General features: G+C 45.8%; 1 long non-coding RNA gene across 1 annotated transcript; it reads right to left on the minus strand.

Annotated features, from left to right (window-relative positions):
• Positions 1–36,043: 36,043 nt before the first annotated feature.
• LOC136176667 (uncharacterized) lies at positions 36,044–54,250 on the minus strand. The gene is made up of 2 exons (XR_010664610.1): positions 54,130–54,250; positions 36,044–37,862 (listed from the first exon to the last, which is right to left on the minus strand). It is a non-coding gene; the product is annotated as an uncharacterized lncRNA (long non-coding RNA).
• Between the last annotated feature and the right edge of the window lie 17,839 nt (positions 54,251–72,089).

Genomic DNA, 72,089 nt, shown 5'->3' on the forward strand with positions numbered 1-72,089 from the left:
AGTAAGCGTCTTTTAATTTCATGGCTGCAGTCACCATCTGCAGTGATTTTGGAGCCCAGAAAAACAGTCAGCCACTGTTTCCCAATCTATTTCCCATGTAGTGATGGGACCGGATGCCATGATCTTAGTTTTCGGAATGTTGAGCTTTAAGCCAACTTTTTCACTCTCCTCTTTCACTTTCATCAAGAGGCTTTTTAGTTCCTCTTCACTTTCTGCCATAAGGGTGGTGTCATCTGCATATCTGAAGTTACTGATATTTCTCCCGGCAATCTTGATTTCAGCTTGTGCTTCTTCCAGCCCAGCATTTCTCATGATGTACTCTGCATATAAGTTAAATAAGCAGGGTGATAATATACAGCCTTGACATACTCCTTTTCCTATAAGGAACCAGTCTGTTGTTCCATGTCCAGTTCTAACTGTTTCTTCCTGACCTGCATATAGGTTTCTTAAGAGACAGGTAAGGTGGTCTGGTATTCCCATCTCTTTCAGAATTTTCCACAGTTTATTGTGATCCACACAGTCAAAGGCTTTGGCATCGTCAATAAAGCAGAAATCGATGTTTTTCTGGAACTCTCTTGCTTTTTCGATGATACACTGAGTTTAATTCAAACAATTTTACCTGTTCCTTCTTATTTTTTAAAAGCTTTATTGCATTACAGTCAATTTTCAATGTTTTGTTAACCCCTGCTGTGACTCAGTTATACATACATATATACACATTCTTTTCCATTATGATTTATCACAGGATATTGAATATAGATCCCTGTGCTATCCAGTTAGGACCTTGCTGTTGATCTTGTTTATTTTTTAAATGTGATGACTAGGAAGTTTAAAGTCTATGTGGTTTGCATTTGTGCCTCACAGTGTATTTTTAATGAACAGCACTTCTGTAGGAATTTTCCTCTCTTTCTTTATGGAAAAGAGTCGGGGGTACCCAGAGCACGTGTCCTGGCGGCTTCCCTGCGTCTTCCTCTGGACCTGCCATCAGTCAATCTCTGTCTTTTGACAGATGGTGCTGTGGGTCTGATCAGCGCACAGTGTGGAACCAGATTGCCTAGCCTCAAATCTGGTCTCTGTCTCTTTCTAGCTGTCTGATTTGCGGTGAGTTTCTATATCTCTCTGTGCCTCAGTTTCCTTATCTGTTAAGTGGAGTATTAATAGAAACTACTTCATATGATTTGTATGAAGATACTTTGAGTCAATGTATGAAGCACTTGGGACTGTGTGTGGCTCAGAGGAAACACTGAATTATTGTCAGCTACTTTACTCTCCATTAAAGCTTCTGAGGGAGACAGTTTTTCACTCTCCGCCTCTTAGGAGATTTGGGTGTCATATTTATGTCCCCTTTAAGCATCTTCATTTTCTCTCTCTCCTTCTCTTCCAGTTTTATTTTTTAAATTTGATTTTTGTTTTATAGTACAGTTGATGTACAATGTCGTGTTTCAGGGGTACAGCGAAGTGAATCAGTTATGCACACATCCATCTTTCTCAGCTTCTTTTCCCATGTAGGTCACTCCAGAATACTGAGTGGAGTTCCCTGTGGGCCACAGTAGGTCCTTGCTGGTTGCCTTCCAGCTTTAAACAAGCACCACAGCTTGAAAGTTCTGAATATCCTGGGCCTTCAGCTGACTTCTCTATTGTTCGCCTTCTTGTGCCCGTCCTGTTGCCCTTGTGCAATGTGTTTTTCTTCAGGAGCGTGTGCCACACACACTCTGACCCTGTGGTTCAGGACCCAGGGCTGGGAGACGGAAAGGGTCAGGTCGTTTCTACAGGATGGGGAGCACGGACAGCAGTTCCAGGGTCTGGACTGAGCTGGAGTCCCAGACAGGGGAACAGTCAGCGCATGCGGTGGGGAGTCAGCAGACAGCGGAAAACTCTTCTAGCGTCTGAGGCTGCATGTGCGGAAGAGGAGAAAGTGGGTTCTGGCAGAGTCTCGCTCTGGGGACCCCGACAGAATGAGGCGCACTGTCTGAGGGTGGCTCTGGCTCACCGGTAGCCGTGGGAATGGCCAAAGCCATGCCAACTTGCCTGTATAAATTACAAAAGCCAGTCGGGGGCCTTTCCTCATCTTCCTGGGCCTTTTGACAGTTAGCTGGCACCCTCGCTTTAGGCTTCCTTCTCTCCTCTTGTCATGCAGTGGGTGAGGGGCCCCAGGCGTTCTGGGACTCAGTAAGTCAGGCCAGTAGACCTCCTCCAGGGGAGGACGAACCCGTCAGGGAGCGCCTGGATGCAGAATCGACCGAGGAGTGTTGCCTGCAGTTGGTTAATCAAGGGACACAGTAGCTGGGGGAAGCGGAGACCCGCCCCAGCGAGGCATTTGAATTTTATGCGTGGTGGTGGTGGTTTAGTCGCTAAGTCGTGTCCAACTCTTGTGACCCCATGGACTGTAGCCTGCCAGGCTCCTCTGTCCATGGGGATTCTCCAGGCAAGAATACTGGAGTAGTTGCCATGTCCTGCTCCAGGGGATCTTCCTGACCCAGGAATTGAACCCAGGTCTCCTGCATTGCAGGGCAGATGATTTACCAACTGAGCTGTGAGGGAAGCCTGAATTTGATGTGGCCTCGGGTTAAATCTGTAGACCAGGCAGGGACTGAGTCCCGGGTGCAACTATTGGGTTGGCCAAAAAGTTCATTCAGGTTTTTCTGTAGCATCTTACTCAGAAAAGCCAGAGAAAGGAAGACCCAGCATCAGTCTGGCCTTTCTACAGGACCATGATTCTCAGACTTTGGCGGCCTTAGAATCACCCAGGGCCCTTAATACCATGTTGCTAGGCCCTGAATCTGTCCACCAATGCAGGAGGTGAGGAGACACAGATTCAACCTCTGATTTGGGAAGATCCCCTGGAGGAGAAAATGGCAACCCACTCCAGTATTCTTGCCTGGAAAAAAATCCCATGGACAGAGGAGCCTGGTGGGCTACAGTCCATGGGGTCACAGGAGTCAGACATGACTGAGCATGCCGCAAGGCCCTATCTCCAGAATTCCCCAGTGAGGAGGACTGGGCTAGGTCAAGAATGTCCATTCCCAACTCTAGGCATGACAGGGAGGCTTCTGGTACCAGGAGAACGCTCTTGGAGGCATGGCTCAGCCCCTAGGGTGTTCTCAGGGAGGCCCCAGGGTGTTCTCAGGGAGGCCCCTAGGGTGTTCTCAGGGAGGCCCCCGAGGGTGTTCTCAGGGAGGCCCTAGACTCTTCTCAGGGAGGCCCCAGGGTGTTCTCAGGGAGGGCCTAGGGTGTTCTCAGGGAGGCCTAGGGTGTTCTCAGGGAGGCCCTAGGGTGTTCTCAGGGAGGCCCCAGGGTGTTCTCAGGGAGGGCCTAGGGTGTTCTCAGGGAGGCCTAGGGTGTTCTCAGGGAGGCCCCAGGGTGTTCTCAGGGAGGCCCTAGACTGTTCTCAGGGAGGCCCCAGGGTGTTCTCAGGGAGGCCCCCTAGGGTGTTCTCAGGGAGGCCCTAGACTGTTCTCAGGGAGGCCTAGGGTGTTCTCAGGGAGGTCCCCTAGGGTGTTCTCAGGGAGGCCCCAGGGTGTTCTCAGGGAGGCCCCCTAGGGTGTTCTCAGGGAGCCCTAGGGTGTTCTCAGGGAGGCCCCTAGGGTGTTCTCAGGGAGGCCCCCTAGGGTGTTCTCAGGGAGGCCCCAGGGTGTTCTCAGGGAGGCCCCTAGGGTGTTCTCAGGGAGGCCCCAGGGTGTTCTCAGGGAGGCCCCGAGGGTGTTCTCAGGGAGACCTAGAGTGTTCTCAGGGAGGCCTAGGGTGTTCTCAGGGAGGCCCCCGAGGGTTAAGGAGCTGAATCCTCGCGGGGCCGCTGCTCTGCCCCAAGCCAAGTTCGCGGCCGCGCGTGCAGAGCCCTTCGGGGCTAGCCACCCTGCACCCACGGGCAGCAGGTAGGCTCCATGGGGTCACGAAGGGGCGCACGCGGCTGAGCGACTGACACGTGCAGGGAAAATGGCCAGCCGCCTCCCTGCTGCAGAGGTTCAGGACCGCCACCCCTCCGTGGGCGCCCCGCACGGCACTGATGCCTCCGGCTCTTCTCCGGTTGCTCCGCCCCGCCTTCCGGGCCTCCTCCTCTCGGTCTCACGGACTCGCCCGTTGGCCCGAGCCCGGCCCTCTGCACGCGCGTCAGGGCCTCCTCCTCTCGCTCTCACGGACTCGCCCGTTTGCCCGAGCCCGGCCCTCTGCACGCGCATCCGGCCCTCTGCACGCGCGCCCGGCCCTCTGCACGCGCGTCCGGGCCTCCTCCTCTCGCTCTCACGGACTCGCCCGTTGGCCCGAGCCCGGCCCTCTGCACGCGCGTCCGGGCCTCCTCCTCTCGGTCTCACGGACTCGCCGGTTGGCCCGAGCCCGGCCCTCTGCACGCGCGTCCGGGCCTCCTCCTCTCGGTCTCACGGACTCGCCGGTTGGCCCGAGCCCGGCCCTCTGCACGCGCATCCGGCCCTCTGCACGCGCGCCCGGCCCTCTGCACGCGCGTCCGGGCCTCCTCCCCTCGCTTTCACGGACTCGCCCGTTGGCCCGAACCCGGCCCTCTGCACGCGCGCCCGGTCCTCGCACCCCAAACACTCGCGTGCCCTGTGAGACTCTCCCGTGGCCGCTCTCGCCCCCTTCTTCCTGTTTCCGTTCGGAACTGTCCCACGGGGAAGGCCTGCCTTTCCCCGCTGGTTTTTTTTTCCCTTTTTTCTTTCAGCAGGACAAAGACTCTGGCTGTTTCTGCTTACATCTATTTCGGGAGACAGGCGTAACTCCGCCAGCCTAAGGGTGCCAAATGACGGCTTAGGATGGCCTGAGCCGCTGCAGCTTCCCTCAGCCTCCCAAAGCCACTCCACTTACACGACTAAGGATGAGGAGTGAGTTTGCTTTGCAGTAAAATCATGAGACAAATTGCACGGCCGTTACTTATAACCTGACGGCATCCCTAAGCCCTTCTAGGGCGCTGTTCCTGACCTGCGCCCTCTCTGGAGTTCAGATGTCCCATGCGAGTTGCAGGAACCAGGGCTCTGCAAACGACTGATGAGGCTGCCGAAAACTTCCCGCTGATTTCGAGTCTCCTGCAAGAGTGCCCTAAAGCTTCCTGACGGTGAGAACAATAGGGATGCCCATTAAAAAGCAAACAAGCTTGATGTGCGTCCTGTAATTCAGGTTCAGGCAGTCTGGGGGTGGCGCTCAGGAATCCTGCCTCTAACAAGTATCCCAAATGGAATTTTGAGGCTATCCTACAGCACTTAGGACAGTGTCTGACGAAGCAGCTGTACTCAGTAAATCTTTGCTGAATGGAATTTAATTTGCTTATCTCCATCATGCTAACTTTGCTTAACAAATGACTTGGGCTTTCATATTTCAGTGACCCTCGTACCACCAAGACCCTTTCAAGCATGCTAGTCCTGCAAATTGTATCAAGATGAGCATTGGAACGCAATGCTCATTGCTTTCTTGAACTTTTTATTTTGTATTGGGCTATAGCTGACACAATGTTGTGATAGTTTCAGGTGAACCGGCAAGGGACTCACCCACACATACACGTGTATCCACTCTCCCCCAAACTCCCGACCCATCCAGGCTGCCGCGTGACCTTGAGCAGAGTTCCTGTCCCGTACAATAGGTCCTAGCTGGTTATCCATTTTATATACAGCAGTGTGAGAAGACCATCCCGAACTCCCTAACTTTCCCTTCCCCCTAGCACCCGTGAGTTCATTCTCTAAGTCTGTGAGCCTCTTTCTGGTTGGTAAGTTCATCTGTATCACTCCTTGTTAGATTCCACAGGTAAGGGGTGTCCTTCTCTGACTGCCTTCACTCAGCATGACTCATCTTTATGGTGGACTCCACCTGCAGCTTTCTATGCTGGCTGCGTTCAAAGTCTTTACCATCAACTGTAAGGCTGCTGATTGTCTAACCCTGCTGTGGAAATTTTGTTTCATTGATATAAATGGACTCTTTCATCATTTACTGATCATGAACAGTGTGTTTGCAATTTACCCTATTAAAATCATGATGTTAGATTTAGCTTCCTAAATCATTTTATGAAGCTGATTTACCATTAATACCAAAACCTAACAAAGAATCAAAACTGAAACACCATCAACTCACTTCTCTTATAGACACAGATGCAGAATTCTTAAATATAATTCCAACAAATAAAATGCAGCATTACATTAAAATAGCCATACATTAATATAAATAACCAATAGCTTCCAGAAATTCAGAGATGACATGAGAAAGTATATCAAAGCAATTAGTCACGTTAATAATTGAAAGGAGAAAAAATCACATGTTGCAAAGGATTTGATAAAAGTCAATATCTATTTTTTTGAAGACTCTTACTAACTTGGGATAAAAGCGACATTCTTATCAACATCTTGGAATGCTTATTCACACAGTACATTTGACATACAATAGCTACCACCTGAAGCATCTCTATCAAAGTCAGGATCAAAAGCAGAATCCTCACTTGGCATCTCTTTTATTCAACATTCTTCTGGAATATTTAGTCAAAAGATTTGAAAAAGAAACAAGAAGCGTTGGCCAGATTGTTCTTTGATGGTAATTTTATTACTGACCCCAAAGAATCAGTAGAAAAATTTCAAAAATCATTAAGAGAATCGTAAAATATCAGTATTTTTCCTTTTACTAGATAATAACCAGATGGAAAATGTAATGATTCCAATCACAGTAATAAAACAGATATAAAATGCTTAGTTGAAAACATAATAAGGAATATATCAAATTTATGTAGGGGACTTCCCTGGTAGTGCAGTGGTCAAGAATCTGTTTTCCAAGACCGGGGACGTGGGTTTGATCCCTGGGGAGGGAACTAAGATGCCACATGCCTTGGGGAAACTAAGGCTGTGAACTGCCACTAGAGAGGCCTGTGCCCCAGTGAAGACTCAACAGAGCCAACCCCCCCCCCCAAAGACACGACCCCCCAAAGAAACCCATGTAAACTTTGCCATATGAACAATTGAGTTGAAATATGGAAAATGTATTATGAGTTTTGATCAAAAGACTCAACATTAGAATGTTAATTAGCCCAAAATTAATTTACAATTTTAATGTAATCCTTCTGAAATATTATTGGTAACTTTGGGGGAAAATGAATTCATGAAAACTTTACATGGAAAAAGTAAATGAATACAAGTATCCAAGAAGTTATTAAGAAGGAATGTGTGTGTGTGTGAGAGATAGTGAGAGAGGGAGAGTATTTGTGTGGATATGAAAGCATATTTCAGTTACAATACTTAAAGTAACAGAGTGCTGACGAAGCAGATAGGAATATGACTAGAATAAAATGGACAGATTTGAACCGTCCCAATTCAGGTAGATCATATAACTTAACAGTGATGTTTCAAATCTGATGGCGGAAAATGATTTGGAAATGGTGCGCTGTGAGGTCTTGAAGGCTGATGCGGAAAATTCCCTCCTCTGCTCCTTTCTCCTCACTTCTGGTTCAGTGGACACAGCGCCACTTTTATTTGTAATACATACAGTGGCTTATCATGTAATATTTTGTTTGAGGAAACTACTCCACTGTTTCAAAAAAGAGTTTAAAAAATCAAATAACTGGGAGTTATTTGGTCAAGAGTTTAGTTATATGGGAAGGAATAAAGTTAAAATTTTGTATTGCCAACATGAATTCTGGGTGGATTATGGGCTACATGTTAAAATTTAAATCCGTTAGAATACTAAAAAAGACAATGTAAGTAAGTATTTATATGATCTTGGGAGTGGGAAAAGCCAATCTAAGCATATAAACAAAGTAAAAGATTAGAAAATGTCAATAGGTTTAATTATCTAAAAATCCAAAGACACTCTATGTCTAAAAGCATCAGAACAGTTATAACTCAAGTGACAGATTGGATAAAACCACCTGTATTATAATATTTTTAAAGTCTTAATAATATGGATAGAGTATCCTTATGTAAGGAAAAATTCAGCAGCCCACTAGAAAAATGGACAGGCAACTGGGAAAGCAAGAAATTCATATGACAAATAAATATAAAGAAATGGCATGACTGGTAGTTGGAAAAATGAAAATACAAATAGATACTATTTTTGTTTAATCAATTTGGCAATGGCTCAGTGGTAAAGATCAGTCTGAAATGCAGGAGACGCAAGAGATGCATGTTCAATCCCTGGGTTAAGAAGATCCCCTGGAGTAGGAAATGGCAACCCACTCCAGTATTCTTAGCTGGAAAATTCCATGGACAGAGGAGCCTGGCGCGCTGCAGTCTCTAGGTTGCAAAGAGTCGGACAGCACTGAATGAATGAGCGCACGCAGCCCAGGGCGCGGGGCTAAGCGGATGGCTCAGCGGCAAAAGCAGAAAGAAAGCCCAGAGGAAGCCCGCACACCTACGCGTCTTACCTTTGAAAAAGGAGGCGAGGACATACACTGGAAAAAAGGCCGTCTGTTCACTAACTGGTGCTGAAGAGCCGCACAGCTGCATGTAAAAGAAGGAAATTAGCACGCTTTCTAACACCAGACACGAAAATAAACTCAAAGTGGGTTGAAGACCTAAATGTAAGACCAGAAACTATAAAACTCTTAGAGGAAAACATAGGCAGGACACTGTGGGACGTAAATTGCAGCAAACCTTCTATGACCCACCTCCTAGAGTAATGAAAATAAAAACAAAAATAAACAAATGGGGCCTCATTAAACTTAAAAAGTGTTTGCATGGGAAAGGAAACCATAAAGGAGATGAAAAGACGACCCTCAGAATGTGAGAAAATAATTGCAAATGAAGTAACTGACAAAGGATTAATCCCCAAAATATACAAGTAGGTCATGCAGCTCAATATCAAGCAAACAACCTAATCAAAAAATGGGCAGAATACCTAAACAGACATTTCTCCAAAGAAGACACACAGATGGCCAAGAAACACATGAAAAATATTCAGCATCGCTGATTATTAGAGAAATGCAAATCAAAACAAAAATGAGGGATCTCTTCACACCAGTCAGAATGGCCATCATCAAAATATCTGCAAACAGTAAATGCTGGAGAGGGTGTGGAGAAAAGAGAACCTTCTTGTACTGCTGGGGGAATTTACTGGTGGGAATGTAACTGGATACAGCCAGCAGGAGACCAGTGTGGAGATTTCTTTAAAAACTAGGAGTAAAACTACCATATGACCCAACAAACCCACTACTGGGCATATCCTCTGAGAAAACCATAATTTAAAGAAGATACATGTACCCCAGTGTTCATTCCAGCATTGTTTACAATAGCCACGACATGGAAGCCACCTAGCTGTCCACTGAATGGATAAAGAAATTGTGGTAAATACATACAAAGGAATACTACTCAGCCATAAGGAGGAATGGATCTGAGTCAGTTCTAGCGAGGTGGATGAACCCAGAGCCTGCTATACAGAGTGAGGTAAGTCAGAAGGAGAAGAATAAAAATCGTATAATGACACGTGTATGAAATCTAGAAAAACGGTACCGATGAACCTATCTGCAGGGAGAAATAGAGACGCAGACCGTGTCCTCACTTGTGGACACAGTGAGGGCAGGAGCGGGTCGGCCGAACTGAGAGCGTGGCTTTGAAGCACACACGTCACCACGTGGGAAACAGATAGATAGTGGGAAGCTTCGGTAAACACAGGGCGCTCAGCCCGGTGGGGATCACCCCGAGGCTGGGGTGGGGTGAGGGGCGGGAGGGAGGCTCTGCGGGGAGGGGCCGCATGCACACTCATGGCTGATCCAACTCATTGCGAGGCAGAAATCAACGCAACCTTGTAAAGCAATCACCTTCCAATTAAAAATTAAAAAAAAAACAAAAAACGCTGTACATAGGACTGGAAAAATAATGAGTGTATTCAAATGTTAACTTTTTTTGGATGTGCCCCATTTTTAAAGTCTTTATTGAATTTGTTACAATATTGCATCTGTTTTATGGGTTGTTGCTTGGCCAGGAGGCGTGTGATCAAATTCTCTTGGCTCCCCGACGAGGCATGGAACCCCTACTCCTGTATTGGGAGGTAAAATCTTAACAACTGAATCACCAAGGGAAGTCCTCAATTTTCTCTAATTCTGAATATTGGATTTTTGGGTGCTTCTTTTTATTCTTTTAGGGATTTTTTATGTTTTCCAAAATTTCTACCACAAACATTTGCTATAGTGTTAATCATAGCATTTTTTTGGAAATTACTTAGCTATGTCATATTTTAGCTTTTACTTAATCCCGTAGTGATTGGGACTGAGACTCCACCTGTAGTCTTACTTCTTTACTTTGTTGTGTTCTGTTGTTACTATCTACATTTCCTTCATAAAGGGAAGATAGCATTTTAATTTGCTGAGACAAATGTGGAGCAAATCATTTACGTCTGTGTTTATAATTTTGCATTTATTGTATGCTTTTGGGAAAACAAACCAAAATAAAGTTTTCCATTTTTTATTAGCTCCATAATTACTTTCTGCAGTATTCTGCCATGATAGCAGAACGCTTAAAAATGTAATTAAGAAATTCTCAAGCACAGCAGGAATTTTTACTGGAAAAAAAGAACCTTCAATATGCAACTCAATGATCAAGAGAAACTAGACCTTGAAGGCTGTTTCTAAACCTTGACCTCTGAGGGAGAAAGACTCATACATGCACCAAATCTGTGGTGATTATAGTAAAAACAATTCATCTTTTAATCATTACCTTTTATTAGATGCAGCTGTTACACTGGTGATTTCCATATTATTTTTTCCTCAGATACTTGAGTTTGTCTCATTTCATTTTGCAAAGTCTACCTGTTGCACCATCTCAGGGAATCTGAGATGCAGCATAATTGAAAAATCCTGTGTAATTTGGGGGGTTAATTTGATCAAAGGCAGGGGCCCGAGCTGGAAACCTGTCCTCACCAGTAGCTACATACAGAGAGAGGTTGGATAGCTTTTATCTGCTGAAATCCCCACGTGTCCAAGTTTCTCAACCGTAAGTAATCTTGGCTATCCAATTGGAATATGCTTTCTCCCTTGTTTCCTTACAGAAACTTATTGGGACTTAATCTTGCCCCAAATCCCATTGACAAATCTATTTTTGCTGAGTGGTGGATTTCCATTGTTGTTGTTGAGTTGCCAAGTCTGACTCTTTGCAATCCCATGGACTGTAGCTTGCCAGGCTCCTCTGTCCATGGGATTCTCCAGGCAAGAATACTGGAGTGGGTTGCCATCTCTTTCTCCAGGGGATCTTCCTGACCCAGGGATTGAACCCAGGTCTCCTGCATTGACAGGTGGATTCTCTGCAACTGAGCCACTGGGGAGCCTGGTGGATCTCCATACTCTCTGCTATTAGCTGAGATCTGTTTCCAAACCAGATGGACCGAGTTTCATGAGACTCATCCATTGACTTTGCTGAACCACTGACGATTGAAAGTGCTGAGCAGACTCTTGGGTGTCCATGTCAGCCACATCAAGTTCACACTTTCTTAAGACATATGTATACCCATAGCTGATTCATGTTGACACATGGCAGAAACCAACCCAATATTGTAAAGTAGTTATCTTCCGATTAAAAACAAACAAATAGATTAAAAAAAAAAAAAGAAATCTTTAGTGTGGACTGCTGGCCATCAGCTTCAGTGCCCGCCCCAGGCGGAAGCGGCTCCCCTGCTCCGGTCCTGTCTGAGTCAGGCAACGACTTTCTCTCCCTGCTCCCCTGCTGACCCCCTCCCCAGCCTCCTGCCAGCCTTCATCTAGAGCTGATGCTGCCTGAAGTTTGGCCCCCCTTTTTTCAGGATCAGTGTGGTTTTAAAGGAGCAGTTGGTAAAGTTCTAGAGAAAAAAATGTCTATATTGTTCTTTAAAATAAGCTATGTAATATTTTGGGCTTCCCAGGTAAAGGGCTAGTGGTAAAGAATCTGCCTGCCAATGCGGGAGATGCAAGAGACGGGGATTCCATCCCTGGGTCAGGAAGATCCCCTGGAGGAGGGAATGGCTACCCACTCCAGTATTCTTGCCTGGAGAACCCCAAGGACAGAGGATCCCGGTGGGCCACAGTCCATGGGGCTGCAGAGAGTCGGCATGACTGAGCCACTGAGTACACACACACGTAATATTTTACTGTGGTAATAGAGATTAGATAAATCTCTGTAGCTTTTTTACCATGGGAGGTGGGGGGAGGTCAGACTAACCTCCTAATATCCAGGATAAAGTCTCACTATTTTAGCTCCTTTGGAGGGCACAGGGGGAAATTGGTCATTTAGAGACAATTTTGATAGTTAAATAACTGTTTTAGATAAAGCCTGCACATTTCAATGAACAAATAAATAGATAATGTCAGAGATATTTATTACAAAAATCTATCCTCATATTTTATTTAGTCAGAGTTGTTCATAACCTTAAGGAAAAAAACTGCTGGCTTGAAACGTTCATAAAGTAACAAACAAATACCCTTGGGCGGAGAGTCTACCCACATAAATTGATTTCTAAATAAAGATTCAATTTAGATTTAAAAGTCTTGTATGCACCCAGAGGTATCCATTACATCTATAATTTCCTTGTGGGGTTCTGGTGCCTGATTCTGCTGCCATCAACTTCTTATTAGCTGCTTTCACATGGAAGAAGCAAAGCTTCCAATTAGCACAGCTTTTTTTAATGAACATGTGTTGGAAATCCCTGCCAGTATATATCTTACAGTGATCTTTATAAACTCTCTTTTTTTTTTTTTTTTGCCTTTAGTGTTTGGGATCACCTAGCCTTAGATTATGATACTCCTGAGATAAAATTAAAAAATGAGAATATATATATATTTTTTCTATTCATTGGGAAATACCATGATAGCCTTGGATCTTGGTTGGATTAAATTTTAAACATGCACAGTTATTATTATCAGACATTATTTTCAGCTTGGTCGTGAACCTTCCATACTCCTGAGGGTGCAGGTGATGCTGAAAGCTTTCGGAGCAGAGCCGCATCCCGAGTGGGTGCCTCGCCCAGGGTCCTCGCCCCTGCAGTGGGTCCTCTGGGAGAGCCGCGGAGCCTGCAGGGCATGGGACCGTCTCAGGGCCACACTGCTTTCACGCGGGGCCACTTTTCTTCATCCCTCTGCGTTCCTGGTGGCGCAGTGGGAAAGAATCTGTCTGCCAAGGCTGGAGGCGCAGGTTCGATCCCTGAGTCAGGAAGATCCCCTGGAGGAGGAGACGGCAACCCGTTCCAGTACTGTCGGAAATCCCACGAACAGAGCCTGGAGGGTTACATCCACGGGGTCGCAAAGACATCAGGCACATCTTAGCCACTGAACAGCGGTCACAACACCTCTGCTTTCATCAGGGGTAATAAGAACGCCCTCGTGAGTATCTATGTGATCTTCCCCTTTGCCATCAGCCCTGGAGTACGTGAACCACATGCTTCTCTCACTTCGAGTCACGCGTTTCCGATTCATTAACACAGCCCGAAGGGCAGGGGTTCTGTTGGCTGCCTGGCTGAACCTCAGCCCTGCACAAACTTTCGGCCCAGCCTGGCCTTTGTGCTGACTTCCGCAGGAAATGGAGTCATGTCAGGCGCATCCTAGGGTTTTATAATTTTGTGGAAGGTGGGCAGGGTTTCTGGCAGAAGGCGCATTGCAGGGTATCTCATTTGAGAGGCTCTCATCACACTTGTCTCTTCCCGAGTCTTGCTTCTGCTGGTCTCACTGCCAAGAGGGGTCCTTGCTGCCCTTTATCCATGTCAGCTGTTCCTCTTCCATACCCCGCTCTGTTCAGGGTTAATCACTCAGCAGACAGTGAAAATGAACGTGAAGTCAAGGCCTGGAAGAGTAACCGGTGCATCACAGTGAACGCTCAGGAGATATTTGAGGGATAAATAAATAAACAGACTGTTAGTCACTCAGGCATGTCTGACTCTTTGCGACCCCGTGAACTGTAGCCTGCCAGACGCCTCTGTCTGTTTGATTTCCCAGCAAAAGTACTGGAGTGGCTTGCCATGCCCTTCTCCAGCGGATCTTCTGGACCCAGGGATTCAACCTGGGTCTCCTGCTTAGCAGGCAGATTCTTTACTCTCCGAGCCACCAGGAGATGCCATTAACTGTGAAGATTTACTCTTTTCAGTTTGAAAGGAGTGGAGAGTTTCTTCTTTGGCATTCTTTCCTGGTTTATCTCTATTGTTATCAGTGTTTATGGTAGTAAGGTGAAGTGGGAAAGTAAAGCAATTAAAAAATTTAAAGAGCAAATCATATTGAGGGAATCTGTTCATTCATTCCTTCAGCCAATAATTTTTGAGAGCCTCCTAGGGGCTGGCAAAAACTCTCCTTGACCGAACTTTAGCCAGGCTCCTCCAAGCCTTCTCTTCTTCTGTTTCTGTTTTGGTCATGCTGCAGGGCTTATGGGATCTTAGTTCCCTGACCAGGGATTGAACCCACGCCCCCTGCATTAGAAGTGCAAAGTGTAACCACTGGGCCACCAGGGTCAAACCACCAAGCCCTTTCCTTGACTAGCTTTAGCCTTGGTCCTCATCCCATCTGTGGTCTGCTGAACCCAGTCTTAGCAAAGCATCCTGCCAACTCATCCCCTATACCCTTGATATCTGATCACCCTGGCCTGCCTTCAGCAAGAATCAGTTTATCAAGAATCCCTCAGCCTGATATCTCCTCTTAGTAATTTTCCATTTTCTATCCCCCACCTTCAACATACTCACTGACGGTAAATTCCCAGCTGTCTTTGCCATACTTGGAGTTAAGCTCCTTCTCTATTGCAATACCCATATTGAGATTGTCTCAAATGTGTGTCTTCTCTACTGTTTTAACAAATGTCAGAATAATTCTTTAGTTAACAGTGTCAGGCAAAACAGATAAGTCACTCGTTTTCATGGAGCTTAAATTCTAGCTGGTGTAGAGAGAAAATAAGCAAAAAACCAAAACTAAAAAAAAAAAGCATAAAACCAACATAAAAAAATAACAAGTGGATTAAGGCTTCCCTTTATGTGGATGGAGGGCTTCTTTAGCTTGGGCTCTCACAGAGGACCTCTCTAGGGAGAAGACCTGTCAGCTGAAAGCTGGAAGACAAAGCCATCACTCAGGATGGGAAAAAAGGTCCTGCAAGGCCCAGAGCAAGGCTGGTGCGACCCCCCCGGGAGGCTGGACCAAGTGGAGCCCTGGGGACACCCTGGAATGCAGGGTAAGGAGGAGGGTAGCCCCAGGTGTCGCCAGGAAGTGAACAGTAGTCAGGCCGTGATGAGCTGTGAAGGCTGGGTAAGGGGTTGGGGAATCAGATTGATTATATTTGCAGCCAAAGATGGAAAAGCCCTATACAGTCAGCAAAAATAAGACCGGGAGCTGACTGTGGCTCAGATCATGAACTCCTCATTGCCAAATTCAGACTTAAATTGAAGAAAATAGGGAAAACTGCTAAACCATTCAGGTTGAATCTAAATCAAATCCCTTATGATTATACAGTGGAAGTGACAAATAGATTCAAGAGATAGATCTGATAGAGTGACTGAAGAAATATGGATGGAGGTTTGTGACATTGTATAGGAGGCAGTGATCAAGACCATCCCCACGAAAATGAACTGCAAAAAGGGAAAATGGCTGTCTGAGGAGGCCTTACAAATAGCTGAGAAAAGAAAGGAAGTGAAAAGCAAAGGAGAAAAGGAAAGGTATACCCATTTGAATGCAGAGTTCCAAAGAATAGCAAGGAGAGATAAGAAAGCCTTCCTCAGTGATCAGTGCAAAGAAACAGAGGGAAACAATAGAATAGGAAAGACTAGAGATCTCTTCAAGAAAAGTAGAGATACCAAGGGAACATTTCATGCAAAGATGGGCTCAATAAATGACAGAAACGGTGTGGACCTAACAGAAGTAGAAGATATTAAGAAGAGGTGGCAAGAATACACAGAAGAACTGTACAAAAAAGATTTTCATGACCTAGATAATCATGATGGTGTGATCAGTCACCGAGAGCCAGACATCCTGGAATGTGAAGTCAACTGGGCCTTCGGAAGCATCACTACGAACAAAGCTAGTGGAGCTGATGGAATTCCAGTTGAGCTATTTCAAATCCTGAAGATGATGCTGGGAAAGTGCTGCACTCAATATACCAGCAAATTTGGAAAACTCAGCAGTGGCCACAGGAATGGAAAAGGTCAGTTTTCATTCCAATCCCTAAGAAAGGCAATGCCAAAGAATGCTCAAACTACCACACAATGGCACTCATCTCACACGCTAGCAAAATAATGCTCAAAATTCTCCAAGCCAGGCTTTAATAGAACATGAACTGTGAACTACCAGATGTTCAAGCTGGATTTAGAAAAGGCAGAGGAACCAGAGATCAAATTGCCAACATCTGCAGGATCATTGAAAAAGCAACAGAGCTCCAGAAAAACATCTATTTCTACTTTATTGATTACACCAAAGCCTTTGACTGTGTGGATCACAACAAGCTGTGGATCTTCAAGAGATGGGAATACCAGACCACCCGACCTGCCTCTTGAGAAATCTGTATGCAGGTAAAAAAGCAACTGTTAGAACTGGACATGGAAAAAAAGACTTGTTCCAAATAGGAAAAGGAGCATGTCAAGGCTATATATTGTCACTCTGCTTATTTAACTTAGATGCAGACTACATCATAAGAAACGCTGGGCTGGATGAAGCACAAACTGGAATCAAGATTGCTGGGAGAAATATCAGTAACCTCAGATATGCAGATGACACCACCCTTACAAAAGAAAGCAAAGAACTGAAGAGCCTCTTGATGAACGTGAAAGAGGAGAGTGAAAAAGTTGGCTTAAAACACAACATTAAAAAGACTAAGATCTTGGCATCTGGTGCCATCACTTCATGGCAAATAGATGGGAAAACAATGGAAACAGTGACAGATTTTATTTTGGGGGGTCCAAAATCACTGCAGGTGGTGACTGCAGTCATGAAATTAAAAGACATTTGCTTTTATGGAAATGGAAAGTTATGGAAGGAAAGTTATGACCAACCTAGACGGCATATTAAAAAGTAGAGACATTACTTTGCCAACAAAAGTCTGTCTAGTCAAACTATGGTTTTTCCAGTGGTCATGTATGGATGTGAGAGTTGGACTGTAAAGAAAGCTGAGCACAGAAGAATGGATGCTTTTGAACTGTGGTGTTGGAGAAGACTCTTGAGAGTCCCTTGGACTGCAAGGAGATCCAACCAGTCCATCCTGAAGGAGATCAGTCCTGATTATTCATTGGAAGGACTGATGCTGAAGCTGAAACTCTGATACTTTGGCCACCTGATGCGAAGAACTGACTCATTGGAAAAGACCCTGATGCTGGGAAAGATTGAAGGTAGGAGGAGAAGGGGATGACAGAGGATGAGATGGTTGGATGGCATCACTGACTTGATGGACGTGAGTTTGAGTAAGCTCTGGGAGTTGGTGATGGACAGGGAGGCCTGGTGTCCTGCAGTCCATGGTGTCGCAAAGAGTCGGACATGACTGAACGGCTGAACTGAACTGAACTGAAGGAGTTTGGAGTTTGCTTCATGTAAGGTTATTGTGGTCTTAAAATATTTGCGTGTCTTCTGAGTCTGTCACATTCTGTCGCTGTTGGTGGTGGGTCTGAGAAGTTGTTAAACTTGTTCTCACTTCTGCTGAAGCCTCTCTCTCCCTGGAGTTACTGGTTTACGTAAGATGACTCAAAGAAGAGAATTATTGCTCAGGGATATCACTGTTTTCTTGGTTGTCTTTAATGCTCTGTGGCACAGTGAAAAAAAAAGAATATAGGAAAATAGCCATTATGAAGGTTTTGCTTGGTTGCTTTTAATTGTTTTTTTATACCATCAGCTTTTCTCTGGGACTCCTTACGTCCTGGAGGGTCTTTCATAATAAAAGTCTATTAATTGTTTTCTCTCTGCTTGCCTAGTCCTTGCTGATATGAGAAAATATTGAATGTTTTAAGCCACCCCTACTAAATTTCATATCCTGGTCATTCAAAACATTTACCTTTTAATTTCACTTTCTCACATTCTTAATTCTTCCTAATTATTGTTAGGAAAGATTGTCTGCTTACTGTGTCCTTTTTCAAAGAATCTACATATCTAAGTTCATGATGTTATCATCATTCAACAATTCATATCATTTCAAAAAATTTCAGAAGTCTTGTAATAGCCTATTTACTTGAAGAGCTTACTATTGTATGAAGTTTTTGTGAACTATTGGATTCTGATAGCCATTTCTCCCTGAGTCATCAGATGGTTATATGTTTAACTTTATAAGGAACAGCTGAACAGCTTTCCAAAGCAGGGCCATATTTTCCTTCCATCAGCTAAATCTGATATGCTAGGAATACCACACCCTGTATGACAGGGTTACACAGTTGCCTGGGCGGCATGCTTCAGGGAGGGTTATCTCTGCAAGGTGTCAATGTGTTGACCCATGAGACGTGTGTGTGTGTGTGTCTGTGTGTGCACACGCTCAGTCACTCAGTTGTGTCTGACTGTTTGCAACCCCCTGGATGGTAGTCTGCCAGGCCCGTCCGTCCATCAGATTCTCCAGGCAAGAATACCGAAGTGGGTTGCCCTTTCCTTCTCCAGGAGATCTTCCTGACCCAGGGATTGAACCCATGTTTTCTGCATGTCCGGCATTGGCAGGCAGATTCTTTATCACTGTACCACCTGGAAAGCCCCCTTCTAAGGGGTCCAAATTCTTCCTTTTGAAAATCACTCTTCATTTCACTCTTTTAAATAAAAGAGTAGGTAAACTGAGAATGAACTTGTGTCTAATCTTCCATGAGGTGCTAAGGAGGGGCAAAGAATTGCACGTTCTCTGTGGCCCAGCTAGCTGTGTCTGATGACTCCTTCCAGGGCAGGAGCAGAGAATTAAACTCATGTTTGGTTTATTGTGTTTTTTTCCCTCTGGTTTTGTCATGCGTAGCAATGAGGTTGAAAGAAGGTTAGAAGTAATACTGCTTAGAACTACAATCGATGCCAAGCTTTAGTCATCACTGTTTTAATATTTAGGGCTGAAAGTACTCTGGCAAGTTGCTTTTACAGATGAAGAAAATAAAACCCATGGCAGAAAGTAACTTGTCAAGGTCATTCATCTCATTGTTTACCCCAGCCAAGGCTAAAACTCAAATCCTGACTCATCTGTTTAGTACTCGTTTTGATTCTACTTAAGAATATCCATTATCAGTTCTCTGAATAAGCCTGGAATTTTCTTCATAGTTCTTTGTGAAAAACGTGCTTTTGTTCAGAAGTACAGGTAGTAAAAGATAGAAATTGTTCGAGTAGATTTTTAAAAATTGTTGTAAAATAAAAAGACACTTGTAAAATAGTTTCATGAAGTAACTGGGTCTGAAAAGTTTTGAATTCCGCCCCCCTCCTCAATCTATATGATGTTTTTATGCAGTTGCCATGGGAGTGCGTATGTTAGCTGCCAAAAACCTGAAACTGATCTTGGATGTTAAGCAGGTAAGATTAAGTCATAGCATTTAATTCTTGTTGAACAAAATATGACGTCTATTTGAAGCACCATGTATTTCTGTTCTTTCCATGCATCTGGGAAATTTAGACACCTTTACTGGCCTATCCAGATGCAAGAGTAGTTTTCCAAAGTCCACATTTGTGGGAGCCCTAAAAGTGGTTTTTCTAAGAAGGCTTAAAAAGCAATCCTTCAGGCTAGAACTTTTCAAGCACTGTTTACTTTCATATCAAGAAAACCATCTGTGGTCTCTGAATAAACAAACGCCATTTGATTTTATCACACTGTTGAGTGTGTGGTTCAATGTACTATAACCACAGAATTAGGAAGTGGATGACAAGTGATTTTTTTTCAAGAGCTCATGGGCTTTGAAATAAAACCAATAAAACCCTAAGGCTGCAAATAGTTTTCACATCTTACTTAGAACGGTTCTAGAAATTAAACCATGTACTAGTATCCTCTGTAGAGTGAAGTCTTGTATAATCTTCCATTTTATGAACTATCCATTCAACTTCAACTCCATCCAGCTATTTGGATCTTTGGCTTTTTCAGAACACTTAGTGGGGGAGACCAGCTTTCCCTGTGGGGACCTCCTATATTTCCATGTGGGCAGAGTGCCTTTGCTCCCAAGGGATGTTGCCTGCACCATTGTATGCACGTTCCTCTTCAATGGAAAATAATAGACATCTCCCCCATGCTTAATGAACTGATAAATTAAATGGAACTTGACCTAGCATGTGCAATATGAGTAAGTACATTAACCAGTAAGCCTATTGAGACAACTATAAATCTGGCTCATGTTTTCTCCAGGTCCATCTAGATCAGGGGTCAGGAAACCTTTTCTGGAAAGGACCAGATATTAAATATTTCTGGCTCTGCTGGCCATATGGTCTCTGTCACGAGTACTCATCTCTGCTGTGCAAAAGCCTCCATAGACAATATGTAAACAAATGGATATGGCTGTGTTCCAAGGAAACTTTATTTACAGAAACAGGTGGCACGCCCACAGGCTGTAGCTGGCTAACCCCTGGTCCAGCTGCCAGGATCGCACTGTAAATGGATGCAGGACCCAATAAATGGAGGACCCAAGCCTCAGGAGTCCTTTGGGCTTTTATTTTGGCATTTTTCTGCCTTTGTCCATGGAGTCAATGTATCTCTGTTTCATAGTCTTCCAGGAGGATAATGTGAAAGTCTCTTCCATGTTTGTTCAAGAAAGAGAGCAGGGGCCTTGAGAGCCAATCCACTTCTGTCTATGCTGTGTTCTTTAGAGCTTAGCATGCTGCCCAGGATTAATAAATGTTAGATAATAATCATTTTTCAATTCACTGCCCTACCCTTTATGGAGTCTCGTTTGGCACCCTCAGAGGTGTTAAACAATGTCGCTCTTACAACATTCTATTACATATTGTCAGCAGCACCTTGCTGAGAAATCACACACAAGAGAGCGTTAACTGCAGAGCCGTAAGTATTCCTGACAGCTTGTTTCTGCACAGGTTTGGTTTCTCTTATATAAAGATTAAAAAACCCCTACACAGCTGGTAAAAGGAGCAGCACACGTGGACCCGCCGAGCACGCACACCTCACCTGAGGCGCTTCCCTGAGAGTCAGAATCTCAGGGAAGGGGTCGATGATCCAAGCTGGGCTCTGCCTGCCTGGTGATGACGGCGTATCTCATGGCTCTGGGGGAGGGACGGCGAATCCTTCTCAGACACGGACAATGTCATCTAAGAAACAGAAAGCTTTCTTTCACGACTGACTCAAGAGCTTCACTTTTGTAACCTCACCTAGACAGATCCCCTCTGGAGTAGGAGATGACAACCGTCTCCAGAATTCTTGCGTGGAGAATTCTACGGACAGAGAAGCCTGGCGGTCTCCAGTTCATGGGGTTCGCAAAGAGCTGGACATGGCTGAGCGCACACACACAAATACACAGACTAGAAAGATCCAAGTTAGTAGTCTTATTTTTTGCATTTGCTCTGAAGATGAGCCTTTTTCTTTTTTAAAAATTTTTATTGAATTATAGTCAATTTACAGTGTGGTGTTAGTTTCAGGGGTAGAGCAAAATGATTCTGTTGTCCATATACATGGATTCATCCTTTTACGGATTCTTTTCCCATATCAGTCATTGCAGAATATTGAGTGAAGCGCTCTGTGCTGTAGGTCCTCTTTGATTATCGATTTTATATATAGTAGCGTGTACATGTCAGTCCCAACCTCCTAATTTACCCCTCCCGCCTTGCTTCTCCTTTGGAATTCATAAGTTTGATTTCAAGATCTGTGAGTGTTTCCGTTTCCTACACAAGTTCCTCTGTATCATTCTTTCAGATTCCACGTATGAGTGAGAGCACTGATATTTGTCTTTCTCTGTCTGACTCCTCCCTTACTATGCTCTTTTTTCGTTGCGAACGTGATTTTTCTTTTCCACGGTTCTTGCTGCCGTGGTTCATATTGTCATTCTGATGTCCTCCCGGATTCTTTGCTTCAGCTGGACTTGTGCCCAAAGCAGCAGGAGACATTGTCCCATAAAGCCAGAACATTTTATAAGTCCTGGCAGGAAAGTTTATTACTTCATCCCCAAACAGCACAGAGAGCAGCTGGGGAGCTCCGGGGAGGAGAGCGGCCGAGCGGCTCGGCCGGGGAAGCGCTGACGGTCGCGGTGCAGAGTCGGCCCCAGGCTGAGCCGCTGCAGCTGCGCGCCCTGGGTGGTGGTGAGCACGATGGGCAGCGAGGGCCTTGGTGCCCTGAGTCAGGATGGAGGTGCCATTTGACAGACACACCCAGCCATCGGGCAGGACGGGCCCATCAGGAAGACTCTGCGAGTTGAATTCAGATAAGTGATTTTGACAGTCTTAATACAAAATAGCGTGGCTGGTAAGACACAATTTTATATATATATATACTTTTTTGGTATTCTTTTCCATTATGTTAGTTGCTCAGTCGTGTCCGTGTGTCTGACTCTTTTGCAACCCCATGGACTGTAACCCGCCAGGCTCCTCTGTCCATGGGATTTTCCAGGCAAGAACACTGGAGTGGTATGGTACTCGCACAAAGACAGAAATATAGATCAATGGAACAGAATAGAAAGCCCAGAGATAAATCCACGAACCTATGGACACCTTATCTTCGACAAAGGAGGCAAGGATATACAATGGAAAAAAGACAACCTCTTTAACAAGTGGTGCTGGGAAAACTGGTCAACCACTTGTAAGAGAATGAATCTAGAACACTCTCTAACACCATACACAAAAATAAACTCAAAATGGATTAAAGATCTAAATGTAAGACCAGAAACTATAAAACTCCTAGAGGAGAACATAGGCAAAACACTCTCCGACATAAATCACAGCAAGATCCTCTATGACCCACCTCCCAGAATATTGGAAATAAAAGCAAAAATAAACAAATGGGACCTAATCAAACTTAAAAGCTTTTGCACAACAAAGGAAACTATAAGCAAGGTGAAAAGACAGCCCTCAGATTGGGAGAAAATAATAGCAAATGGAGCAACAAAGGATTAATCTCAAAATTATACAAGCAACTCCTGCAGCTCAATTCCAGAAAAATAAATGACCCAATCAAAAAATGGGCCAAAGAACTAAACAGACATTTCTCCAAAGAAGACATACAGATGGCTAACAAACACATGAAAAGATGCTCAACATCACTCATTATTAGAGAAATGCAAATCAAAACCACAGTGAGGTACCATTACACGCCAGTCAGGATGGCTGCTATCCAAAAGTCTACAAGCAATAAATGCTGGAGAGGGTGTGGAGAAAAGGGAACCCTCTTACACTGTTGGTGGGAATGCAAACTAGTACAGCCGCTATGGAAAACAGTGTGGAGATTTCTTAAAAAACTGGAAATAGAACTGCCATATGACCCAGCAATCCCACTGCTGGGCATACACACTGAGGAAACCAGATCTGAAAGAGACACGTGCACCCCAATGTTCATCGCAGCACTGTTTATAATAGCCAGGACATGGAAGCAGCCTAGATGCCCATCAGCAGACGAATGGATAAGGAAGCTGTGATACATATGAACAATGGAATATTACTCAGCCATAAAAGGGAATGTATTTGAGTCAGTACTAATGAGGTGGATGAACCTAGAGTCGATCGTACAGAGTGAAGTATGTCAGAAAGAGAAGATCAAATGTTGTATATTAATGCATCTATACAGAGTCTAGAAAGATCATACTGATGAAGCTATTTGCAGGGCAGCAATGCAGATGCAGACATAGAGAACAGAATTACAGACCTGGGGAGCAGGAGATGGAGAAGTTGGGGCAAATGGCAAGAGCGGCAGGGAAACATATGCACTACCATCTGTAAAACAGAGAGCCAGTGGGATTTGATGTATGACACGGGGAACTCAAACTGGGGCTCTGAGACAACCTAGAGCGGTGGGATGGGGTGGGGGGTGGGGGGTGGGAGGGAGGCTCAAGAGGGCGGGGACATGTGTATACCTGTGGCTGAGTCAATGGTATGTTAGAAACCTATGCAATATTGTAAAGCAATTATTGTTCAATTAAAAATAATTTTTAAAAGTTATGCCTGTTTTGCCACCAGCAACAGTCATGGTGAAGAGTCTTTTATATGAGCTTCAGGTTCTTTTGTGAATGAGAAAGCAAGCGCAGCAGATCACGGGGACGTTTTCTGTTTCTCGTCTCCCCTCCTGTCCCCCGACAGTTACGTCAGTGGGTGTATCAGCGAGGGGCCCCACTGGGGGCGGATGAGGTGCAGAGTCTTCAGAGAAGAGGTGCTTAGACAGGCGTGGGCAGAATGTAGAAAATCGCAAGGATGTCAGGGTGCTGATGCCCTTGGCCCGAGGGGAGAGAGCGAGCAGGTCCCAGACTCCAGAGGAGAGAAGGTACAGGCCTTGAAAGGAGCTGTGCCCTCTGCTTGAGGGACATGCCTGCCTGAGGCGGGGCTCAGGACACAGCAGCGGATGGACACCCCAGCTTCACCTCTCTCCTGCCCTCTGACTGCTTGTCGGACTCCCTGGGTCTGCACCCAGACTGGAACCGGAGGCCCTTGTGGTCCATACAGACCACACTCCCAAGGCGGGGAGGATGCTGGGAAATGGACCAGAGAGGCCGAATGCAGCAAAGACACAGCAGTGTGGGCCCTGAACGCGTGCCGATCCTTGTCCTTAGGCGTGAAAGTGTGATATAACAGTATATCGGGGCCCTTCTTCTCCATAAAAGGCCACACAGGAAACATGTTTGATTTTTAGGCCACATATAGTCATTGTCATACATTCTTCTTTTTAAATTTCTTTCTGCTGTTGTTCAGTTGCTAGGTCATGTCTGACTCTTCGCGACGCTATGGACTACAGCACAAGCAACCCTGTCCTTCACTGTCTCTTGGAGTTCGTGTTCATTGAGTTGGTGATGCTATCTAACCATCTCATCCTCTGTCGTCCCTTGGAGTCCTTCCAGTCCAAGGGACTCTTGAGAGTCTTCTCTGGCACCAGAATTTGAAAGCGTCAATTCTCTGGTGTTCAGTCTTCTTTAGCATCCAGCTCTCACAACCTGTACATGACTATATGGACCTTTGTTGGCAAAGCAATGTCTCTGCTTTTTAATATGCTGTCTAGGTTTGTCATAGCTTTCTTTCCAAGAAGCAGGCATCTTTTAATTTTATGGCTGCAGTCACTGTCTGCAGTGATTTTGGAGCCCAAGAACATAAAATCTGTCACTGTTTTCACTTTTCCCCTTATATTTGCCATGAAGACTTGGGACCAGATGTCATGATCTTAGTTTTATGAATGTTGAGATTCAAGTCAGCTTTTTCACTCTCCTCTTTCACTTTCATCAAGAGTTCTTAGTTCCTCTTCACTGTCTGCCATAAGGGTGGTGCCATCTGCGTATCTGAGGTTGTTGATATTTCTCCTGGAAATCTTGATTCCAACTTGTGCTTAATTCAGCCTGGCATTTCACATGATGCACTCTGCATACAAGTTAAATATGCAGAGTGACAATATATAGGCTTGATGTACTCCTTTCCTAATTTTGAACCAGTCCATTGTTCCAAGACCAGTTCTAACTACTGCTTTTTGAGCTGCTTACAAGTTTTTCAGGAGATAGGCAAGGTGGTCTGGTATTCCTATCTCTTTCAGAATTTTCCACAGTTTGTTGTGATCCACACAGTCCAGGCTTTGGCATAGTCGATAAAGCAGAAATAGATGTGCTTCTGGAGTTCCCTTGCATTCTCCACAATCCAACTAATGTTAGCTGTGTGATCTGTGGTTCCTCTTCCTTTCCTAAATCCAGCTTGAACATCTGGAATTTCTTGGTTCACGTACTGCTGAAACCTGCCTTAAAGGATTTTGAGTACTACCTTGCTAGCCTGTGAAATGAGCATGACTGTACCACAGTTTGAGCATTCTTTGGCATTGCCTTTCTTTGGGATTGGAATGAAAACTGACCTTTTCCAGTCCTATGGCCACTGCTAAGTTTTCTAAATTTGCTGACATATTGAATGCAGCACTTTAATGGCATCATCTTCTAGGATTTGAAATGGTTCAGCTAGAATTCGACCACTTCCACTAGCTTTGTTCATAGTAATACTTCCTAGGGCCCACTTGACTTCACACCCCAGGATGTCTGACTGTAGGTGAGTGACCACATCATCAAGGTTATCCGGGTCATTAAGGCCTTCTTTGTATAGTTCTTTTATGTATTCTTGCCACCTCTTCTTAATCTCTTCTGCTTCTGTTAGGTCCTTACCATTTCTGTCCTTTATTGTGCCCATCCTTGCATGAAATGTTAATTTTTACAAAGCTTTAAAAATGTAAAAACCATCCTTAGCTTGTAGGCTGTATAAAAACAGATCATGGCCTTGACTGAGTCCATGGTCTGTGGTTTGCTGACCCCTAGCATATATTACTCATCTTGTGTGTTAAAAATGTTTGCATGATTTATATGACACCCTAGTTCTTTTCTAGTGCTCTGCAACAAATGTCACAGACTTAATGGCTTACAAGAATACCCAATTTATTAGTCACATGGTTCTGTAGGTCAAGTTCCAGACAGGCGCACAAATGAACACTTAAGTAGAAGCAATTGATATCTTCATTAGTGGCTTTCATGCTGGAAATCTACTAGAGGGATTTTTGTCCATGGGACTTGCCAACGGGCAACAGTTTACTGAACCAGACACAAGGCTGAATTTAGCCATTGTCAAGAGTGAATGTCAGACAGAGGAAACAAACTTCTGGTCATTAAAGGGGAAAGAGTCGGGGGAGGGATGAATTAAGAGCTTGAGATTAACAGATACACTCTATTAAATGTAAAATGGATAACCAACAAGGACCTACTTTATAGCTCAGAGAACTATACTGAATATCTTGTAATAATCTACAAAGGAAAAGATTTTGAATAACGAATATACACGTGTATATATATGTGGGTGTGTGTGTGCGTGCACACTCACTTGCATCACTGGGTCGAACCCACATCTTGCATCTCCTGCATTGGCAGCAGAGTTCTTTATAATTATATAATTTTAATATAAATATGTATGTATATATTATAAATACATCAACCTCTGACATTTGTACACATGAAACTAACATAACATTGTAAACCAAATACACTTCAAAAGGAAAGAATAATACGAAGCTGAAAACATGTAAAAATGGATGATATCCTTAAGCCAAGAAAAGAACGAACGCATGACCCAGCCGTGAGAACGCCATGTTCTGTTCACGCAGGGATCACTCACTGCCTTGGAACCAGCATGATGGCGATCCTTGTGCTGGGGACCTCCCACCAGTGATGGAGAGATGTTGGTCATTCTCTGAAAATGCCTGAAACAGATGATACCCGAAACGCGAGAACTGGGATGTTTTCTCTTGGGGTAGGCTGACTGGGTACCTAGAAGGCAGTGAGGAAGCTCTGAATGAAACTGCATTAAACAGAGGAGCCGTGTTTATCTCCCAGGGTAGGAAGTCCCAGTAGAGTTCTGGAGCAGGGCTGGACGATCTGCCTGCCCATGCAAGGAGACCTAAGAGACGTGGGCTCCTTCCCCGGGTCGGAAAGGCCCCCTGGAGAAGAAGGGCAGCCCACTGCAGTGCTCTTGCCTGGAGAACCCCGCGGACAGAGGAGCCCGGTGGGCTGCAGTCACGGGCCGCTGAAGGGTCGGACACGGCTGAGCGCGGCCGCAGGGCAGCGGGGGACGTTCCGGGAGGTTCAGGGGAGTCAGCAGCCGCAGGGTGTGGTCAAGGACCCGGGGACTTTCTGCCTCTTCACTCTGCCCTCCTCAGGGCTGGTTTTTCCTCAGGTTTCAGCAAAATGGCTGCAGTAGTTCCAGACCTCGTGTTCAGACAGAGAAATTTCAAACATAAGGGGCTGCCTCTCTCTTAGAGGAGAAGAAGCTTCCCCCAGAACACCCCTCCCTCGGCAGGATACTTTTCATATCTCACTGGCCAGAGCTGAGCTGTGTGCCAGCTTCTGAACCAAACACTGCCAGCGGGAGTGACAGCACCGTTCGACCATGAAGTTTATTTCTAGAACTGGAGTCGGTTTTCCCCGAGACGCTCAGCTGCTTGCAGAAGTGATGGGCATTGCACAAAGGCAGAGCCTCGTTAGGGAAAAGCAGGGGCTGGACAGAGCAGAGGCTGCAGGCCGAGAACGGTCCCCTCTGCACCCGGCCTTTGCTAACATATATCCACTGCTTAATAAATGTTCAACGTGCCCGTAGCCCACACTACATATAAGTTCTCTACAAATACGTAGAAGCTGATGTGCAGTCATCTAGGTGATATAGCTTTATACTTCAAAGGTATTTAAGCAGTTTTCATTTCAGTTTTGCAGGTTTCTCTTCATATTTTAGAGTCAAGACGTCTTTCATCAGAGGTTCACCCAGAACTGGCAGACTATGGACCCCGTGACTGTGGGACCACTTTCTGGCTGGAAGTAGGGTAACGAAGACAGGACTTGAGTCATTCATAGGTGGTGAAATACATGCTCATCTATCCGTTTTGAGTACAAAGAGAAGGATCATTTTCTTGTGCAGGGAACCAACTCTTTTATTTCACAATTTATGATAAAGCTCAAAATACAAAATTCTGAAGGTAACACTTCAAGTTTTACAAAAACCACATTGACAGCTTTCAAAAGTGGGAGGATAAGAACAAGAACCATGGACATCATGGAAGTATTAATAGGCAAGGAGAGCCTGGGACGCTGTTCTTGGTGCATTCGTGGGAAGTCGCCTCATTCGTGTCTGAGTCTTTGCGACCCTCTGGACTGTAGCCCTCCAGGCTCCTCTGTGTGTGGGATTCTCCAGGCAAGGGCGCTGGAGTGGTTGCCAGGCCCTCCTCCAGGGGATCTTCCCAACCCAAGGATTGAACCTGCATCTCTTAGGCCTCCTGCACTGGCAGGTGGGTTCTTTACCACGAGCAACACCTGGTGGGTAGGTTCTAAGTGGTAGATCTTACACCAAGCCCACTGCACGCGTTAAGTTCATACCTATTTGGTGAGCAATGCTACGTAGCAACATACCTGAAAGACACGGCGAGGGATTTAAAAAAGCATGTAATCAAAATTATTTTTCCTAAGGAGGCTGCCATCTTGAAGGATCGATGTGATTTGGACTATTTAATGTTCAAAGTCAACTGAAACTTTCTGACATAAGCTTGTATGTACCAAAGAGGCTTTGTTTTCTGCTTTTAGGACCTCCTCCTTTGCACAGTAGCTAACGTGTTTTTGCTTTGATATTTTCTTTGATGTAGAGTTGATTTACAATGTTGTGTTGATTTCCGCTATACAGCAAAGTGATTCAATTGCACATATACACATTCTTTTTCAATATTCTTTTCCATTACGGTCTGTCATATGGATACAGGTCCCTCTGCTCTACGGTGGGACGTTGTTGTTTTCCTATCCTATATAAAGGCGTACGTCTGCCAACCACAGCCTCCCACTCCATCCCCCCATTCCTCACCCCGTGGTGGCCCCAGGCAGTTCCCTGTGCCTGTGGGTCTGTTTCTGTTTCCTGGATGTGCTCCTTTGTGTCATATTTTAGATTCTACATATAAGCAGCGTCGTGTGATATTTGCTTTTCCCTTTGTAACTTTCTTCACACAGTACGACAGTCTCTAGGCCCCCCCGTTGCTGCAAACGGCGTTATTTCACTGAGTACAGTCCTCTGTGTATATGTACCACATCTCCTCTATCCATTCTCCCACGGACAGACGCTTGGATTGTTCCCAGGTCTTGGCTATGGCACATAGTTACCTTTCAGCGGCACCTGTGTCTCCCTTACTGACGGGTGAGCTCTTCGCGGGTAAGGATTATGCTTTCCATGTCTCTTAGTGCCTAGAAGAGTACCCTGCACGGAGAATGTCATAAAGCCTGCGTTGCTGCTGCTAAGTCGCTTCAGTCGTGTCCGACTCTGTGCGACCCCACAGACGGCAGCCCACCAGGCTCCGCCATCCCTGGGATTCTCCAGGCAAGAACACTGGAGTGGGTTGCCATGTCCTTCTCTACATTAAGCGCATAGAAAATAATATGGCACCTGGCTCCATAAGTGACCAGCGAACCAGCCAGGCAAGCCCAAGCAGAGCGTCCCCAAAGGGCCGAATGCGCTTTACTGCTCCCTCGGGGCAGACTCGTGAGGCAGCTGAGCTGGAATGAAAGAGCGCTGGCTTTTAAGAACATGCATACATGTATGTCACATATGTCACATGTAGCTGCACCTAACTCTTCTCGTTTGAACGCTGGCTTTTCTCTCCCAGAGCAGAGCTCCGGAGATCCGCAAGGGGAGCCTGTCCGGCGTCAAGGACGCCGCGTCACCGAGGGGGTGAGCTGATCTGCCGTCTCCACCCCAAGCCGGGCGCGCCGCTGCTCCTCCCGGTTCTCTTCCCTGCGCTTCGTGTGTAAAAACCGTTAGAGCAGTTTGCTCCCCGCTGAGCTAGAATCAGTTTAAAGCAGATTTTACATATTTATTTAAAGTGGGCCGTAATGCGTTTTGGAGCCCGTATTGATTCCTCTTGTCTTCGTGATGACATCCCTGACTGCTGCCTTGGTGGCGCTGCAGTTGTGCGGTGAAGTAACAGGTCCTCAGATGCTGTCGGCGCCTACTCTTTTCATGTTGCAATTGCTTGATAATAATTCGATTGTGTCTCTGCCTGATGTTTTAATACTCCTGTCTTCCAGATTGCTCTTACTGAAGAGGTGTTTACCCCAGTGGGTGGCTACACTCTAATAAAAACAGACAAAGCAGGAAGGCGTGTGGCTGCACGCACTTCTTTGGGTGACACCTGTCTGGGCTGACTTTTGCAGACATCCTATGGAAGCTCCAGTTGTCTATTGCTATGTAACAAACCACCCCAAATTTTAGTAGCATAAAGCAACAGCCATTTTACCATGCTTGTGGATTTTTATGGGCGTTTCAGGGATCAACAGAGGGCAGAGCAAGCATCTGTCTCTACTCCATGAAGCTCGGTGCCCCTGTGAGGAAGGCTCAGACAGCTGGGTGACATTGATGGCTGGGTGCTGAAATCATCCGGAGGCTTCTTCCATCACGGGTCCGGCTCATGGGCTCTGACGACCTGAAAACCGAGCTCTCCTAGGTCTCTCCTAACGCGTGAGCCATGCGGCCTCTGCACGTGGCTGGGGCTTCCTCCCAGAGCGGTGGCCTGGAGTATTTGCTCTTTTTACACTTTGGGGCTCCACGAGTAAGCGTTCCAGGAACAAAACGGACGCTGCATGACTTTCTCTGACTTAGCCTCCAAAGTCACAGAGTATCACTTTTGCTGTACTGTTTTGGTTACAAGTGAGCCTCTCAAGCTAGCCCAGATTCAGTGGGAAGGAAGTTAGACTCTTATCTCTAGATGGGAGGAGCATCAAAAAGTTGGTTACCATCTTTAAAATCTTTACAATGAATGAATGCTTTATCCTATTGTTGAATCTGGTTTCCATCATTCTGAATTTCAGAAAAATATTTATTGGTTGACAAGCAAGTTCTTTAGCAACTATTAAAACATAGTAAGGTGTGATAAGGAGCAAAATAACAGGAAAAAAAAACACCTTCTTGTCTTACAAAGAAGCTTGCAATTTAATCACAAAGGTGGTATGGAAATATATAAAAACCTGAATAACAAGTTTACAAAGGAATGTATCAAGGAGTACAAATCAATATGCTCTAGAACTATACAGTAATAGTTGTGGAATTTTTATAAGCTGCAAATATTTTAGATCTCACTTAAGTGAATGTATCCAAGATAACTGCTTTTCCCTAGTGGCTGAGTCGCTAAAGAATCTGCCTGCAATGTGGGAGGCCTGGCTTCGATCCCTGGGCCGGGAAGATCCTCTGGAGTGGGGCATGGCAACCCTCTCCAGCATTCTTGCCTGGAGAATCCCATGGACAGAGGGGTCTGGCGGGCTACAGTCCACGGGGTCATGACTGAGTAACTAAGCATGCAAGCACAGGAGTGAATATTCCCGAAGAAACCTTTGCAAAGCTCAGAGACTCGAAGAAGTCTGTGAAAGGAGTCAGAGAATAGAGGAGATTTGAGTTGGATGGAACTTCAGAGACTATTTGTTCTAAATGTTTTAATATGTAGCTGAAGAACTGAAATTCACAAATTCATTATCACAGGCAGTGCTGGAACCCGGAAAGAATACTGTCTTACTCAGCTGGGAATAAGCATGGGAAACATAACTTCTAGAGGTTTCTTCCCTTCTTGCACTGCCTAGGACATCAGTGGTAAGAACAGAAGCATGGGACACATAACTTCTGTACGTTTTAGTTAAATCTTAAATTAGGTCAGTCCGATTTTATCAGTTAGCTTTGGTCCTTATGCTACGGTAACAAATCGCCCCCAGATTTCAGCGACCTTCCTTCTTGCTTCTGCTGCAGGTCCAGGCTGAGTCAGACTTGACTCGCCTTGTTCAAGATCTTTGCTCCAGGGCTGGGCCCACAGAGAAGCCTCTATTTGAGACACTGCTGGTTGACAGAGAGGTAAAGAGAGCGTGGTGAAAGAATACGGGCTCTTAAAGCTTCTCCTTGGAAGTCACAGGCTTAGCCTAACATCAGAGGAGCAGAAGGTATGACTTCTCTCCAGGGAAGGGCTTGCCTGCAGGGAGGGGCAGTAGTATTTTGAAGAAGAATGCATCGCAGTGATTGGGGTACAAGTGTTTAGTGAACAGGAGCACGCCAGTGAGTGCAAGCGACTCTTGATCGCCCCAAAGCCCATCAGTCAGTCGAGGGTGCGAATCGGGCTGTGACTCAGATTGCTCGAAACCCAGCTCAGCGTGCTGTCTCTGAAACGAGTCACTGACGGCTTTCCTTTCATCTTTCTGCTCAGCATTTGTTTAAGGGCTGTCAGTCAGCGCAGCCGCCGAGCCGAGGACACGGACTCTTTTCCTAAACGTGAGGCTGGTCCTGCTCCTTCCCTTGCCCTTCCTCTCCTTCCTCCTCCGCCTTTAACCCCTCTCCTCCTCCTCCGTCTTCTGTTTTTCAGCAGCATGTGTTATAAGCAATGTTGCAGCTTTCATTTTGATTCATCATTTTATACTACACGTCAGAAAGTCGTGTGTCTTTAACTTTTAAAAAAAAATTTAATTTTATTTAAGTTTACTTTTTTGCCCACCTCATGTGGCATGTGGGATCTTGGTTTCCCCAACCAAGAATCGAACCCCTGCCCCCCTCTGTTCTGTGTGGAAGCAAAGAGTCCTAACCGCTGGACCCCCAGGGAAATCCCTGACTTTTCATTTTATATTCGACGCTAGGGGATTTATAATGCTGTGTGAGCTTTAGGTGTGCAGCAAAGTGGTTCTGTTACATACACGTGTCCAGCCTTTCACAGATTCTTTTTCCGTTTGTGTCCTTACGGGATGTTGAGCTGAGTTCCCTGCGCTGCACAGCCGGTCCTTGTTGGTTATCGACTTTAAATACAGCGGTGTGTACCCAAACTCCATGCAAATCAGCCAGTACAACCTTATGTGTTTTATTTGTGAAGAGGGGATTTCCACTGTAAACCTTTTTTTTTTTTCTGACAGAGAATTTGTCCTTGAAAATATGTAAACTGCATTACTAGCTACATGTCTCCCATAATTTCCTTGCTCATCTCTAAATTATGTTTCGAGGAGGCATGATAGGTGATGCATGATTTTCTATGTTTTCTGGAAGAGTTAGATGCACAGATTTTGGAAACTATTGTGCTCACGTCCTTCTTTGTCAACTAATCCGGGCATCCAAGCTCCAGGGGGAGCGGTGTGGCCAAGATGACAGAGTATGAAGGCCTCGCCTCTCACAGGCCCCCAAATCACAACCAGTTACAGAGAAACTACTGGAGAGAAAAACTGGAAGACTTACCAGAAAGGTGTTCCGCACCTAGAGATACAAGGAGGCAATCACACCAGACAGGTGAGGGGCAGATACAAGGAAGCAATCACACCAGACAGGTGAGGGGCAGATACAAGGAAGCAATCACACCAGACAGGTGAGGGGCAGATACAAGGAAGCAACCACACCAGACAGGTGAGGGGCAGATACAAGGAAGCAATCACACCAGACAGGTGAGGGGCAGATACAAGGAAGCAACCACACCAGACAGGTGAGGGGCAGATACAAGGAAGCAATCACACCAGACAGGTGAGGGGCAGATACAAGGAAGCAATCACACCAGACAGGTGAGGGGCGGATACAAGGAAGCAATCACACCAGACAGGTGAGGGGCAGATACAAGGAAGCAACCACACCAGACAGGTGAGGGGCAGATACAAGGAAGCAATCACACCAGACAGGTGAGGGGCAGATACAAGGAAGCAACCACACCAGACAGGTGAGGGGCAGATACAAGGAAGCAATCACACCAGACAGGTGAGGGGCAGATACAAGGAAGCAATCACACCAGACGGTGAGAGGCAGATACAAGGAAGCAATCACACCAGACAGGTGAGGGGCAGATACAAGGAAGCAACCACACCAGACAGGTGAGGGGCAGATACAAGGAAGCAATCACACGGGGGTGTGGGCTGTGGCACAGCCGAGACTCCCAGCTCCGGGTAAGTGAGGATCCTGACAACGGGAGGATCCTGTCAACCGCAGAGCGTCTCCTGCAGGAGTGAGCCGTCTGAGCCCCACACAGGGCTTTGTAGCCTGGGGGGTCCTGCCCTGGGAAGGCAAGCCCCCAGAACCCCTGGCTCTGACGGCCAGTGGAGCGTGCACAAGGAGAGCTGGAGGGCCGTAGGAAACAGATGCTTCTTTCGCAAAGGTCTTCCGTAAAACCTTGCAAACTCTGAGTCCCGGTGCAAGGCCTGATTTGAAAGGATCCGTGGGTCAGACCCGCCTGCTGATCTTGGAGCGCTTACCAGAGAGGCAGGAGGTGACTGGGTCTCCCCTTGGGATGCAGACGCTCATGGCAGCCATTCTTGGGAGCTTGTCCAGCCACAAGCACACGGGTGCAGCAAGTGTCATTTTGGAGTTCCCCTCCTAGCCTGTTACCACGAGGACTTTCCCACCAGAGGCCCAGGACCCAGTCCAGTCCACCAGCATGCCAACCCCAGCCCTGGGCCCCCGTCTCCTGCAGCCAGCTCCCTGGGCCCCAGCCCCACCTACAAATGGCCAGGTGGCTTCTGCAAGGGGAAGGCATCGCAGCAAACTGGGCCACTGTAGACGGCCTCCACGACAGACGGGCCCACAGCGAGCACGCGGGGCAGCCCGAGAGCTCAGAGCTCGGGGATGAGAGGAATGTGCCTTTGGGCCCCAGAGGATGTTTCCTGAAGAAGACCACTTCCGCAAGAGCAGAAAATGTAACCAAATCACGTGATAGAGACAGAAACAGAACCAGGAAAATCAGGTGACTGAGGACTATTTTCCAAGTGAAGGAACAAGTTAAACCCCCTGGAGAAGAATTAAGTGAAGTGGATATTAGCAGTTTACCCAAAAAAAGAGTTCAAGATAATGATCACAAAGATGCTCTTGAGTTTGGGAGAAAAAGGGACCATACTGCCTAAAGCCATCTACAGATTCAATGCAATCCCTATCAAAATACCAATGGTACTTTTACAGAACTAGAAAAAAAATAATTCTGAAATTTGCATGGAAACACAAAGACCCCAAATAGCCAGAACAATCTTGAGAAGAAAGAACAAAGCTGGAGGGATCATGGTGCCTGATTTCAAACTATACTGCAAAGCTATTATCATCAAAAGAGTTGAGGCTGGCACAAAAGCAGACACATAGATCAAGGCAACAGAGAGCCCAGAAATAAACCCTCAATTATATGCTCGCTTAATCTGTGATAAAAGAGGCAAGAATATCTATCTGTCAGAATGACTATCATCAAAAAGATAATAAGTAAGTGTTGATGAGAATACAGAGATAATGTTGGTGGAATTGTAAATTGGTGAAACTACTATGGAAAACAATGTGGAGTTTCATCAAAAAATTAAAAACAGAACCACCATGTGACCCATCCATTTCACTTCTAGGTGTTATTGGAAGAAAAAAAAAAGCACTGTTTGAATACTTGTGTTCACGGCATCATGTTACAATAGTCAATGGAATGGCCAACACGGAGGCTTTTCATCAAGTGGTTGATTAGACGAAGGAGACGGGGAGTGTTACTGAGCCCCAGAAAAGAAGGCAATCTTGCCGTTTGAGACACCGTGGGTGGACCTAGAGGGTATTACGCTGAGTAAAATGAATGAAACAGAGAAAGCCAAATACTACATGATTTCACTTATATTTGGAATATAAAAAACAAGAAAATGAACAAACGTAACAAAACCGAAACAGACTAGTCGTTACAGAGAAGAAACAGTGCGCTGTAGAAGGGCAGGGCGGGTGGTTGAGGAATGAGTGAAAAGGGTGAGGGGGATTAACAGCAACACACTTGCAGCTAAAAAGTGAATGAACCGCAGGGTGAGACGTACATCATGGGGAATGGAGTCAGTAATATCATAATAGCTTTGTGCAGTGACAGTCGGGAACTAGACTTATCATGGTGATCGCTTGGAATGTTTAGAAACAGCCAATCACTGTGTTGTGCACCTGGACCGAAGACAGTGTGAATAGTCGATACTTCAGTTAAAAAAGAAAGGTAATTGAGAACAGAGAACCTTTGCAATTTACTTAATATCATTGCCTGGCTTTAATCTTAGGATAATAGTCAATTCCACTAGCTTTTAATGCTAAATACCTTCTTTCTATGTTTGCTGGCCTAAATTTGTTTTACCCTCTCCAAACAAACAAAAACTTAAAGAAAGTGCTTGCTGTCGGAGCTGATCTGCATGATCAATTAGATTGTTTGCTGGACTAGAAGAGCCGTGGTGTTTTGACCTTAAAACACTTTTGCTGGAAACCTTTCGTGTGTCACCAGCTGCTTCCAGATGCAACGTCTGTCCATTGAAGCAACATCTGTCTGTTCACCAGTGAGGGTTTGAAGCCCGCTCCCTCTCCCCACTGCTTTACGCAGACTGGAGGGGGCAGAACTCACCGGCTCTTTCCGAGGGCAGGTGAACTGAGTTCTGGCTTTTAGCTGTAGATGGTTGCTGCTGCTGCTGCTAAGTCGCTTCAGTCGTGTCCGACTCTGTGTGACCCCACAGACAGCAGCCCACCAGGCTCCCGTCCCTGGGATTCTCCAGGCAAGAACACTGGAGTGGGTTGCCATTTCCTTCTCCAATGCATGAGAGTGAAAAGTGAAAGTGAAGTCGCTCAGTCGTGTCCGACTCCTAGCAACCCCATGGACTGTAGCCCACCAGGCTCCTCCATCCGTGGGATTTTCCAGGCAAGAGTACTGGAGTGGGGTGCCATTGCCTTCTCTGGTAGATGGTTGGGTAAGCTGCAATATGGCTGTCACCCACTAGCCCTGTGGTGACCTACAAGTAGGAACTTTTATGTATTTTGCTAAGAAAACATAAATCGCATGAATCTTTTAGCATGGCCAAAAGCCAAACTGAGAAAAACCTTTCAAATCGACATTAAAAAACCATTGCAACACTCTTTTCACATCAGTCAGTGAATTATAAAGGGAGGGGTATTAACTTTAACAGCCCAGCTTTTCCTTCACGCACCCCCCTGCCACCCCACCCCAGACACATTCAAAAGGCAAGTTCATGCTAAGATGCCATGATTTTCACACGGTAATAAACAAGGGACAAAGTATCAGGCTGCTTCTTGCTTGAAGAAGAGTAACACGGTCCCTCTTGACCCATCAGCTCCCTGCTCAGTTCAAATTTCAAAATGTTTTCTCAAATGGTCCTGCAGTTGACATGTGGGAGTAACATCTGCAGGGAGCGCCTGAGCTTTTGGAGCGAGCAGACTCTGTCGCAGCAGCAAGCTGACGTCCAGGATCACTCACAGGAGCTGGGAGCTGGCTAATGAATGATGCTCTGCAGTGATCCACGCCCGCGTCTGCGTTCCCCAGGGGCCTCAGGAGCCGTTGCTGTAACCGTTTCCCTCTGTCTCTGCAGGAAAAAGGCCGAAGTGTGCCACGGCTCTGGGAAACCATCCGGAGTCCGGAGTCCATATTTATTTACAGCTTCTAAGAGAAAGATGTAAAGGAAACGTTGGAGTACTACGCCGAACATTAACCTGATTACAAATTGGTGGGTGCCTTTAGAATATCACTGGCGTGTGTTAAAATTAATTTTAGACTTGATCTAAGAGCTTTAGAGTTATTTAGCTTCTGTTTTATATTATCTAGGAGGAAAGGAACAGAACTGATAGCAACTTCAATTTTTCCTTGGTGCTCGCCTATTCCCCTGGCATGAAGACTATTGTGCTTCTGTTTCTGGTATTCTTCACTCAGTTTGCATTCAGCTTCTATGTATAAACCTGAGCTTATTCTAAGAGGGTGGGGAACAAAGAGACAACTTTGGTACTTCTGGATTTATTTTACGTAGCATCTGTCAAGAAAATGCTATATCTCTATCTGTATACAACATTATACACATGTATGTATTATATATACATATTTAAAAGACACTTAATAAAAACTGGAGATTTTGAGTGCCCAAAGTAAAACCTCAAGAGCTTGCCCAAATTCTGAGATCATGGGATGGACTAGGAGCTACTTCTCCAGATGCATTATAGCATATAGGAGTGGGGTTTCCTAGTAGTGAAATGGGACAAAATCCCAAGAAGCAGATTTTAACCTAAAGGGAAAAGAAAAGAGGTGAGATAGTGTGAGCAGTTAGCTCGAGCTGTGTAACAAACAGAACATGTTCCATGGCTCTCTGGCCGGGGCAGTCCTGCTGAGCTCCGGTTGGCTGGCGTGGCCTTGGCCCCAGGCCCCAGGCTCCATTCCCCTCTGACCAGGTGTCTCAACCTCCTGGGGCCAGTGGGCTGCCCGGAGCTTGTTCATTTCATGGTGACAGTAGACGCTCAAGGGCATAGCCCAGCCGCACCAGTCTCTGCGAACATCATGCTCGCTAGCACCCTACTGGCCAAAGCGAGTCTCATGGTCCCTTGCAAAGTCAAGGGGGTGGGTATACAGTTCTCCTGTAAGTGGAGAGAAAGGAGTGGCTATTAGATAAAAAATGTTCTAGTCCTCCACAAATGATCTGCATGAAATCCTGAATATGTTGCTCTTTTATCTTGTGGTAAGAGGCTGGCTTGATGCCTTAGTTGTTCAGATGAGGCTAGAGAGATAGGGAGGGACTCGTAGGTCATGTAAATAACAAAAACAGCAATAACAATGATGCATGACATCTATAAAGGCAGGATGCCATAGGTCATGCTAATAATAAGTAATAATAGTAAAAGTAGCATACATACTTACTATGCCTTAGACATTGTTCTAAGCATTTTACGAAAATTAACACATTTAATCCTCACATCAACCCTATGAAGTAGATGCAGTTTTTAGATGAGGAAAATGGGACATGTAGAAATGAGGTGACTTGCCCAGGGTCACTAACTCTACAAAGTGGTGAGCAGAGATTTAAACCCAAGTGGTCTGTCTTGAAAGTCTGTGTTCACAACCCTCCCCCTCCTGCTGTGGTTTTGTGAGCTGTGGGCTGACACAGTCTGATGTACATTTTGAAAGATCATTTTAGATTCTTTTGGTAGGAAGAAAGGAGAAAAATGTGGAAGCGATGCTATCTGTTAGAATGTTATTTCTCAAAGTGTGGTCCTTGGCAGCAAGTCTGACTGTTCCCCCTGCACGACAAAGTCGATATAGAAACAGGAAGCATGTAGGAACTCTTAGAGAAAATTTGACATTGTTTCAAGACTCAAGTGCATGATCATTTTCCTAGTAATCCGTTTTTATTGAACGTTACAAAAGTGTGGGTTCGTAAGGGATTGGAAATTCAGCACAAAACAGAACAAAAGAAAAAGAAAAAATGAAAAACAACTTATCCTTCAGCCTGAGAACCCTTGGGAAGAAGGTGAGTGTCTTCATCCAGGCTTGTGTTTAGTGACCATGCCTTCAACCAGGATGGAGTTTGTAGAGATCAAGAGAAGTGGATGGATTGGGTGAAAATTTGAAGGGTGGATCTGTTCTAGTTATCAACCTCTCACGGAGATTAAGAAGGAGGTCAGATTTAGTCAGACCAGCATGCTATGTGCTGCAGTGGTTTTAAGGAAAAATTATAAAGGAATACAATTCTATTTGGAATCCAGGAAGTAGAAACTTAGAGGAAAATTTTGGTGGTTTTCAGGGTGGGTGCAATGTTTGTTTACTGTTTTAGGGTGATCAGCATGATTTGCCTGGGACTTTCCCAGTCTGGGCCCTGGGACCACATCGTAAAAGTCCCTTCAAGTCCCAAGCAAGCCCAGATGGTTGGTCCAACCTTGATTTTATATTGTAAATTTTATTTTTATATTAATGCTCATCTTCTCCCACTTTGCTAGGACCCATCTGGTGAGGCTCTCCACTCTTGGAATAGTGGTATGAGAGAGGAGGATTTAGTAAGGTCTTCGTAGAAGAGATTTCAACAGTGGAAAACCTATAAGAGACAGGACTAAAAGGAGATGCTAATTATTCAGATAGCTCCTGGAATCTTTCTTCTGCAACCTGGTTTCACACACAGTCTTGACTCTGCTGATTCCTCCTTTTCCAGAGGGCAGAGGAAGCAGCAGAGGTAATGACTGGGTTACTCTCGGGAACTGGTTGGGAGTGTGAGTGTGCTGGACTTTGAAAGAGGGTGTGAGAGGATGTGAGAGTGTCAGCTCAGAGTGCGTGCAAGTGGAGAGACAGAACAGGGCGGCAGGTACCTGTGACCGCCCTTCGGCTTTTTAGAGAGGCCTAACTAGCTAATGTGCTTCGGTCCCGGGGCTGTTTCAGCTGCCAGTTCTGCCGTACAGATCCGGTCCTCACGAGAGGCTGAGTCTTGGCTTTTGAATGTGACATTTCTACTTTCTCTTGAACTATATCTTTGTTCTCGACTTAGGGGACTGTCTTCTTTTGGAGGACCAGATATACCTCCTAAATTCCATATGCATATTAGGGATCTGCTGAAAAGGATCGTGCCGAACCATGATCTCATCACCTTTTCTCAAGGGCCAAGAGTGAATCTGGGACTAAGACCGCACCTGTACTTAGCCTGGTCTCACCATCATTTGAGGTCTCCTCCCTGGGCCCCTGCCCCCTTAGCCCTCACACACACTGCCCATCTTGGTCGCCGATTTCCATCCTGGGGGGTGAAGATGATGCTTCATCTGGCTTTGAGCGTGTACCCACTAAGCAAAACCTCCAGGCCTAGAAACTCTTGAATACTGACACCAGCTGCAATCAATACTCTTTGGACATTCGATGCTGGGTCACTGGTTGCGCCTCTTCAAGGGCCAGCCCCCCTGCTGGACCGGGTCTCCTGCCACAGAACTGGTTTCCTCTCTTTTCCACCGTGTACGCGTTCGCAGGGTCCAGCATGGCCCCTCACGCTCCAGTGATGACAACATGCAGAGGACAACGATCAGCTGTGCAGCTACCAGGCGGAGGCGGCCGAGGGCAGCTGCCAGGAAATACGGTACAAGAGCATCGAAAACAGAGGGGGCAGGACGGCTTAACGCCATGTGTACTTCTGGCTCCCTCTTAACTGTCAACTGTGGTTAGGACAGGAGTGATGCCTGGGGCAGATGATGAGTGATAAGAGGGCACCTCGGTATTTAAAAGGAAATTGTCATACGTTCAAGGAAATTACTCCAGGATACTGACAGAGTTTTCATATGGGACGATTTAATCTTTTTTCATTTGTATTAATATGCATTTTTATTATATAAGTAATACATTAATATAAAGTACTGATAGTTATTATAACAATATACTGATGTATACTGGCTGACTGTGATGAGTTCTTTCAAATCTAATGTCCAGTGATACCTGTCCCCAAAGCGTTGCTGCCTGCATGAGTTTGCTAATGGTGCTCAACAAAAGCTTTCTGTTGTTCTTATCCATTTAATAGCTTTATCCTCAACTCTGGAGACTTAAGGCTTCCCTGGTGACTCAGATGGTAAAGAGTCTGCCTGTGGTGTGGGACACCGGGATTCGATCCCTGGATGGGGAAGATCCCCTGTGGAAGGAAGTGGCAGCCCACTCCAGTATTCTTGCCTGGAGAATCCCAAGGACAGAGGAGCCTCACAGGGTATAGTCCATGGGGTCGCAAAGAGTTGGACACAACTGAGCAACTAACACTTTCACTTTCTGGAGACTTAGAACTTGATAACATTATCAAAGACATGTGTGGAGAGACGGGTAATATACAAGACTGCAGAATCAGGCATTCAAGAGCATCTCAGGGGACTCCGATAATAGACCAAAACAAATAAGGTAAAACTTAACAAGGATTATTTAAAGTCTAGCATTTGGGGGTAAAAAAAATCAATTGTACAAGTGCAGAAGGACGGTAATCAGCACTGACAGCAAATTATGTGAAAAAGACTTGAGGGTTTGAGTTGATTACAAGATCAATATGAGCCAACAGTGTTTCCCTTATAAAAACAAAACCAAAAAGTATCAAGTGCAATCTCAGGCCATGTTTGTATAAATATAGTCCTAGTAATGGACATAATAATCTTAGGAAACTTTGCACCATGAAGAGAATACGAGAAGTATTTTGGTTTTGTCTTAAGCATTTTATTTAGTTGAGATTGTCACATTTTAAGAGGAGCGTTAGATACTAGACAAAATGTTGAGGATACCAGAAATGACTCATTTTTGCAAACTATGCATTTTAGATACTGACAGTGTTCTTGGCCCTGTCCTGGGTGTTAGGGGTGTACCAGTGAACAAGTGCATCCCTGCGTGCGTGCTAAGTCACTTCAGTCGTGGCTTTACAACCCCGTGGACTGTAGCCCGCTAGGCTCCTCTGTCCATGGCATTCTCCAGGCCAGAATACTGAAGTAGGTTGCCATTCCCTTCTCCAGGGGATCTGCCCAACCCTGGGATAGATCTCACATCTCTTATGTCTCCTGAGTTGGCAGGTGGGTTTTATACCACCTGGGAAGCCCAAATAAACATACCAAAATGGCACACCAAAATCCATGCCATCTGGAGTTATCAAAGGAAGTGGGGATAACTTACTTTAAAAAGGAATTTACACACACACACACACACACACACACACACACACACATATATATATAGCATATAAACACATATATATATTTCCCTCTCATAAACTGGCATTTTGAAAGCCGTTTTTGTTTCTTCTGGGCTGTTCTGGGTCTTTGCTGCTGTGCGTGGACTCTCTCTGGTTGCAAAGGCGGGGACTGCTCTGGCTGTGGTGAACGGGCTTCTCACGCGGCAGCTTCTCTTGTTGCAGAGAACGGGCTCTCAGACACGCAGGCTGCAGCAGCTGCAATGCGCGGCCTCAGCGGTTGCAGCTCCCGGGCTCCAGAGCACAGTCTCAGTGGCTGAACCTCCCTGGGCTTCGTTGCTCCGTGGCATATGGGATGCTCCTGGATCAGAGATCGAACCTGTGTCTCCGGCATTGGGCAGGAAAATCCTTTACCATGGAGCCACCGGGGAAGCCCCTGGAATATGTTATGATGCTTGGTTATCATACACATTTCGAGCAGTACAGAAAGTTGAGAAGTGGAGAAAGATCGCTCCTAATCCCACTATTCATTGGTACTCATATTTAATCCCGGTTTTACTCTATGCCATGCTTCAAGAACCCAGAGCTGGTGTGGAGAGAGGCGCGAGTGCTTTGCGTGGCCATATCTGGACCACCTTTATCATTTTCATCCACAATGAGCGGGTCAGAACTGGCACAAATCCTGTGAAGGAAGTGTAGCCTTAGCTTAGTGCCAGAATTTTTTAAAAATGTATTTTCTATTATAATCAGGACCATTTGTTGCATCCTTGGCATTCCAATTGGCTTTGTTTTGGTCGTGATTCGGTGTACCTGTTATTAGAAACATCATTATTTAAAATTACTTTTCAGATCAGAACGGGTTAGGTCGCCTCTTTTTATAGCTGCCATTTTCTCTTGACAGCTTTTACAGAGTTGTGTTTGGGCTGATTTTGACTCCTGGGTTAGCTGAGTACTTCACCTCCTCATTTCCTTCAGCGATCCTAACTTGGGTGGTTGTTATAGGCTGCGCCTAGTGAATGTGGCACTGCTGTCTGGGCTCTTGAGATTGCTTTGACATCCAAGGAGGAAGCTTATGATCGCCCTTCTCTCTAGCCACAAAGTCTCCCTTTCCAGTCCCATTCACTGTTTCTCTGCTTCTTCAATTGAGCTGTAATAACATCTTCTCTTGCACACAACTCCAACTTGTCACTTTCCGAGACCAATCACGTTCCCACCTTCTGTGGCTCTGTTCTCCTCGTGATTCTTCCATGGGCTGATCACTGATCCTCTTCAGTTCCTCCAGAGGGGGCTGTTGAATTGGATCCCTCCATGCTTCATTAAGGGGATGACAGGATGTCTCTTCTGAAACTTTAAACTTTGGGGATTTCCCAAAGCTTTCAAAATAGCATTTAATGGAGGGTAACTGCAGCACCCCAATTCAAAGACAAGGTAACCAAATCCTTCCAGTGATAGACACAAGAGAACTTCCTTGTTTCCAAAGCAGTGTTGTGGCTTAATAACCTAACAGGTTGTTCTTACCAAAGTAGTGATAATGAAGTATGTGACCTGCAGTTCTTTAGAAACATTTTCCAGTATAATCTGTGTGATATGTCTGCATTTGTGTTCATTTTAGTCCAGACACCAGAGGGAGCTGCTGAATGACACCCGCCAGGATGACTGGTCAGCATTTAATCAAGGGGCTACCTTCCAGAGACAGCTGCTCTGAGCAGTTCACTAGTGTTGATTTCTGATCGGATACCACAGGCTTTGTTAATGAGTACAGGATGGGCTGGAAGTAGACTTTTTTTGGTGAAATTAGTGGTCAAGATAGAGGAATTGTCTAGAAGACAGCCCCCACTCTTGCACGAAGAGGGCGAGGCTGAAATTCCGCTAGGACACGTTTGGAGCGCTTACACTGGTGGTTTTTAGTCAGCATCCTTTCTCCTTGGGTGATTGGGCTGCATGTGATGTTGAATATGTGGGCATTGCATCTTGGAACAAGGGATAAGGATGAGAGAGCCCGCCGTCCGTAACCTTCGGGATGCCAACAGGCTCTCTGCCTCGGGCTAATTTCCAGGCTTCCTCTGGGCCCCTCCGGACCTGTCCCGCGGGCTCGGCTCTGCAGCGCAGGCTCGTGGCCGTGGCGCGGGGGCTGCGCTGCTTCTCAGCCCGTGGGGCCTTCCCGGCTGGAACCCGTGTCTGCTGCACCGGCAGGCAGCTTCCTCACCGCTGGGCCCCCGGGAGGCCCCTGCCCTGGGCGGTACAACACTGCATGATCACAGCTGTTAGCAGCCCGGACCATCGCCCGAGTGCGGTTCCCAGGCTGTCCTTCCTCCAGCCAGTAACTGTAAAGTCGCTGGTTGCCTGGCTCTGTCTGAGAATCACAGGAGTCTGGGTGTTTGAACTGCGGCGTGCTGGCTTGGGAAAGACGTTACCGTAAGGTGCAGTTAGGCCTCTATAAGACAGAGAGCTGGGATTCCATCCAGTTTAAAGACAGGGCCCGTGAGTGCCTTGGGACAGCCTGCTGATTAAAATGGTAGGGTCCTGTCAGACACCTGCTTTCTTTGTTACCTTGTGGGAGATTTGAAGACAACCTAGAGCTGGCTCCTGGCTCTAATTAGGGACTCTTCCCCTGCAGTCTCTGGACGTTTTGTGCAGGTGGAATTCAGAGTCCATGGTCTTGGATGTGAAGGCAGTTCCGTCTTCATCTTCACTGACTCTAACTGAAATACAGAATTCCCTCCAGGTATGAGGGTAGGCAACACACCCTGGTGTTGCTAACTTCCCTTTGTCACGAACAGAAGTCACATTTGTTCTCATGACATGGCTGACGTTGTAGATATCTCAGCGTGTTATTTGATCTCATTATTACTTTGAAATTACAGCAGTAGTAGAACCACTCGTAGGTTCAGTTTTAATTTATTAATAGGGACTCTTTGTATTTTTATATCAGAAATATTTAAAAATTTTTCAGCAACTGTATTTCAGTATATTTTGCTTTCTTTTTAATCCCTATGCCTTTTACTTTATGCATTTAAAAATGTCATTCTGAGAAGACATAAAAATGATTAAGAACATTGCTGTCTAAAGGCAATTGATATACATATTTTCAAAATATGAAGTATAGTTAATGTACAGTGTTATGTTAGTTTCAAGTGTATGGCAAAATGATAGTTTTATATATACGTATGTTTTTCAGATTTTTTTTATTATAAGTTATTACAAGATAGGGAATATAGTTCATTGCCTTGAATGCATAAAGATGTATGTGTATACACACACACGCACACACACACACACACGATGAAATAGTACTCATCCGTAACAAAGAATGAAATGTTCCCAATTACAGCAACATGGATAGACCTAGGATCACCATGCTAAGTGAAATAGGGCAGTTGATATTTGCAGCAAAACCCCTACTAGTTGTTCACGACTAAACTGCCAAAAGTCAGTTCCCAGCAGTGGATGGTCTACAAGGTGAATAAGAGAGTAAGAGAGTAAGGCTTATGGAAACAATGTGGTCGTAGATTAGAGCCCTCGTGTTGTACCTGGGGTGGAAGATTCTAGGCTGGGTTAGAGACACAGCAAGGTTCTGGCATCCGAGGCAGTACCTCTGGGGCACAGCTGCACGCCTGGGGCAAGACCTGTCTCCATGCTTGGAGGCCAGGAAGGTGGCGTGGTCTACTTTCTTTTCCTGCCATGCCGTCTTGCTTTCGTATCTCAATTTAATTTTTTCATGACAGTTTTTTAATCTTTATTTTTTAAGATTGAAGTAGAGTTGGTTTATAATGTATTAGTTGTAGGTATACAGTAAAGTGATTCAGTCACATATGCATACGTGTATATATATGTGTGTGTGTGTATATATATATACTTTTTCAGATTTTTTTCCCATATGGGTTATAACAAAATATTGAGTAGCGTTCCCTGTGCTGTGCAGCAGGTCCTTGTTGGTTATCCATCGTATACACAGTCGTGTGTGTATGGTGATCCACACTCCTGGTTTATCCCCCCAACTTCCCTTCTGGCAACCGTAAGTCTGTTCTCTGTTTCTGTCTTGTAAAGAAGTTCATTTGTATCATTTTTTATGATAGAGTCTTTTATGATTTGTCTTTCTCTGTTTTCCGATAGTTTTAAACACCATCATGTAAATGTGTTTATCTAATTTCTAGATTGAGAAGGTACTAATTTTGGAAAATGTGTTGAGAAGGAGACACCCCTTTCCACCTATTCTACTTTTGGGTTAGACATTCTGGGAAGTAAAGAAAGTCTATGGGGCTATAGGGAACGGCTTGCTATTTTAAAGGATAGAAGGAAAGTCTTTATTGAGTTTGTTGTAATACTTCTTCTGCTTTATGGTTTGGGATTTTGGCCGTGAGGCATGTGGGATGAGTTCCCTGACCAGGTGTTGAACCCACACCCTCTGTGTTGGAAGGCGGGGTCTTAACCCCTGGCCCGCCGGGCTGTCCATCCATTTCACTTTTCAACTTATGCAAACGCTGGACTTAACCAGCTGAACTGATCTTACAACTCACTTCTATGTCAGAATCTGAAGTTTGAAAAAAACATTAGCCTAGGTCAGGTTGGTTTTTTGATTTCTAGACGTAGTTCAGAAATGACGCGCTCCATTTTCTCTTCCTCTCTCTGCAGCACTTATTTGTGAAACAATTTGAGTGAAGGAAGGGGCTTGCTGGAAGACCTGATGTTAAGTACTTCCTAAATGCTATTAACATTACATGTTTTGTTATCTTGTCTACGCCTCTAGCCAGTCTCGAGGGGTAGAGAAATCTCAGCTTCATAAAGGCTCAAGCGCTCTCTCCTTTTTCTTTTCCGCTTCTGTGTCCCCAGCACAGGGAAGGATGACTGGATATGCCAGGCGCTCAGTAACGAAGCTGAATTGCTCTCCTCACCTCCAGGAATTCTGAAGTTCAGAGGGGATGTGACTCCCTCAGTGTCTCAGGGGATCGAGGAGGGCCCTGCGGCTAAGAGCATCTGCCAACCCGCAGGTCGTGGGCGTGCGCCGCCGGAGGGCCTGCGCGGCGGGGTGGTTTCAGAGCTGGGACACCGGTGCGGCGGGGGGACAGGCGGGCCCGTCGCTCGGTTCCTGCATGTGGACAAACGTCTCCCTGAGCAACGAAATACAGAGACTCTAAGGGTCTAAAAGTAACTCAGCGCGTGTGCAGTTGGAGCAAATTATGGACAAAAGGTACAAAAAGGCCAAAAAGCCCGACTGCTGCTTCTGAAGCGCCAGGAGCAAGATCAGGGCACTCAGCACCCCCAGAGGGAGGGCGGGTCCCCGGGGACACCCCTCCAGCCGCAGCCCTGGACACCCCCCTCACCCACACAAGGAAGCAGCTCGCCCCTCCTCGGGGGGTGAGCAGGGGAAACTCGGATTTGCTCTCACTCCCTCTGCTGCAGCAGGGCCCAAAGCCTTGCCTGAGCTTCTTGTCTGGCCTCGAGTCACTTTCTGCTGATTAAGGGGAACAGGAGCCCTGATTGGTAATTGGTCTAACACCCTGTTTCCAAATCAGATCCGGTCCTGAAAGCTTGGGCCATGTTTTCATATTCTTGATTAGTCGTTCATGCCGAGGAAGTCAAACCTGAGAGCATATGAATAACTTTGGTGACAAATCATATATTTTGACTAAAAATTTTCCCCATTACCACCCAAAACAAATATATAACTCTCCCCTTGGCAGACTGGCTTTTGCAGCTATCATGCCGCTGACTTTACTGGAACTGGGGACTCACTAGGTAAACAGTCCAAGTCATCCAAGGGGAAGGTCTGAAGACGGGCCACACCCTGGCGGCTCTTCGGCAAGGTCTAACCTGGCGGCATGAAGTCCCTGGGATAAGGTCGCTGTTTATGCTTGAAGAAGGCAGAGACCTTCTCTACATCGAGACCTAAGCTTTCCAAATAAAATCATTCTGGCCAAGAGAAACACTGAGACAAATTCCCAGCGTCTTCTTTCTGCCGTCTCTCAGAAAACGTTGGCAAGGGGCTTTCTCCAATAAAGATGGCTCGGCCGCCGTCTGGGTTAGAGCCCCTGCCCCGCTGCCTAGCAACAGGCGGCTCTCTGCCCCGGCGATGGGCAGGGGTGGGCAAGGGGACCAACACGTTCGACAGCCACTCACGGGCTTCTGAGACGGAGCAGCTCAGCAACTCCCCAAGCAGCACTGCGTCTAGCCACGTGAAGAGAAATTTGATTAATGGCTTCGGAAAGTTCGATGGTAGCATCCAAGCCGAGAATACAGTTATCAGGATGTGAGGCTGGCAAATTGCCTCCGGCTGAGCCTGGGTTGAGCGTCAGAGGACACTCAAGGCATAGTGACTGGTGTCTTACACTTTTATTTTCTGTTTTTGCATGCAGTCCATTTATTGGGATGAGCTCTTAGAATCCGTATCTATTGAAGGAGTGAAGGAGACAGGCTTGTGTAGGGAGAGTAGTTGAATTGCAATACAGTCAACACAACAAGGGCCTCGGTTAATCCTGTGTGAACTCCAGCTGGGAGGAGCCTTCAGAGGCATCTTGAATTGAGGAGGGGATGGTGGGTCTTTCTACTGTGATAGCAACAGAAGTGGCAACCCACTCTAGTACTCTTGCCTGGAAAATCCCAGGGACAGAGGAGCCTGGCAGGCTACAGTCCATGGGATTGCAAGAGTTGGACATGACTTAGCGACTAATCCAAAACCAGAACAGATATTTAGATGCCATTTCCACCTTAGACAAGTTTCTCATTAATTTACCTGCATGTTTAGAAGAGGTAGGCAGTATGATCCCGCACTGCAGGACTGTAGCATTCACTCTCCCAGGTGCCCGGAGGGTTGGCTGCCTCCAACCAGCCAGCCAGTCCCTCTCGGGCACTTGTCCTTGGCCAAAGAAGGATGCCTCCCAAGGTCATATTCCTTCTGAGAGCAGCTTACATTTACAAATCTTTATCTGTCTTACGCCTTTAAATGTGGGTTCCCACCGGCTTAATGCACCGTGTAAGGTACAGTTTTGGATACTGGGACCATCAAAATCAGAGCGTTTGTGTTTATGGCTCAGTGCACTTCATTCTCAGAAAGATCTTTGGGAGAAATGAATAACCAAAATCTGATGAATACAAAAATCCGTGTGAAAGGACTTGAGCTTCCTCAGGACATATTTTCCTGGAGAAATGCTGTCCCCATATCATTGGTTTCCATCACGGGGCTCCACCTGCGCTAGAGGTCAGAGACGGGACTGAGGCCAGCCTTCTCTGACCACATAAGGGCTCGTCTCTGGCTGAGTAAAAAGAAGGTGTTAAGAGTTACTTCGGATCTCTTACAGGTTCAGTTTCTGAGCCCTTCCGCCTTGCCTGCTTGTCCCAGGCAGTGCTCCTGGGCCTCCTGGACTTGCCCTCTGCGGAGGGCCGCCTAGACCATCGCGCCGTTATCCAGTTCGGTGCGTTGACGGGCGCCCAGTGTCCAGTCTCTGCCTCTGTCTCTTTGGTATTCATTTCTTCCATGAACAGCCCCCAAGCGCTTCACAGCGACATTCGTGTTTGATTTCCTGTAACTGGGCTTTTACCAAGAGTCCCTATTTGGTGACGGTTTGCGCTAGGATTTGGGACTCAGAAATGTGCGTTAGCATTTCCTTCCCTTGACAGTACTGCCGCCATGCTGATAAATAGAAGGGACCAAGCCTTCTCTAAAGTCTACCGTGTGTCAGCCTGCACCAGAGGCTCCAGGGAATGGACTGAAACAGAAATTGGGCAAAAAAATATGTATTTTCAATCATAGGCGTTTGTCACCTATTGGTAATCTTGTGCATCATGATGACAATGTTGTGTGTTTTAATGTGACTTTAAATATCTGTGTCTATCTATCAGAGATGATCAGGGCTTTTGAACTATTTTTATGAACCTTGGGATACTTACAAGACGATATAGTGTTTCTGTTCTTTTCTCACAAGTTTGAAGTTTGTTTTTGGCCAGTTAAGCTTGCTTATCTTGTTTGGCAGTCTTTCATGAATTTAAGTTTTGTCTCTAGCTCCAAGTGTTTCAGACGCAAACTCTTAAAATGGGCGCTTCCAACTACCAGTTCTTAAAATGATAAATTTTATGTATGCTAGTGTGATTTTACACATTCTATTTTATGTATTGAAAATCGCAATTCTGGAGACCTATGCCTCCATTTTCTCTATCATCTTGCTTTTTAAGGTCCAAAATTCATTTTTACCTGATGATGGTAACTTATTTAGATAAAGTCTCACCATTTTGATAGCATATTTCTTTTACATATAACAGCTTTAATAAGAAAACTTTATCAAAAAAGCAGGTTTGAAGGAGTAAAAATTTTTGGATGCATATATCTGAAAACAACATTAGATTGTTAATGTTATTCTAACATTTGTAGATCAAGTATTTCAATATCGACAGGCATTGTTGAGTTTTTTATCTTAAGCATATTCTCTTGGCCTATCAGGCGGCTATAACAACAGAATGACATAGACCCAGTGGCTTATAAACAACAAACATTTATTTCTCACAGTGCCAGATGCTGAGATGCCAAAGATCAAGCTGCCTGCAGATCTGACGTCTGGTGAAGAGCCCTCATCCTCGCCCATAGACAACTGTCTATTTGCTGTGTCTTCACGTGGCAGATGGAAGAAGGGAGTTCTCTTCTCTAAGAGTCCCACCCTCATGACCTAATCACCCTCCAAATGCACTCACGTTGGGGGTTAAGATTTAGCATGTGAACATTCAATCTATAGCATACACTGGTATTGCCTTTGACTTGATGTTACCATTTTCTCTTGAGTAATCTGGTGTACAGGCAAAAGTGCCATCACTGTTCTCATTGCTCCTTTGAAAATTTTAAAGTCACTTCATTGTACAGCAGGAACCAACACAATATTGTAACATAATATATACTTCATTAAAAAATAAATAAAATTTTAAAAAGAAAGCTGTTCTCTATCTCTAAACTTGGTGCTTTGCACACTTTATCTTACCACTATACCAAATAGAGCAGGAATTATTGTGTGCATTTCACAGGAAAGAAAATTAAGGCTCAGAGAAGTGAAGCAACTTCTTAGGGATCTCTGACACAGATCAAGACAAAAAGCAAGAGTGAGACTGAATTCTTATGCATTTGGACACTGTTCTTCAAATCTCTTAAAAAGCATGGTGACCTTCTTCAGTTTGACAGGTTCTCACAACAAGTTTAGATGACTCCGCTCAGATGGACTGCATACCACGACGAGCTCCGTGTTCTGTGCCGTCTCTCAGGGCCCCCGGGTTCAGGTGCCCACGGGGGTAACCTGCGTGATGAGACGCTCTGTGACGGTGGCCATAGACCAAATGCTGGTGTGCTCAGCCCGAATCCGCGTGTTGCCATCTAGCGGGTGACTTGATGGCATTAGGAGGCGTGCCAGGCTGAAGCCCAGGGCTCTGGAATTAAGAAGATGGTTGCCATCCTCCCGGCCAGTTATCTCTTCCTTCGTCTTGTCTCCTCTATTTCTGTTTCACTTGGTTTCACACTTCACTCCACACCCACTGACCTGACGTTTTTTTACTGGCAATGCATTTGGGGCTGACGACACCCACTTGGTAGAATATGGATGTCAAAGGGGTCCCACCCAGGGGTGAGGGAACTTCTGTACTTGTCTTATCTCTCATGGTTTGAGGGCTGGGAGAAGCATGCATTCCCAGCATCTGTTGCCTATAGGGATGTACAGATGTGAGCAGTAAGGAGCTGGCTGGTGTGCCTGGGCTTTTTAAATGCGAAAGAGATGAGACTCCAATGCTGAGCAGGTCTACTACCTGTGGGTCTCCTGAAGTAGAATTTAATTATTTAGGTAGCGAATATATACAGTCTATCTAAAGTCGTCTCCAGGAGGAGAAGATTAAAACAAGGATGTCAATATTAGAAGGCAAAGATCATTGGGGGGCATATGGGGAAAACTTTCTAGGGCATCTTCCTTTGCTTATACACATAAGCATAGTATTCTTCGCCATCAGACATGTTTTTTCCCCCTGCACCAAGTAATCGTCTGTGACATCAGCTGGATGTCCTGCAATTTAATTAAATTCTGATACTGATCTGAGTCAGTGCAGCCCCATACGTTAAGGGCTAACCCCGTAAGAGTGCCCTCATTTTAAAAGTCAATAGTAAGTAGTAAGTCTCCAGGTTACTCTCAATTTCTGATTTGGCTACAAGTCAGAGGTCCTAAGACCCCTCCTTGGATTGAATCACATGGTAGAACCGCTCAAAGAACTCAGGAAAACATATTCACCAGTTTAGTGTATAGTAAAGACTGTGATAAAGGATGCAGATGAATAGCCAGATGAAGAGATGCGTGCAGGAAGACTGGAAGGGTCCCAAGCAGCTCCTGACCCTGTGGGGCTGGCGTGCCCCACCCCTCTGGCACGTAGATCTGTTCAACACCCTGGAGGCTCTCTGAACCCCATACTTCAGGGCTTTTTGTGGCGGTTTCATCATTAGGGCATGATCTACTATTAACTCAGTTCTCAACCCCTCTCCACTCTTTGGAGAATGTTCACAGCAAGTCTAGGGGTTACACGGGCTAATGCCATGGTCTGTTACAAACACCTATCCCAGCAGGTTGCTGTGAGAATTAAATGATACACACATATAGCATCCCAAAATTTATAATTTCTTAGGGCTAACATCAATGGGGAAACTACTAGTTGCTAATGGACATGATTCTTGGAGGGAGGCATTCATGAGACCTTAAGTTAGAGAAGACCAGTATCCCGAAGGGTTCCATCGGGTATATTTTTAAGAGACCGCATTAGGATTTTGGCCATCATCTAAAATATGTGGGTTTCTTGGCTCTGTTTATATCAACCCTATTCTCTTAAACCTTAACAGACATTTAGCAATCCTGATATTAAATTCAAGAATAAAGCAAATACCAGTCCATTTATTTAAGAGGGAGAAAGAATCAGTTGGATTTACATGCATAAGACGAGAAACAGAGGGAGCCGGGTTCTAACCCTGTTATAAATCAAGAACTTGGGTGGGGAAGGCGCGCACAGATTAATTCATAGGACCCTGCCAACAACGCTACTTTAAAAATAGCGCTTACAGGCTCTGTGGCAAAACAAAAGCGAAACCACTGGAAGGGCTCCAGCCTTAGGTTTGTAAAACCACCGGAGCGAATCCAGTCAACAGAGGCACATTCCAACCTGGAACCACGCCTCCTCCCCCACACTCTTGCACCGTCCTACGCATCCCAGCGCTCACAAAACTATTCAAACTTGGTTTACGAAACCAGGACCTCAACCCACACTCACCGCAGCCACAATCTCTTATCTCCCTTCCTTTGGCCGTTTCCCAGCAGTCTGACTTCTGCCTGCCTTCGCAGGCCTCGAGAGTCAGAGCAAAGCTTGTCCTCAGAAGAGTCGTCCAGAAAGGACGTCACATAGGATGGAGCCTGTGTCGTGGCGTTCGTGACCTCCGTCCATATATGGATCCATTCTTCAGCTTCCAAAGGAGTATGAGTCAATCGCTTAGGAATCCCTGTGGTGGCGTCCTTTGTTTATTCCAAATATTTTGAATGGGATTTTACGCCAAGCAATGTGCCAAGTGCTGGATGCAGCAGGACATGGCCCCAGCTCTCTCTTAGGGGGAGCCTGGCAGGGAGAGAAATAGGTACAAAGGGGTGCCAGACACCGCACACACACACAGGAGGCAGGGCGGGAGGAGTGGTCGGCAAAGGCTCCTTGAAGAAGGTGACTCTTCCCCTTCTTCTGTGAAGTGAAGGTGGAGAGGGCAGATGTGAGAGGGATGGAGGGACTCACGGATGCAAAGTCCTGCGGGTAGAAGTCCATATTCATTCGCCAGCGAGGCTCTTTTGGGAGTTAGGAGGGCAGAGTATCCATGGGTCCTGAAATCCTGACCCACAAACTGTAGGGGTTAAGGAAGCCCAGCAGTGCTGGTAGAGGCAACGGACTGAGACCAGGGTGAGTTATCCTGGGCAGGCAGAGTGTGTTTGAAGTTTGAGTTTGAATGTCTTAGGAGCTGTGGGTTGTTTTTTTTTTTGCAGTTTGCCCCCAGTGCTGATACTTTCTAGTGCTGTCAATGAGTGGTTTACAAATTACGCTACCTCCCTGACCCCTGGGAGATCCTGACCCCTAGTCTCTGTCATCTCCTTGATTTTTAATATAAAGAGCTTAGCTGCTAGATACACGGATCATTCATCCATTGAAAAAATAATGATTTTGAAACTATGATGGGGACTAGATATAAACTGATCATTTTGGCTTTCATGTACCTTACATTCTGAAATATAAGGCAGACAAGTAAATAAGCAAATGGGTGTATAATATTTAAATTATGACAAATGTTTTGAGGGTATATTGTCACTGTGCTTATTTAACTTATATGCAGAGAACATCATGACAAATGCTGGGCTGGATGAAATACAAGCTGGAATCAAATTGCTGCTAGAAATGTCATTTACCTCAGATATGCAGATGACATCATGCTTATGGCAGAAAGTGAAGAAGAACTAAAGAGCCTCTTGATGAAAGTGAAAGAGGAGGGTGAAAAAGTTGGCTTAAAGCTCAACATTCAGAAAACTAAGATCATGGAAACTGGTCCCATCACTTCATGGCAAATAGATGAGGAAACAATGAAAACAGTGACAGGTGTTATTTTTTGGGTTCCAAAAATCACTGCAGATGGTGACTGCAGCCATGAAATCAAAAGACACTTGCTCCCTGGAAGAAAAGCTATGACCAAACCAGACAGCATATTACAAAGCAGAGACATTACTTTACCAACAAAGGTTCATCTAGTCAAAGCTATGGTTTTTCCACTAGTCATGTATGGATGTGAGAAAGCTGAGCACCAAAGAACTGATGCTTCTGAACTATGGTGTTGGAAAAGACTCTGATAGTCCCTTGCACTGCAAGGAAATGAAACCAGTCAATTCTAAAGGAGATCAACCCTGAATACTCATTGGAAGGACTGATGCTGAAGCTGAAGTTCCAATACTTTGGCTACCTGATGCAAAGAACTGACTCATTGGAAAAGACCCTGATGCTGGAAGGGATTGGGGGCAGGAGGAGAAGGGGGCGACAGAGGGTGAGATGGTTGGATGGCATCACCGACTCGATGGACATGAGTTTGAGTAAACTCCGGGAGTTGGTGATGGACAGGGAGGCCTGATGTACTGAAGTCCATGGGGTCGCAAAGAGTCAGACACAACTGAGCGACTGAACTGAAGTGAATTGAACTGAGATGTAATAAAGGTCTGCATTAGACTCTCTGAGGGAGAACATTCAAGCAGAGACTGGATGAGAAGAGGCTTTGGAAGAGTGTGGAGGAAATGTTTTCCAGGCAGCAAAGGTGAACAGGCTGGGACTTGCACAAACGTACTTCTGCTCACCAAGCCATGCACCCTGGACTGGGAGGGATCTGGCCAGAGGGAGGGGTGTGCACGTTACAGATCGAGGAGCAGACGCCCCTGGAGAAGGCCCTGGCTGGGGAACAAAAGAAAAAGACAGCAGATCTTTGCACCTGGGAGAACGTTTGTCCCTTTAAAGTAAAAGAAATACTTGGGAGGGTAGAGCTGGGGCACAGATCACACTGCTGATATTGTGGGAAGTCCAGCTAATGCTGAGGAAGGCAGCCTGTGGAGACCAGGGTGGCAAGGATACAGCAGGGAAGGTCTCTACTTGGAAGACCCAGGGAGACACGCCACCCGGCTTCTGGGTAGATCAGTGCCCGGGGAAGCCAACATGTGGTGATACAAAGAATCGAAGGAACAACACCAGCCTCAGGCTGATGGATCCTGGCAGATACTGGTCTCAAGCTCCATGGTAAAGAGGAAGGAAATAGAGGGGACATGTACAAAACTAAGTAACAGAGCAGAAACCCAGTCACCAGAACTGGGTCCGAGGATCAGAGGAGAAATAGGGCAAAGCTTTCTGGTGTTGGTGTTACTGGTTTCAGGGCCTTTAGGATCTTTTCAGATGGAAATTCAAGGAGGACAAAGCTTGGTTTGCACAAAGGGATTAAGCTCCTTCAGATTGGAAGATTAGACCGGCAATGGGGAGGTAGTGATTCACGCAAGTCATAGCGTAATCTTCCCATCTGGTGCTTTAAACAAAGCGTATTGTGAATTTAGCTTGCCATGACTCAGTCTGGGTGCACCAGTGGCAAGTCTTAGTCACTCGTGCATTCTTCTCTTGATTGGCTCAGACATTCCTCATCCACCACCTCACGTCCTCTCTGCCACTCCTGTCCCTGGGGCCCTCCGCCATTTGTTTTCCCAGCTGCTATGACAACTACATTCTGGTGGGTACAGCCCAACCATGCCCTGCTTCCCGCCCCAGCTGAACACTGCTTGACTGCCTCTCTGGACTTTCCGTGTGGCCTCTAAGGTGTGAGATGTGGTAGAATCTGAGCTGGTGTCAGGCTAGGTGCAGTTTGAAAGTGTGGGAGAGTCAGTGTTCTGTGAAGGAAACTTGGCTCAAGGTGAGAGGCAAGCCAGCTGATGAACTCTTCCGTCTGTTGAGACACAGTAGCCTACGGGTCTCAGAAGACGACTGCAGGAGATGGACGGAGAGTCGTCCTTGTTCATAGGCTGTGGCCAGCGCGGGGACCTGCCTTCCCTGCATGCTCCCTCTTTTTTTGAGTCTACTTCCTGACATCTCAGCTTAATGAAGTAGTAGAATATAAGCTTTTGCCTCGGGCTCTGCCAAGATACAATTAATTCTAGAACTGTGCCGGGGTTAGTAGCTTATAGGTCAGTACCTGTACAACCCAATATTAGCCAAGAGCTACATGTGGCTATAGACCGCTCAAAATGTGGCTGGTCCTAATTCAGATATTGTATAAAATACATGGGCTTCCCTGGCGGCTCAGATGGTGATGCAGGAGACACAGGTTCGATCCCTGGGTCAGGAAGATCCCCTGGTGAAGGGAATGGCAACCCACTCCAGTATTCTGGCCTGGAGAATTCCATGGACAGAGGAGCCTGGTGGGCTATAGTTCATGGGATCACAAAGAGTTGGACGCGACTGAGTGGCTAACACACACACATACAGATACACACACACAGACGCACACACACAAGATACATGTTGGAGGTGGTACCAAGACGTCAGAGCGAGACTTCGAGCTCACCTCTTCCTATGGGCACACCAACATTAAGACTATTTGAAACCAATTACTGATGAGAAGGACCCAAGGAATAGGAAACAAGATTTTCCACAACTAAAGATATAAAGAAGGAAACATACAGAGATGGGGAGGAAGCGTGGGTATGCGGTACAGTCAAGATCTACCTCCTCCCCCGAGAAGACCCACCATGGGAGACTGCTTGCAGCTGCAGAGCTTCTCTCCAGGGCGTGAGGGGTCCAGCCCCACCCCAGACCCCCCAGCCCGGGAGTGCTGCACTGGAACGAGGGGCCGCAGAGCAGCCGGCTCCGCAGGCCTGCAGAGCTTGGACGCAGGAGCCGTTGGAGACAGAGAGTCTGCTCTTAAAGGCCTCATGCATACCTCACGCTCTCTGAGTCCCAGCTCAGAGGCAGTAATCTGAAAGCTGCCTGGGTCAGACTCCTCTGCTGGACTCCCCCTTGGGACAGAATTTTGGTGGTGTCTATTCTGGGGAGCTCATTCCGTTACGAGGACACTTGAGTTACCATGTGCCATTTAGGCGTCTTTCCTCCAGCCTATTAATGCAGGGCTTACCTGTCTATCATAGGTCAGCAACAGTCCGGGCCCCCCAGGACCATACAGCCAGCTGTAAGGGGGCCTGACCCCGTCCACCACTGGGTAAGCAGCCCCTGAATGAAACAGGACCTGGCGGCCAGCCAGGGGTGGGCAGCTGAGCCTTGCAGTCTCCTCACGGCAGCTGGTCCGTCACGGCAGAGGAGCCCGCAGCAGAGCGCATGGAGGGTGCTGTGTCTCCATGGGATGCCTCCTCCATCGGCCTCTTCTGCAAGGTCAGGAGACATAACCAAGATGCCCACTGAAAGTGAAAATCACTCAGTCGTGTCCGACTCTTTGTGACCCCATGGACTATACAGTCCATGGAATTCTCCAGGCCAGAATACTGGAGTGGGGAGCCTTTCCCTTCTCCAGGGGGTCTTCCCAACCCAGGGATGGAAACCGGCCTCCTGCATTGCAGGCAGATTCTTTACCAGCTGAGCTACCAGGGAAGTTCAAAGATACAACTATATGGAAATAAATACAAGAAGCAAGGCAATCATGAAGCAACAGAGTAATGCATTGCAAATGAAAGAACAAAACAAAACTTCAGAAAAAGAACTAAAGAGAGTGGAGACGAGCAATTTACTTGATAAAAGAGTTCGAGGTGATGATCATAAGGATGCTCACTGAACTTCAGAGAAGAAGAATGGATGAACACAGTAAGAGCTTTAACAAGGAGGCAGAAAATATAGAGAAGAGCCAGACAAAGTGGAAGAAGATAATAACTGAAATAAAAAGTGCACTAGAAGGGACCAGTAGTAGATTTCATGAGACAGAAGAATGGATCAGCAAGCTGGAAGACTCCGTAGCTGTGATCACCCTAGTAGAACAGAAAAAAAAATTTTAATGAGGATAGTTTAGGATATCTCTGGGGCAACATCAAATACATTAACATTGGCTACATAGTGGTGCCAGTAGGAGAAAATCCTGGGGTAGAGGGCTTAATGTGAAGACAGTAGCTGAAAACTACCCTAACCTGGAAAAGCAAACCAACATCCAGATCCAGGAAACAACAGCAGTCCCCAAGAAGATAAACACGGTGAGCTTCCAACCAAGATACATTATATTAAAGTGGAAAGTTAAAATTACAGAGAGACTGTGAAAAGCATCAGAGACAAGCAATGGTTATGTGCACGGGAACTCCCATAAACTGAGCAGGTGAATTTTCAGTAGAATTTTGCAGGTAGAAAGGAGTGACATTTTATATTCAGAGTGATGAAAGGAAATACATGATACTATGTATTAAAAACCCTAAACATGCCACCAAAAAAATTTAAAACTAATAAATGAATCCAGTAAAGTTGCAGGATACAAAGTTAATAAATTTGTTTCATTTCTATAACAACAGCAAACTGTCAGAAAAATAAATTTAGATAATGATCTCATTTAAAATTGCATCAAAAAGGATAAAACACCTAGGAGTAAATCTAACTCAGGAGGCAGAATACTTGTACTTGGAAAAGTACCAATATAAGACATTAATTAATGAGATTAAGGATGACATAAATGGATGGAAAGGTATACCATAGCCATTGATAAGAAGAGTTAATATTGTAAAAATGATCATAGTACCCAAGGCAAACCAGATTCAGTGAAATCCCGATCAAAATACTAAATGCATTTTTCATAGAACTAGAACAAACGATTCTAAACTTTGTATAGCAACACTAAAGACTCAGAACAGCTAAAATGATCTTGAGAGAGAAAAGCAAATCTGTAGGTATCATACTTCCTGATTTCAAACTATACTAACCCTAATTTGGAAAGACATGTGCCTTCCAATGATCATGGCAGTTCTGTTTACAATATCCAAGGTATGGGAGCAGCCCATGTCCACTGACAGATGAATGAATAAAGGAGATGTGATGCATACACACTGTATGTATGTACCCATATACACACAACGGAGTATTACTCAGCCACCAAAAATAAAATCTTGTCATTGGTGGCCCCACAAGTGGATCTAGAGGGTTTTATGCTAAGTGAAATATGTCAGAGAAAGACAAATACTGCATGACCTCACCTATATGTGAAATCTAAAGGCAAAATAAAGCACAGTGAAAACAGATTCATAGATAAAGAGAACAAGTGGGTCACTGCCAGAAGGGTGGGGTTGAGAGGATGGGAGGATTAAGTGATGAGATGAGAGGCATAAACCTCCAGTCACATATAAATAACGTAGGGTGTGTAGCATACAGAGCGAGGAATACGGCCAGTAACACTGCGGTGACGTCGTGTGTGAATGGATGGGTGACAGGGCCTGCGCTCACTGCATGATCTTGACATGTGTGCGAGTGTGCTTAGCCGTCGCCGACCCTTTGTGATGCTGTGGACTGTAGCCCACGGGGCTCCTCTGTCTGTGGGCTTCTCCAGACGAGAGCACTGGAGTGGGTTGCCATTTCCTTCTCCAGGGGATCTCCCCAATCCTGGGATCAAACTGGAGCCTCTCATGTCTTCTGCATTGGCAGGCAGACTCTTTACCACTGAGCCACCTGGGAAGCCCATTTCATAATTTTTGCAAATATCAAATCATTGTGTAGTACACCTGAGCTATCATCGTATTGAACGTGACCTATATTTCAACAAAAATATATAATCATATTTGGACACATGAAAAAAGGATTAAAGATACTTTATCAATAATTGCTTATATTTGTTGCATAAAATGGTAATATTTTGGATATATTGAGTTAAATTAAAATGCTGTTAACATTTATTTCATCTGGCTCTTTTAACGTTTTTTATTATAGCTATGATATTTCCATTGGACAGCCCTTGTATAGAATTTGTAGATTTACCTCTTTCCCCATTGAGAAGTTCTTGGTACTTGCTTTCTATAATTTCTTCAAGATTAGTAATCAGCAGTCCGTTTCCCTGGTAGCTCAGACAGTAAAGCATCTGCCTGCAATGCAGGAGACATGGATTCAACCCCTGGGTCGGGGAGGTCCCTTGGAGAAGGAAATGGCAACTCACTCCAGTCCTCTTGCCTGGAAAATTCCATGGATGGAGGAGCCTGGTGGCAACAGTCCATGGGATCGAAAAGAGGCGGACATGACTGAGCAACTTCACTGATTCACTGGTTAACAAGTGATGATTCCAAACCAAGGGACCGTTTTTATAGGGGTCGAAAGAAGCAGTGGCTTGTGCAGTTTGTCTGTGTGAATATTAAAATGACCACCCGTATTTGTTAACGCCTAATATGTAGGGGGTTGGGTTTATAATGTGGACAGTACCTGACCAAGGGCTTCTAGTCAATGCCTTACTAAGCACGTTAGATTAAGTGTAACAGATGTTGAGAAGGCTAACAGTTTTGCAAGTGTTAATCTTCTGTATATTTTATTACATGTATTTTTCCATGCTATAATTGAATATTATGAGCGTAGTGCCTAAGGATTAACATTTTGCTTTTTTTTTTTTTTGGTGTTCACTGCTATTACCAATTACATGTTGTGTTTTGTCAGGCTAAATTAAATTTGTTGCAGGATTTGGCCCCGATCCTTCTCTTGGAATTTCCTGTGGCTTTCTTGCCCAAGGTATTTCATCACCAGACTGTCTTACTAAGCTCTCCGGCACATGACACTGGGGATGCACCACTTATTGTCCAAGGCAAACTGTGGATGCTACTCTGTTCTATAAAAAGACAAGGTTCTGGCTTCGAGTCATATTCCTTCCATTGGAATTTGGTTCTGGCTGGACTGAAATACTGTTAAGGAATAGTTTGGTGAGAAGCAGCTTGAGGAACAAGAGTTGAGTGGGTTTGTGTTTAAAAGGAATGTGAGTTGAGAAGGCGGGCAGAGTAGAGGATAAGGATTCAGCTTCAGGCTGAGCAGGGGAACCGAGGGAAGGGATTTTAAAGATTCAACAGGAGCAATGCTTTCACACCAACAAGTTGTACGTTAGGATTAACTTTATTCAAAAGCACAAGGAAGCAGAGAGCGGGGACAATCACAATAAATCAGATATTTCCAACGAAAGTCCCTTAACTATTCTGTAGCCCTTTCAGGGAGTTTAGAGTTATAGGCAGAACAGCAAGAGAAGAATAAATGTCTAGTCCCATTTTTGTCCCACAGAATCTTTATGCCAGAGAAGTTCACTCACAAAGTTGATTTAAGCCCATTCAGCGATCAGCGGAACTGTGACAGCCCTTTCAGGGCGGTGACAGTCCCCCATGGGATCCAGTCAAGTCCAGTCTGGTTTTGTTTTGTAAAATAACATCTTTTAAAAATTACTGTTAACAACTTTCTCTGCTCATAAAACTAAGATTATTTTGTTTATGACCCAGAGAGGTAGGTTATCACAGGCAGAAAACGTGAAAGGAAATGAATTATAGCTTGGATTTGTTTTTTTATCAACCAACCTAAAGTACGGACTTGACAGCCAAGATCATCATGGTAGTCACTATTGAAACAAGGAATTAGAGGGGTGGTATTCATGCTAAGCTTAGAATATAGGTCTTGGCCAACCTGGAGTCGGGAAGCCAGGGGAAGGTCCGGGCCTTGGTGTGTGCCCAGCCAGGGCTGAGTGTATTTTATCTTCGTTGTCCTCCAGCCTCCGGATAGCCCCCACATAGCAGGCCCTCGTAGACACCTGTGGAGGGGAGGGAGGCTGGGTGCGTGCCTCCGGATAGCCCCCACACAGCAGGCCCTCGTAGACGCCTGTAGAGGGGAGGGAGGCGGGTCCGCGCTGCCGCGGAGCATCGCAGGCCCGGCAGCAGACGTACCACCCGAGGTGTGATGGGTGTGAGCCAGGAAGGCGGGCAGGGGACGCTCACGGAGCCGCGGAGACGGGGAAGCTGAGCCTTTCTGCGCCCGCCTGGACCTTCAGAACCACACGTGTGCTCTCCTGGGAGGCTCCCTGGAGACGCCCCACGGGGGAGACGGATGGAGAAGAGACACGTCAGAGCCACACAGATAAGGAAAGCTTTGAGTCGTGGCTGTGTTCATGGGAAGCAGAAAACACATTTCAAGACCACATAAGGAACCTGGGCAGAACGAAATAAATAGAAATCTACAGAAAACACTGAACAAATGCTAAGTTCATCCAGGAAGAAAACGGTTGTGTACTGAGCCTTCAAAAGGGGATGATGCTTAAGATCATAATGGCATTTGCAGTATTTATTCTAACGGTTTTCAGTCTTAAACATAAAATGACGTTTGGACCATCACGTTTAGTCTAAGCCACCAACGAGGAAGGTGGATTGAAGGCTGAGGGGAGGAGACTGAGATTGTCTGCGGCCAGGTCTTTGGATGAAGGCTTTGCAGGTACGGGCCCCTCCGACCCTGATGGAGTGTTACAGTGCCTCATAGAGAACATGCCTTCTTTCCCTTATAATAACTCTACAAGTAATAGGCAGATACATGGCTTACTATGTTTCAAATACCAAAGAATTTCTCTTCCATCCTTGTTACTTTTCATAATCTCATTTTCCCTTCAGGTATTACATACACACTCAGTCGCTTCAGTTGTCTGACTCTTTTCGACCCTATGGATTGTAGCTCACCAGCCTTCTCTGTCCGTAGCATTCTCCAGGCTAGAATACGGGAGCGGGTTGCCATGCTGTCTTCCTGGGGATGTACTCCACCCAGGAATCAAACCTAAGTCTCCTGGGTCTCCTGCACTGCAGGCGGATTGCTGAACCACCGGAGAAGCCCTTTACATATTAACAATTATCAATAATTAACAATTCAATGCATTTCTAATTCTTTTTATTTGCATCTCTATATATACTTCACTTTTTATATCTTTATTATTAATTTTTTTATACTTCACTTTTTAAATGTAAAAATTTATTGAGGGGCACAATTAATTGGAGCATAAATATTAAACAATTTCATTTTTTAAAAAGTGACTGTGATTTTCTTTTTTTTTTTTTTTACCGTGCAGCTTGTGGGATGTTAGTTCTGCAACCAGGGATCGAACCTGTGTCCCCTGCTTTGGGAGTGCAGGATCTTAACCACGGAACCACCAGGAGAGTTCAACAAATGGCTACGGTATTTTAAACTTCCCTTTTTCTTTTGGTGGTGCCCGGGCTCCTAAATGAAATCTCAGCTCCTCTTCATAACTTGCCTGTTATGTTCAGTGGTGAGAAGGGTTTCATTTCAATATTCAGGGTTCTATGTCTTTGAAAACCTCAGTCTCAAATGCAGTTCAGAGCAGGTCTCCTCCGCACGCCCAGGGAAGGCCAGCGGTGCGCGTGGCTCCAGCCGGTGCCTGTGGGCGAGCGGCTGGGAGCCGGCTGGCGGCCTTGGCTTCCTCGGCTGCGTCTGCCGTCCGGGCCCGTGAGAGCTCAGCGAGGGTGAGGGCTGCACCCGCCCCTCCCGCAGCGGCCTGCTTGCTGTCCGCACTGCGGGCGCGTGCAGCTCCCGCTCACAGCCGGCTGCCTCCTGCGGACCAGCGCGGCGTGCGCCGCCGGCCGTCCAGGGGCCTCGCCTCCTAAACCCCCAGCTCGGCCGCCTCTCAGAAGGGTGCTGCGGTCTCCACCGGCGGACACCGCCCGGAAGGCCGGCGGACGGCTGCGGGCATCTCCCCTTCCCTGTCCTGCAGGAACCCGCGGGAGCGGACTCTGGTGGGCCGGGGCCAGGGCTCGGCGTTCCCAGCGCCGGGCTGGGAGCTCGGACAGCGCAGGCGGCGAGGCCGGGAAAGCAGAAGGCAGCCCGCGGGCGGGCCTCGACTCTCCGCCGGCGCTCTCGCCCCACCTGGCCCCGCTCTCCGGGCGTCTGTCTCCCCGGCGCGGGGCCGCGGGCCGCCCTCCGCTCTGCTGGCCGCGCCGCGTCCCGGGAGGAAGCCCCGCGCCCGCCTCCGCGACTCGCCGCCGCCCCGTCTTTCCAGGCCGTCCGGAGCCGCCCCCGAGGCTGCCTTGTCTCAGGCGGGAGCAGCCTTCTGTCCGTCCCGCGCGGGGCGCGGGGACGCGCCGTCCTCAGGAGGGCCTGCGGGCCTCGGACCGCGCGCGCCGGCAGCTCGCGGTGCCCGCTCCCGGCCCTCGGCGCTGCCCACCCGGCCCGCGGCCCGCCGCCCGCTGGGGCCCTGACCCGCGCTGCCCCCTAAGCCCACCCGCGCCTCTGAAAGCCTCCCTGCGCAGAACAGTCAGAATCTTTCCGTGGGCCCTCCGCTGCCTGCCGCGACCGGGGCAGATGTGACCGCGTTTCCCCGTAGCAAAATATCCCCAGGTCTTCGAGGTCATCAAGTACACATTTACTTACAGATGCGTAACTGAGCCAGAGAACCATCAGGCAGAACCCAAACCGAGAGGCGTTCTGTGCGAAAGAACCAGGCTGTCCTCTCTAAGGTCACGAGACAGAAGACCAAGGGACGCTCCCAGATTAGAGGGACCTCAAAAAATAAATAAATAAAATAAAGGGACCTCAAAAGACCTGACAAGTGAATGCCATGCCCACTCCTGGAGCAAAAAAAAAAAAAAATGAAATTTATTTATCTTTATTTTGAAAAGCTAATTTTACTGAGGTATAGTTAACTTACAAGGGTTTATCAGTTTCAACTGTACCGCAAAAGGACTCATATGTATGTATAGTATATATACACATTCTTTTCCATCATAGTTTATCATACGGCACCACCACACTGAATATACAATTCCTGGTGCCGCACAGTGGAGCCTCGTTGTTTATCCATTCTAAACGGAAGAGTCTGCATCTGCCAACCTCAAACTCCCAACCTATCCCTCCCCCAGCCCTGCTCCCCTTGGCCAGCGCGAGCCGGTTTTCTAGGTCTGTGAGTCTGTTTCTGGTTCATTGATAGGTTCATTTGTGTCATATTAGATTCCACATATAAGGGATATCATGTAGTATTTGTCTATCTCTGTCTGACTTACTTCACTCAGTATGACCATCTCCAGATCCATGCATGTTGCTGCAAATGGCATTATTTCATTCCTTTTTGAGGACTGAGTAATATTCCCTGTATTTTTTCTTCATCCAGTCATTTGTCAGTGGACATTTAGTTTGCTTCCACATGGTGACTAGTGTAACAGTATTGCTATGAACACTGGAGTCACATATTTTTTTGAATTATGGTTTTCTCTAAACACATATCCAGGAGTGGAATTGCTGGATCACATGGTGTTTGTAGTTTTCTGAGGAACCTCCAGACTGTTCTCCATAGGCGCTGCCCCAATTTACATCCCCGCCAACAGTGTGGGAAGGTTCCTTTTGCTCTATGCCCTTTCCAGCGCTTGTTACTTGTAGACTTTTTAATGATAGCCATTCTGACTGAAGTGAGGTGGTACCTCACTGTAGTTTTGATTTGCTTAAGAAGTGTTTTTAAATGTTGCTGTAAATGACAGGTTTGCGTGTGTGTGTGTGTGTGTGTGTGTGTGTGTATAGAGAGAGAGAGAGAGACAATAAAGCAATTGTAATAAAATGTTGCCATTTGGGGATTCTCAGTACAGGGCATATGGAAATTCGTTGTACTATTTTGGCAACTTTTCTGTAAATCAGAGTCACTTCAGAGGGAAACGAGCATGCAGCGTCCGTGACCGCTGTCTTACTGCCGGCTATTTACTCAGCTTGCCTCGTGTTTGCCTACATTGCAAACCGCCCTGCAGCAAAAAACCTCCTGTATACACATCCTTCTGTACTTCTGCCAGTATGTGTTGAATGGAATGGAAGAAGTAGAGCTGTTGAATCAAAGGTCAAACACGTTTTGGATTTTGGTAGATTTTGCCAGGTTGCCAAAGATTTGCAATAAATGCCTACAGTTTGCTTTATGTTGCTGCAAAAATATGAGAAAAGTATTTAAACAGATTGCAACCTGTACAAATAAAGTATTTCAAACTGATGGAATTTAAGTCACTAGAGTTTAGGAATTTAGCCAAATCTAGGTTATTATCATACATGTTAACTGCTTTTTCTGCCCTTTATCGCCAACATTTTCAATGTCTTGTGGATTTCCTTTGGCCTGGGGTTTGTGACCCTTTTTCTTGTGGCCTACTTTTCTGAATTCCATTTTATCAAAAATGCGAGTTAATTTTACTCAGGAGGGCAAAAAAGTTAACATACTAAAAAAATTTTAAAAAGCAGAAAAAAAGTTAAAAACATTATTTTAGAAACAAATTGTACCTGACTTTTTGTATCAAGAATGACATTGCTAAAAAAAAAAAAAAAAAAAAAAGAATGACATTGCTTTCTTCCAAGAACATACATAGCCAAGGGTTGACAGTTATAATCCCTTGCAAGATCATCAAGAGATCTAATATTGAGGTTGAGTCTGGAGATGTGACAAAATTACTGTACAGTTTAAAGAATGCATTCACTCGTTTGCTCGTTGGCTATAATCACATATTCTAGCTGGAAAGAAAGTGAGAGGCCATTGGGTCCACTGACTTCCTTTGTAGAAGTGGAGACTGATTTGCAGAGTTTGATATTTGAGCTGGAATCACAGTGCTGATAATGCAACGTAGTGGCTAAGCGCCGGTCTTCCTTTTTTATTTTTCTTTTTGACCATGCTCTGCAGTATGTTGGATCTTAGTTCCCTGACCAGGTATTGAACCCATACCCTCCACATTGAAAGCACAGAGTCTTAACCACTGAACACCAGGGAAGTCTTGTGGCTTTCTGACTTTTTAAAGAGCTCTTTTCCATCTTTATATCTGTACTCTTAAATATCCTCTGTCCATGGGATTTCCCAAACAACAGTACTTCAGTGGGCTGCCGTTTTCTTCTCCAGGGGATCTTCCTGACCCAGGGATTGAACCTGAGTCTCCTTCATTGGCAGGCACTTACCACTTAGTCACCAGGGCAGCCTCATAAATGATTCATACAAAGCCCCTAACCAGGAAATATAACTGGAAACTGGGTATTTCTCTTTGAATTGCTGAAAACTGCATCAGAACATATGAAAAACGCCATAAATATCAGAAATATATAATGTGTCCTCCAAAAGTTTTGCCCAAGCGATAATTCTAGCATGCTTCATATACACAAGGTCAAATGTTTCTTTATTTGGAAGTGATTAGATTTTCCTAGATAATTAGTGTAGCTGAAACTTGGGTGATTCGGTTTCTGATTCTCTTGACAGTGGCATAATTCAGACTAAGATTATGTCATTTAGCTTTTATAATTGAAATAACCATTTCTTTGAATGTTTTATGCCATAATGAGGACAGATAACCTGTTATCCAAGTATCAACACTGACCCATCTTATCCCTGCCACATCATCCACTTTGACTCTGGAAGTGTATTTTTATACACAGTTGTCTGTAGGTGTGTGTAACGTTCTGGAAGCTCAGAAAGTCTCCTATATAATCATAAAGTTTCAATACCACTATTAATAGATTCTACCTCTACCTGCTTCACTACTCTGGTGGGGTTCTTTGCAGAGCATATGAGGATTTGAAAAACTTTCCTGGATACAGTGGGAGAAAATTTTGCAGTGGCGGGTGTGTATTAGTTGCTCGGTCATGTCTGACTCTTTGCGACCCCATGGACTGCAGCCCGCCGGGCTCCTCTGCCCATGTGGTTTCCCAGGCAAGAATACTGGAGTGGGTGGCCATTCCCTTCTCCAGGGGATCTTTCTGACCCAGGGATCGAACCCTGGTCTCCTGCATTGTAGGTAGACGCTTTACTGTCTGAGCCACCAGGGAAACCGTGGTCGTGGGGGGAGGGGGGACTAACTTGGCCATGAGTCTGATCATTGAGAGTAAGAGGATGGCCAGTGAGGGAAAAGGCAAGTCTCTGTCCCAGAGAACCCTGGGGTTTGACCCTGATTTGGATTACTGTGATCGTCTAAGGTGATCCGTCTGGTTTGTGGGTGGTGGTAACAGGAATTTCTGTCAGTGGTGATACCATTAACTGGGTAGCTCCCAGTCTTCAGCTAGTATTTTTAGGCTAAAAAGAATTGATAATCACTGATACAATGTTTTCTATTTAAAACAAAATGCCTAGAACACAACACTGTAAATCAACTCTATCCCAATATAAAATAAAAATTAAACATAAATTAAAAAAGGATTTGCAGGCTAGGGAAGCTTGCATTGGTGTTCTGGTGCATGGAACTGGATTTCTTCTCTCTGGAGTGCAATGGAGTGTCCAGTAACGAGTTTTGAGATGGGTCTATGTGTTAGGTGTGACTCTGGGCAGCCTGTATGTTGACGCTCAGGGCTATGTTCCTGCGTTGCTGGAGAATTTGCGTGGTATGTCTTGCTCCGGAACTTACTGGCTCCTGGGTGGTGGCTGGTTTCAGTGTAGGTATGGAGGCTTTTGGACGGTCTCTTGTTACTTAATGTTCCGTGTAGTCAGGAGTTCTCTGGTGTTCTCAGGTTTTGGGCTTAAGTCTCCTGCCTCTGGATTTCAGTTTTATTCTTCCAGTAGTCTCAAGACTTCTCCAACTATACAGCACTGATAATAAAACTTCTAGGTTAATGGTGAAAAGATTCTCCACCGTGAGGGACACCCAGAGAGGTTCACAGAGTTACATGAAGAAGAGGAGAGGGAGGAGGGAGATAGAGATGAGCAGGAGGAGAAAAAGGAGACTCAAGAGGAGAGAGACAGATCTACACAGTTCTCTGTTCCCAGAGTGTTCTCCATAGCCCAGACACCAGCAAAGATTCACAGAATTGGATTGGGAAGAGAAGGGGAAAGGAGGAAATGGAGGTGTTCTGAGGTAGAAAACGGAGAGTCAAAAGTGGGAGAGAGTTATCAACACACTCCTGAATAAAAATGGGAACTGAATATTGGATTCTTAAATGTCCAAAATTGACATCAAATACTGAAAAATGAAAAAAAAAAAAGGATTTGCATGTGTTTGACAAAAGAAACACAAACTGGCAAAAGAGCCAATGCTAAAAAAAGCATTTTAAAAAGCACAAATATCTGTTATATCCACTTAACATTAATTGATAAAATACTCTACACAGTACTTTATAAAAATCAGAATGCCCTAACTATAAAATAAAAAGATGAACGGATAAAATTTATTTTAAGATAGAATGCTTGCATACAAAGCCGCGGGAACAGTGCTCCCCAGACTTACCTGTGTGCACACCTCCTGGGATCTTGTGAAAAAGTAGATTCTGGTTCATGAGGCGGTAGGTGTGTTTTGTTCTGTGCTCAGTCCTGTCTGACTCTTTGCGACCCCATGGACCGTAGCCCACCAGGCTCCTCCGTCCGTGGACTTTTCCAGGCAAGAGTACTGGAGTGGGTTGCCATTTCCTAGCCCAGGGGATCTGCCCGACCCAGGGGTCGAACCAGCAGATCCTGTGTCTCCTGCACTGGCAGGCAGATTCTGGCCATCGTGCCCGAGAATTAGAGTTTCTGGTAACTTCCTGATTATGTCAGTGCTGCTGGCACCCGGCTTACACTTGGAGTAGCTTGGCCCTGAAAGGTATAACCCAAAAGAGCTTATATCCGCAAATGCAGCCCGACACAGGCGTGTCGAATCGGCAATTGAATGATCAGGAAGGGCGTTGCCATTGAATGTGATTTCTCAGGTAATTCATGAACAAATTTTGCTGAAAAACCTGTTCCACTTCCCTTGATTTGCGAGGCTAGTTGCATTCTTGCCCAAATGCTTTGCGCTCATGTGTGACACACAGCTGTGTTCTGGACTCAGATAATGATGGATGTGTTTTTCACCTCCAGGAATGCCTGGTGGGATGGTTGGCATTTTCGTAGGATGCAGGGCCCCTCTTTATATGCAAGGTTATGCCATGGATGGCAGAACGTAATTATCCTTGACTCCTGCCTGCTATCAATAGCACACCCAATCCTATGACAAACCCAAAACACTCCCACAAATTTCTCAAGTCCTGTGGGGCACAGAATGGGATTCCCAAAGAGTGTGAATCGAGACGGAGTGCTGAGCTCAATCTGCTAATTAGTAACCATGGCAGAAACCCATTGTGAAGTTGGCCAAACACAGGGCTAGCGGCCACAGCTGCTCAGAGACAGGTGAGCCTGGGCTCATTGTGATGTGCTGGTCCATTTGCTTGTGACATCAGTACTATTTGGAACGCTCTTGGAGAAGGAGTGAGCTGGAACAGGAGATGCCTCTCAGTGTGAAAGCATCTGCTGCTTGGGTGTCTTGCTAAAATGCAGGTACCGATGCGGCAGGTCTAGAGAGGGACCAGAGAGTCTGTATTTCCTACAAACTCTTAGGTGATGCCAAGCTGGCTGTTGGGGCATGTTTGCTCCACTCGCTCTGAACAGCAAAAGCTGGAGCACCTGACTTGCTGAACTGGGGCTGTAGGTTGAAAAGACTGCCCAGAACTGAGATGAACTGGGGGCAGCTGGAGTAGACAACCATCATCCCGTGTTTCTATCCCCTCCAGAAACATTCCTTTTTTCTCACTCCTTACTTCTCAAAGCAATGCCAGCTAGCAGAGAACAGAGAGTTAGCTAGTTTGCAAAAGGCTCCTGGTTCCTCTTTGGAATGTGGAAGCAGCGGGTGACACTTTGTTTAAAGGTCATCTTTAGGTCTAAAAATACAGAATAAAGGGTACAGAGATTCTGTTTATGTCATCCAAGGATTTAATTAGGTGTAAATGTCATACTGCTAATGGATACTTAAAAGCTAGAT

The sequence above is a fragment of the Muntiacus reevesi genome, chromosome 10, assembly GCF_963930625.1.
Source record: "Muntiacus reevesi chromosome 10, mMunRee1.1, whole genome shotgun sequence".
Classification (NCBI taxonomy): domain Eukaryota; kingdom Metazoa; phylum Chordata; class Mammalia; order Artiodactyla; family Cervidae; genus Muntiacus; species Muntiacus reevesi.